Below are 72089 nucleotides of genomic sequence, written 5' to 3'. Positions count from 1 at the left end.
AAGGTAGCCAGAACTGCATATGACGATCAATTAGAGAAACATAAGCTAGCTATAGTCACTGCTCACTATACTGTACTATGGAAGAAAAGTGATGCTGTAGTTACCTAAGGTTTGGTAGAAGAGCTGGGAAGCTTTCTACCGGTCTGCTCCACTCCACTAGCTAGCTGATCTAGGGACTCTACTTGAGAAGCTCCTGGTGTTTCAAAATGTGTCTTTAGGTGCATACATGTTTTAAGGATTGCAGTATATATTAGACATCAAACCGAAGTTACTAAACAGTAAGTACAGAAAAGGTGTTTGAGGAAGGGATGTAGGTTACATTCGGATTGTGTCAGTGATCTTGTCCATAGGTTGGTCCAGTTTCAACTAGAGTTTCTAAAACACAAAATAGAGTTACCAATTGTAATATTTAATAATGACCAAATCCTGAAAGGTGTGCAGAGAAAAGTTCGATGAGGTATACCATTCTCATGTAAGAACCCATTTTCTGAGAATCTTCTGAACTTGAAATCAGGTTCAGGTAAATCCCATATTTTATCCTCTGCTACTGAAGCAAGGTTTCCTCCATTGTGCCTTGATGAATGCCTTTTTCTGCTGGAATCAAATGTCAATCGTTAGCAGATGAAGAATATATGGTAACATAGGTTCTTGCATAGTCTACAATGGTTAAATTAAAAATTTCAATTTGTGATGTTATAGAACTTGGCTCGTGATAATTTTGGTTTTCCTCTAACCTTCCCGAATGTAATTGGACTTCTGGTTCTAAGTTCAGGAAACCATTTCCGGATCCAGAGCTTGGAGCGGATCTTTCATTGTCCCCTGTTAATTCCAGAAACAAGTTATTACAGCTATGCAACTTAGAAGTACGAAATTTTAGTGGTTTCTCTGCTGTAGAGAGAGGATGAAGAGGGTATACCAGAATGTCCAGGAGTGAACATCATGCTGGCCTCATTTACAGGAAACTCAAAGTTGTCTAAGTTGGGAATTTGCATTTGCTTCTCAATGGATGGTTGCTTGGAACGAGATTCTACAACGCTCTGAAAATCTTCAGCAGGCTTCATATCCATATATTTTGCATGTCGATGCACAGATAAATGTTTTGACCACGAGAAACAAATCAAGAGTAGAAATGGGTGGAATTAACTTACGACAGAATGGTTGGGCATTTTCTTCTCAGTGGATCGTTGCTTTGAACGAGTCCTAACACCAATCTGCGGATCTTCAACAGGCTTCATATCCAGAAAATTCGCATGTCAGGCGCAGAGTACGTTTTGACTATGGAACAAGCACAGGAATGGGTGGAGTTAGCTTACCAGTTCCATTGGATTTCCATCAACTGGTGATACTGGTTCAGGTGGTTGGGGTCCTGAAGTACTTCCTGCCGAGTAATAGAATATAAGTTACTTCCATCTTCTTTGCGAGCATTTAGGGAAAGCAAATGACTGAAGACTGACCAGCTGGGGAATCACGAGGTGGACGAATCTGGATGCTTCTCATATATAGGTCTAGCAGAGGCTTTGGATAATAGATCTCTGTGCTATACTTTCCTGCTAATCCCATTACAAGTGCCACAGGAGGGATGTACATGAGCTGTGCTATCTTCACTCTAGTGATGGATTTGCTCTCTGCAAAAAAGATCGAGTACAAAGGATTTTTAGCTACAACGAAAAGACCTCAGACTCGCAGAGTCACTAAGTTTTGTTCTCAGTCATAATTTTGATAGAAGGCGGCATAATATTAGAACCTTCTTTCTTCCTACAATGTTGGAGGCGTCTTGAAGCCAGCTCTGGTAAACAGCGCCTCCGATGATAGGTTCGAAATCCATAGCAAGCTGGACCGTTTTTCTTCTTCTCGTATTCCCCTTTATTATCACTGGCATAACGTCATCCTCTTGTACCTGTTATAGAGTTACAAAGGCACTTAAAAAATCATTTCACAAATAATGCAAGCAATTAGAATGGTTTAAAGTGCTTTATACGTTTTACCTGTTGAACGTCATCTCTGCGTTCGTCAGCTTGCTGATTGTTTTGTGGTTCTGGCCCTTCTGGGTGTTCATTTCTCATGTCATCAGTTTCCATAGGGACTAAAAGTAAGTTGAGGAGAAATTGTCAGCCAGACATTCAAAACAATGGACGACTAATATGAAACAGGGCAATTGTTTAAATAGTTAACCTGGTTCAGGAATTTCTGGTGGCGGGGAAGGTATAAGAGTTGTATGCATCTGTGAGTGCTCATGTGAAGTGAAATTTGCATTCATGTCTTCATCTCCTTCAATATCAAACCTGTATGATTTTTCTTTCAGAACCTAACAAAATAACACAACTAAGGTAGACACTGAAACAAAGCTTTTATAAACTGGATTTTCTTCACAGGAATGGGTGGAGTTAGCAATTTGAAAGGTTAATGCCCCAGAGTAATTCAAAGTTCTAAAAGCGCAATTAAAGGAAATGATGAGATGACATCATTTTAAAATGAATTTTAAGGATTCATCGGTTTTCATGATGACATGACATGAATAATTTAAATGTAAGATATTGTGATGTCTAAATGAAGTAAATGTTTCCTGGAGAGTACTTGAAGATGAAAGACGATTAAATTTTAAAGTGAACGCGTTTTTTCTTTCATGATCTGAATAATTGTTCGCCGAACAATTTCACAGCAGTGCTTTTAAATCTATGTTTTTTCTTTTTAGCAACGAATCATTTCATGTTGAGAAAATGTCCGTCACCATCTTTCTTTGCAAAATCTTATAAAAGAACAGAAGGAGATGACTGAAAGTTAACAAAATTTTGTGGCTCTTATGTTTTGTTCAGGAATACTATTTGAGATATTGCTATGTACCCTCTTCAAGTATTAACTTTGTTATGGACAGCATCTTGTTTCTCAAGTTTTCTCTTGGAATTTCTTATTTTGCAAGTTCACGTGAAACTCTAGGCTGGTCTATTTTTCTTTAGTGCTTCTGGGGAATGTTCTTTTTTAGGGACTACTGTATGCTTAGTAAGTTCAGTATTTAGTATAACCTTCCCCTTCCATTTAATACGATCATTCTTGTTTGAAGTCTTTTGACATGGTATGATAATATGATTAAATGTTTGGCCTTTTTGTTTATCTTGGCCGCACAGCGTTATTTAATGCTACTAATAATATTTTGAAGTCTATAATTTATAAAGGGAATAAATATATAAAGGTTAATTGGAATAACATCATTTGGAGGAAATGCATTCACCCTATAGTTTCAGGTGAGAAGAGGTGTGGCTAGTGATGAGAAACTCTATGATCTTTGAGGAAGAGAAGTTCATTTGAGAAGCTTCTGCCTCTCGTGGCAACCCTGGTTGATTTCCGAGAAGTTCTTTGTTTTAGCTATAGCTTCGGGTTTAGGCATTTTGTGGTAGAGAGACTATGGTGGTAATTATAGCTTTGGAATAGATTGTTAAGGAGGATATAGCTTGTGTCTGATTCTTTGAGTGTGTTAAAGATCTTTCAAAACAAGTACTATAGTACAATGGGTGGTAGAGGCATTTGCCAGTTTGCCTTGTTTGGTTTTACATGGCAACTGGGTCATGAGCTCTTCCAAGCATTAACTGCAATGGAAGAAATCGTTGCCTTATTTATAGCTGTCGCGTTGTTGCAAAAATGCTCTCTGGTTCCTTAATCTCTCACTAAATACACAGCACCTATAGCTATCTTGCATCTCTACTTTTTATCTTTCTACTGCTTACTTTTCCGGGTGATCTTGAAGTTCCAGAATACTGGAAGTAACCTCGGTTACTAAAAAGGCCCAAAAATCATCTTTAAGCAGTAATTATTTTTGGTCGACCTGGTTTTATAAATCATCATACAAAGGTAATGCAACAATGGAAGTGAATCTAAGACTAAGTAAGACGAGTCCGAGGAAATCACATCTATAATGACAAACAAAAACATAAAATACGGATAAGATGTCTAATGTCTCATGCAGATGAGTCAGGAGAAAGTCTCACGAACAAACAAAGAGTCTATAATCTGGTCCCTAAGGATATTGGGAGTCAAATTTGAAACGGCAAACTGCAAACAAGTCCAAGGAGAAAGAGAAGCTGAGAGTGTTCACATTGGCAGCAACAACACCCTCCACTGCGGATTATAGCAGCATCCTTTCTGATTACACATTTCAAGTGTATCCAGCCTTTCTGATTACACCTCTGCTGGTACGAAACTTTATCAGCTCTGCACAAACAACATCGAATCATTAGCATGTCCAGTAACAAACCTAGCTACTTGGTAATTCAGAAGTTAAAAGCGTGGCATGACCAAATACAAGTCAAATGTGGTGAAGAAAACAACAATTACTAACCATTGGTAAGGTTCTACTTCTTCAGCAGTCTCGAGCATCTTTTCCCAATCTTTATGCTTCTCATCCTTGCATGTTTCAAGCAATAAGGGGCAGTATAAAATAGTAAGAGAATTAAGTTTACTGGGTGGTTTTTCATCGGGAAAGACTTGAAGTTCGTCACAATATTCAACATGCAACTTTTGAAGACAGACAAGGAATTTGAAAGTTGGAAGAGAGCTTAGCATTTGACAACCAACAATATGTAGTTCTTGGAGAAGAGGCATGTCACCAGCAAGCAAATCAGTCCACCTCTCCAGGTGAAACAATGATACAAGTTCTAAGGTTTTTAGTGATGGAAAACTCCCATTACCCAAATTGTCGCCACAAAACCGACTGTCAATATATTTGAGCTCATTCATTTCTCCTAGTTGAAGATATTTAATCAATGGCATGTGACCAAGAGAAGGAAGGAACTCACAAGAATAACATCCATATACCGTGACAATCTCAAGATTTGAGAAGGAAGGATCGCCCAGCCATGTACGGAACTTGATTCCACCATTAGAGTCTAGCACCAGATGTTTTACACTTGTGTGAGGCATGAAACTTGCAAGTAAGTTATCTGCATTTTCGATTTCCATTGGATGCCAGAAGAGCTCCAGCTTCCGCAGATGTTTCATTTTCAGAAGAATGTCTTGATTATTAGTCTCTTTTTCATTGACATCCAAATTCCCAAACTTGACGGTAACACGCAATTCCTGAAGGTTCGCCAACTCTCTCAGTACTCCAGTCCTCCAAACTTCATCATCATAATACCCAACCACAGTAATTGTACGCAGTGTTTGAAGGTTCGTCAGTTGTCCAATCCCTGGTGGCCTCACAAATGGTTGACAACTGCCCAAATCTAGATGACGGAGGTTAGGTAGTTTCTCCATGCCTGCGGGGAACTCTAACACCATCACATTGCTGTCAATTATCAACGTTTGGAGGTTGTGAAGCATACTCAGATTCGCAGGTAATTGGTTAATGCGATTCTTAGAGAGATCAAGGAACCTCAAATGTTTCATGTTGCAGATGGAATCAGGCAAATCTGAAAGACCAGCATTACTTAAGTCCACGGTTGGAGACAAAGTTGTATCTCCACGGTTTTCCGCCTCGGGGCCATCTTCAGGAGCGGGTTCTCCCTGCGATATCGTGGTTTAGACATTTTTTTTTAAAAAAAAAGAGAGAGAGAGAGAGAAAGGAAGAAGAAGAATGCGTAGAAGACTCACTGATTCACTTTCAGACTGACTAGAAGAAGACTCAGCGCTGCTGTTGGAAGAACTATTTTCATCATCACTAGATTCCGAGTTTTCCTCCTTTTCGAGCTCTTCTTCACCGCAAGAAGGCTCGGCATTGTAATCCTCTGCCGCGAGAGTTGCCGTTCTCTGAGGCCGAGCATTGCCACCCTCTGTTGCGAGAGCCGCCGTTTTCTGACTACGTGCAAGCTGGGCTAAGGCGTTCACGCCCTGGTTAAGGAATACGGAAAGATTTTCAGTAACGAAAAAACTGTACAATTCGACTGAGTGGACAAGAAAAAGAATACATACCCGAACGTTGGAAGAACTGAAAGTCACAAGAGCCGTTGAATCTGGTCGAAAACCACCCGCGCGATCTTTCGACCTTCGCTCCTTCTTTTGGGGACTATCCGTGTCCGTGTTAAGAGATTTCTGTTTGGGCGAGGAAGGATCCCTTAACAATGGATGTCTTGCTAAAGTTACAGCATAAGGCTTACCACAGGTATTCTTCACTACGTCATTCACGAATCCACGAATGGCAAGGAACTCGTTCCTTCCAGAATATGTTATACTTGGAAGTTATTGTCGGATTTCGTGCCGAGAGCAAGAAGGGAAAACTTATACACGACACAAGAGCACTATCATCAAGAGCAGCTGGCAACAAGTTTTCTGGAACGGCCGACTGACGAGAGAGAGGGACCCCTTGGTCAAATCCCATATGTCGAGCCGCCCTGTCAATGTTGTAAGAGACTGTCTGACAAGACCCTCGAAAGAAAGACGGTACATAACCACGCGTGCAACTTCGCATGAACACAACCTCGCCAATGCTCGTATTCTTTTCAGAAAGAAAAAATGTATTCAGAACAGAGGCAAAAGTGCCTATTTGAACTATGGAGCTGTGCACCGGAGCCCATGGACGAATGTTGATTGTGTAGGAGTTGTCAAGGAAGTCAACCAGGTTCGAGCCAGATCTTGGGCGCATGTTCACCCAGTGAAGTATCCTAGATCCACCCCAAGACTCGGGAAGTAAAGCCAGCGGTTTCGGAGCGCACTTTTCGAAATGCTCCCACAACCACGCTTGAAGAAAAGAAACATGGACGTACGAGTCCACTTTCATGTAGCCATTTAAAGAACGCATGTCCGCAACCAGATGATCCAAGTGTGTGTACAGAGAACCGAGAAACAAGCCGCCAATGGGGAGAACAACACCTTTCGCTAATATGATGGAAAACTTAATGAGACCCTGTATTATTTCCTTCTTACCAAAGCCGTCGTCAAAAATGTCCATGGATAACCAAAGAACCAAGAACGTCGCGACAGGAAGCGTACTATTCTTTTGATCTGGCTCCTACTCATCTGGGAGCCATTGAGACACCCACCAGCTATAGAAACACCTCGTCTCGTTTTCCTTCCGAACTAAACCTTTTGACTTCACAACGAGTGTGCATTTGTTCTTCGTCTTCAGACAAGGTGATATCAATATTCCATGTTATGGGAAGGTTCATCAAGACAGCCACGCTTTCCAAAGAGACAGTCATTTCACCCCACCTGCATATGGTTGTGTGTGTCTGGACACCATCGAGAGACGAAATCAACTAAGCTCGGGATATATTTCCTGATTTGAAGCGCCGCAGAAGCTGTGACAGCGCCAAGGATTTGCGCTTTGATCAAATTTTCTTTTACGCAGTCCTGACTTATCATTAATTGCATCCACTTGTCGAAAGAGCACAACGGACTCTGACAGATTCTGAAGTCAATGGAAGAAACATGATACTCTTGCCTATGAAGGAAAAATCGTATTACACAACCAGGTCGAACCTACTGGTGTGTCCTTCACGCTCTGAGCCGGTCAGGAGGACGGGCACGAACTTAGGATGATTTCTCCTCGCTGTGGCGGACGTTGTGAAAAATTCATCATCCATGTTTGGCTTAGTGCTGCCAATATTTTTCGAAGCCACGGCAGGGATTTTCTCAGGTGACATCCTAACGAAACCTTCTTAAGCTACTTACACTTTCAACTACGACAAAATAAAGGGATATAAAAAAAATTACTACTGGAAGGAGGGTGCACGAAGATTACTTTATCAGCAATGAAGAATTCATTTCGGTGCAAGCCATTCTATTTTCAACCACAAGTCATATCACACATAACCGAAGAAATGGAAAATAGCAAACCCTACGTAGCCACGGAAAGCACACTCCTTGCCAAAACTATACCTTGCAGTAGAAAGTACGCGCCCGTCCAAGAAAGCACGCTCCACCGCGGAAATTATACACACGTCTATACCAAGAAAAAAAGGAAACCCTAAAATCTAGGTTTTCATGGGAAAGGAATTGGTGGCAGTCACCTGCACGGTGCAGGCCTACTATTGCATAATAATTGAGGTGTTTAACGTTATTGCGGTGTTCACACTAAAATATTTCTACAAGTTCATAGAAGATATACCTATGGCAGGGGTTTGCGCCAATACAAAAAAAGAGGAAAGAGATTGAAGGAGAAACCCTGGAGTACACACCTGGAATGCTTTCTCGCTTTATTGCTACCACTCTTCCGCTAGCACAAGGACGTGAGAACAAGGGTACAAAATAAAAGGGAGAGTAACCCCTTTTATAGGCATGACACTTTTGGAATTTGAATAAGGAAAGATTTCCCTATTTGAGCCACGAATGGGAAAAGGAAATTGGGCCCGCAAGAACAAGTCTCACGGTGCCCAACAGTCTGCGCCATGCCTTGCCTCACGGTGCCCAAACATTCCGCACCATGCCTTGCCTCACGGTGCCCAAACAGTCCAGGCCATGCCATGCTGGCACCGCGCCAAGAGTCCGCGCCATGCCGAGCGAGCTCCATACCAACATTCTGCATCTCAACCAGCAACCTCCCCGACCATTCTCACGGTCTAGCCAGCAACACAACGGTCAGGATTTACGCAAGGCCGTCAACGCAAGAATCACGGATTCTCAGAACACTCCCGAAAAAGGTTAGACGGATCTTCCTGATCATCTTTTCATGACTTGCCATTTCGATTTTGTCCTTGCCTGTCACCATATTATGCTTAGCTCGCAACAATGCTCATGTTCCGAGCTAAGCAGGGGACTTAATGTTGATGGTGGTTTTTAATTTAGGGTTAAAATCGTAAAACAGTATATCCGACATGACGTCACTACGACCACTAGCACATTTATTGAATCATTCAACATACCTACGTAAAAATTACCGGGGTACCTTTTTTTTATACACGCTATATTCCATGACAGAACCCTCAATACTGAATGGCAACATCTCCGTGCCAAGGCATGCCAACCATGACAGTCGCACCACGGTGCCAATGGCATACCATGCCAGCCACATCTCCGCGCCAAGGCATGCCAACCATGCCATACGCACGACGGTGCCAATGGCATACCATGCCAGCCACATCTCCGCACCAAGGCATGCCAACCATGCCAGCCGCACCACAGTTCCAATGGCATGCCATGCAAGCCACATCTCCGCGCCAAGGCATGCCAACCATGCCAGCCACACCACGGTGCCAATGGCATACCATGCCAGCCGCACCACGGTTCCAATGGCATGCCATGCCAACCACATCTCCGCGCCAAGGAATGCCAGCCGCACCACAGTGCCAATGTCATGCCATGCCAGCCATATCTCCGCGCCAAGGCATACCAACCATGCCAGCCGCACCACAATGCCAATGGCATACCATGCCAGCCACATCTCCGCGCCAAGGCATGCCAACCATGCCAGTCGCACCACAGTGCCAATGGCATACCATGCCAGCCACATCTCCGCGCCAAAGACATGCCGGCCCTACCACATGCCGCTGGCTGCCAAATGATGGGTTGCAACAATCAACGGATACCCTTCCATCTGAGATGTAGATCTCAGCCGTCCAAGTTCTCCACCTAACGCATGGCAACTTCCGGCCCAAGGCCAAACATCACGGTTTTTCCAAAACCCTAATTTTGGTCGCGCCTAAAACATGTCAAAGCCATGCCGACCCTACCACATGCCGATGGTTTCCAAACGAAGCGTTGCAACAACCAACGGCTACCTTTCCATCTGAGATGCAGATCTCAGCCGTCCAAGTTCACCACCTAACGCATGGCAACTTCCGGCCCAAGGCCAAACATCACGGTTTTGCCAAAACCCTAAATTTGGTCGCGCCTAAAATATGCCAAAGCCATGCCGGCCCTACCACATGTCGTTGGCTGCCAAACGAAGGGTTGCAACAATCAACGACTACCCTTCCATCTGAGATGCATATCTCAGCCGTCCAAGTTCGCCACCTAACGCATGGAAACTTCCCGCCCAAGGCCAAACATCACGGTTTTGCCAAAACCCTAATTTTGGTCGCGCCTAAAATATGCCAAAGCCATGCCGACCCTACCACATGCCACTGGCTTCCAAACGAAGGGTTGCAATAATCAATGGCTACCCTTCCATCTGAGATGCAGATCTCAGCCGTACAAGCTTGCCATCAAACACATGGCAACTTTTGGCCCAATTCCAAGCACTAATTTTGGCCGCACCTAAACTATGCCAAAACCCTAGTTTTGGCCGCGCCTATACAATGCCAAAATCCTAGATCGGCCGCGCCTAAACCATGCCACTGGCTGCAAACGAAGGGTTTCCACAATCAACAACCACCCTTCCTCCTGAAATACGAATCTCAGCCATACAAACTTTCCACCGAACAATTTATGGCAATCTCTTGGCCACGACGCTAATTATTGGCCACGACGCCAAAACCTTAATTTGGTCGTGCCAAGAGCATGCAAGCGTTGCAACCATGCCGCTGGTTGCCAAACGAAGAGTTGCAACAATCAACGACCACCCTTCCTCCTGAGATACAAATACCAGCCATACAAACTTGTCACCAAACGATTTGTGGAAATCATTTGGCCACAGTTGGCCACGACGCCAAAACCCTAATTTGGTCGTACCAAGAGAATACAAGCGCTGCAACCATGCCGCTGGTTGCCAAACGAAGGGTTGCAACAATCTACGGCTACCCTTCCTCCTGAGATGCATATCTCATCCGTACAAACCTGCCACCAAACGACTCGTGGTAATGTTTTGGCTGCTCATCAGGGTATTGGTCTGGAGGTTTACAACGTGCGGCGTACACTACGAACGTTACAGGAAAGTGTCATAAGGGTGAGGCGGTTAGTAAATACAAGAACTAATGGTGAAACGTTTCCTTCATTATGGAAACATCAATTCCAGGCGTTACCCGTTACCATTTTTCTTCCATTTACTCAACTGTTTCCACTTCTTACGAGACCAGGGTACGTTTCGTTGCGACTTGTATAAATAGGTCTCACTTATTTCCACCAAAGACAAGTTTTTGGTCAGAAGCATACAACACTCAGAAATCACGTGTTAGCTTTCCAATCTGCTAGCGTTTCACTTTCTGATACAAGTCGTCAAACAACTACTTTTCCCGAATTAACTATTCTGGTCTCAACACTCTCTTCGCTTCCCTACCTATACCAACCATTCTCCTTCACTTTGTGACCGAACCAAGTCTGGAACGACCATTTCTTGGTTTAGGCCGGATTTTTACAGATTGATCTCTCGAATCAAAGTACTCTCTTGTAGTACATTGTTTAGGGTTTAGACTCGTTTCTCACCCACACACTCGAAATTACCAAAATCAGCAGAAACTGTTTTCACCCTCAAACAGCTGGAAAACTGAATCTCGTAGAAAATGTGATTCCAAGGATTCGGGAAACCAAACATACACAATAAAACATAATTCTACCAAATCCCGTGGACCCCATAAATTCCGCATTTAAAATTCTACATCCAAACCCACCAGTAATGAATGGGGAAATCCCCGATGCTACAGTAAGAATACGAAACACATAAGGTTTGTAACTAAATGACTTCCAAAGCGAATCCGGTAATTCAAATCCCGTAATCAGATGTTCTACCGAACCATCGAAACGTAATCATAGAGCAGACCCGTCTTCAAGGGATACTTGAATCGGTGAAACTAGATTCGCAACTCAGGAGAACATTTTAGTAACCAACTCAGAAGAACAATTGTTTTAATAAGTTTTAATAACCAAGAGATAAAACACTTTTTCAAAAGTCTCGTACTGAATCTCATCTTTTTTCTGCTGGTACAAAGAAAGTTCGTGGGAGAACGCGATTGAGCTTTATTTCCCATTGGAAAATATTAAAATCAACACTACTCTTGAGGTAAACGAACAACACAAACCAACTAACAAACTCAGAGATTCAGTCCAGAGGAAGGATCACAAGATCAAAAGTTACAGGTGTTGAGGATGTATTTTTGAGGAAGGTCATATTCGTAAAATATCATAGGAAATTTATGTATCTCTGATTAGTATCAGAAATATAAAAAATATATACATTCACAAGAAGTGAATTGCATTTATTAACCTCATGAAAGTAATAATATATGATGGAAATATTAGGATTTCTGAGGCAGAGATTCCAATATTCCATATATTTCATCGATTACACTGAGCGGTATCTTTTTCGAATTCAGAATTCATCTCTAGTGTCGAACTTACTTAGAATAATACATGATGCTGACCACATCATATCTAAAGGTTCCTAGACATGAAACATGCTAGTGCATAGCAACCAATTAAGCAATTATAATGCTGCATTCATCAGTTGAATTCCTAGGGAATTTTTTTTTTAATTAAACCCAAATATTCACTTACACTGGTCCTTGGATTTTCACTCAGTTGAATTCCATGGAACAGTAATGGATAATCACTGTTCGAGCATCTGGGACACCCCCTAGTAAGCCCCGAGCAAGAGGCACTGGTGTATTTAGCAATAATGCTCAAAGGAGCATCCAAAAACATGGAAGAACTAGGATTAGAAGTTTGATCAAAGAAGCAAAAGAAAGAGAGAGGATATAATAATAAAATATAGAGGAACCATGAGGTGTGGGCCCTGCATGGCTAGCCGGCACTTCACCCCTTTTCCTTATTTTATATATTATTATAATTATTCGGAGTTTTACGATCTTTCAAGGATGAATGAATGCTCGATGGACCATCAGAAAATACCAAAATTCTTAGAACTGGTCTGCGGACATCATGGCGACACGGGCGTGCCACCATGACCGGTCATGGTCGGCCCTTTGGCTTGCAAAAGCCGGTCCCACCTATTTTCATGATTTTTGACCTAATTAATCATCCAAAGTCCATATATTGTTAAAACTCCTTCCTACAACTGGGAAGGTCATCCACTCACCATCATATGGTCATACGACCACCAAGGGTCGGTTCCATACCCCTTGGTCGGTCCCTCCTCCATCCATAATTAGGTTTTACTACATATTGCTCAGTCAAGCACTATTATAATAATGATTAGACAACAATTATTCATCCTTTCACCAATTGCTTTGCAAATTATTTTGGTAAATGCTCGGTCTAGCATCTAGAAACTACATGGTAGGTCCATCACCCATGTAGCCGGCCCCTCTCACATCTATAGGTTGATTCTTAGTTGGTCATCCATTGATCATGATTAGGGTTTTGAACTGAATGCTCTGTCTAGCATAATTTTAAACAGGTTCAAACACCAATATTTTAATATTGATCCAACAATCAATACTTTAATATTATTATTTTTTTATTAAAAAAAATTTAAAATTTCAAAAAAAAATATTAACTTTATTTATAAAGAGTATCACATTAACTAGTTGGAAGCCTAACAAGCTAATCTCCAATAACGTATTACTACATTTATTGAACAGATTGCGGTGCTAGCCTACCAGCGAGCCTCATTCGTAACTTAGCCAAGGGAGCCGAAGCGGATGGTGGGGCTGAGATTGTGTCACAAGGGAGCAAGCTAACTCTACCTTCCATGTTAATTCCTGTAACATTACGTCATTGGGGGATCAAACTTGCGACCTCCTGGAACGCAACAAGCTGAGATCCAATACCTTTTTGAATAACAATACCTCACATGTGAAAAAGAGACCTCCCTACCTTGTCGTTTATATCATGGTTCGATAAAAAATTCCTAAGTCTCTTCATAAAAACCACCGCCTCATCACTAAGTTCAACTAAAGTGGTAAAAGAAAATACACAAAATCCTTAACCAAGTGACGTGCATCTATCCAAGTACTTCTTACATTTACGAGTAATTGCTCTAGAGATGGCTTGTTCTGGTGTAAAATTATGTGCACCACCACCTGAGTACGGCGAGATCCCTGTAATTTCAAAGCACGTGTCTCGACCATTTTCCCAATTATATATTAGGATATCTGCCGGCTTCAAATTAGAGTCATTGGCTGACTGGAACCCCAAGGAAACTTATTTACGAGCTGTTACTCCTGATCTGAAACAAATATCAGCCAATACGTCTCGAACAGAATCATGCCTGAACTTAAAAAAAAAAAAAAGTTTAAGTTTATTATGGAAAGAGCCACCAGGGTCATATTACTAAGAATAAAAAGGGAGAAGAAAATTACAAGGGAGAAGTTGGTAGCCTAGCTACAAGCTGAGTACCAATAGCTTTCTGAATAAAGAAGCAGAGTTTACATCGAGGTGGTTGGTAATTGGGGGACAAGCTGGGCACCAACCCCTTTTTGGATAGTAATACTTATCCTACGAAAAAGAAAACTTCCATGACCAGGAAAAACATCATTTTTTGCTAGACAATTTTTAAGTCGTTTCAAGAAACAAATAGTGTCTTCACTTAGTTCTCTTAAAGTGGAAGAAGTTAAGACTCTGAATCCATATCCAAAATTCTTGCATTTATCAAGATACTTGTTTCGTTTTGCGCAAAATAACATTGGAGATGGTTTGTCCAGGTATGAATGAGCGAACTCCACCCATGGTGAAAGGAGATACCACATACATCTAAACCATTTTCCAAGCTAGAGACGAGGATATCAGCGGGTCTTGACGGATTGCTATCATTGGATAGGAAACCGAGCGTTACTTATTTTATGGCATATACCCCGGCCTTGTAGCAAATGTCTGCATACACATCACAAACAAGATCGTGGCGATATTTGAGGCCAACTTCCTTGGCACGGTGTAGTGCATGATCCCCATATGCATCAATCTCCTTGTTACAAAGAGAACATGAGATTCCTTCAGCGAATAGCAGGATGCCGAGTCCGTAGCTAAGAATGGCTATGAATTATCTAGGTCCGAGACATTGGTGTAATCCACTGATGGGTACATCCAGGAGGTATTCTTGTGCATGCAGAACCCGGTTGCATTGCCATAAAATAGAGTATCTGTCATACATTGCAAATTTGGTTGAGATTAGTTTGTTCACGGCATCAAAGTAGGTGATTGCCAGTGTGTGCATGGACTGGGGGGAAGTATCATTGATGCTATATTTAGAAGGTAAATCGTAAACCTGGATGAATTTCTGAACAACTTGATGGCAGGCTATGTCACAAGTGGAAGAGTATTGGTTATTTAGAATGAGCCTTTGCACTGACTACGTTTTGACATTGGGATGCAATGTAGCAGTAAACACTGGTGTCAGCCATCGTGTAGACCCATAAGCCTCCACCTCGGATAGGTAAGGTGGCGAAGCGTTGCTGTAAAGGCTTGAAGCCTGCGCCATTTCGGTGATCATAAGGCGTAAAAACTGAAATAGGTGACTTTCGAAAATACATGTGGCGTGTTCAATGGATGTCGGTTTTTTAGTTCTCATCGTAAAGTACAACTTAGATACCCCAGAGCAATTACGCAGCAAAAGTAACTCACTTTGTGGGTCTTTAAGTTTTTTAATTGCAGCCATCAACTGAACTGTTTTATTGACCCTGCTAAGCACCATATTACTACAGAATTCCATGTCTAAGCTTACCGATCCTCCCAAAGGTTTGACGCCGCCAATTGGTCCACCAATTGATACTTTAATTAATTAGTTAAATAAATAAATAAATAATATTTGGTCCAGCTGTCGGCATTGTTTATTAATATTATATTTGGACTTACTGCCAATTATTCATTGATCTAGCAGTATTTACTTTGATTAGCAGTACTTGTTATGACTGAAAAACCGGGGGTACGACAACCACACCCAATAATTCGTTTGGGAAATATGTATGGACTAATTATAATATAATTGCAAGAGAATCAACTAGACAGTCAGATTCAATCAATGATAATATATACAAGAGTTATATCTCGGTTTCTCAAATCAATCTGCAATCGAACAGATAGAAATCTGTAAGCCGAATTTATATGAGAAACAACTTGAACGATACCAAAGATCAATGTTCAAGTGTCAATCAATTTATATCAATAACCAAAGGTTGGATTATCTAATTGATTGAACTACGCACAACCTGTGATATTTCAATAATATAAACAAATATAATGCGGAAAACAAATAACACAGACACCGGAAGTTTTGTTAACGAGGAAACCGCAAATGCAGAAAAACCCTGGGACCTAGTCCAGAATTGAACACCATACTGTATTGATCCACTACAGACTCTAGCCAACTACAAATTAACTTCGAACTGGAATGCAGTTGATCCCTAATCAATCTCATACTGATCAAGGTACAATCGCGTTCCTTACGCCTCTGAATCCCAACAGGTCTTTGCACACTTGATTCCCTTAGCTGATCTCACCCATAACCAAGAGTTGCTACGACCCAAAGTCGAAGACTTAATAAACAAATCTTTCTCACACAGAAAAGTCTATAGGAATAGATAATTATGTCTCCCACAGAAATACCTACAAGTTTTGTTCCGTCTTTTTATAAATCAAGGTGAACAGGAACCAATTGATACACCGGACTTATATTCCCGAAGAACAAACTAGTAATATCAATCACCTCACAATAATCTTAATCGTATGGTAGCGAAACAAGATATTTTGGAATCACAAACGATGAGACGAAGATGTTTGTGACTACTTTTTATCTTGCCTATCGGAGACTAAGTATCGAGCAAATCTTAGAGAAGATATAATAAATCACGATAGAAAAGAGCAAGATCATAACACGCAACTACAGAGAAAATAGTTGGGTATGGCTTCACAACCCAATGAATTCTTTAAGTCTTTAACCTACAGGGTTTTGAGAAAAACCTAAGCTTAAATTAGAATCGACTCTAGTCACAACTAGTATCACACAGAAGGTGTGGGGATTAGGTTTTCCAGTTGCTAAAGTTCTCCTTTATATAGTTTTCAAATCAGGGTTTGCAATCTAAGTTACCTTGGTAACCAAGGATTCAATATTCATCGTTAGATGAAAACCTGATAGATTCATGCTAATATCTTTCAACTGTTAGATCGAATTTAGCTTTTTATACACAAATGAAATGTTCCTTCATTTAGATATGGGTAATCGTACTTAACATGTACACATGGTTGGTTCAACAATAGTTAACCGAAGTTAGACATATGAATACTTTATTTTCAACCTTGTTCATCTCAATCATAACTAGTTCAAATGACTCAAATGAAACTATTTATGGAGTTATTCAATTGTTTGTATTCTTGTAGAAGTATACAAGACACAATTGAAGCAAAATCGATTTTAATTCACTTGAATCAATTCATGAACATTATAGCCACGATTTGCAAAATATTGTATTCCTTAATATATAAATGTATTAGTTCATGAACAAACCGATTTTAGAACATAACCAACTCTGGTATGCAAACGGGTACGCATACCTAAGTGGCTGGACTAAGTTTGGGTTCGCCAGTATGCTAACGTGTACGCATACCTTCCAAACTCAGTTGAATTTTTGATCATGAACTTTACGCCAGTACGCGTACAGATATGCATACCTAGTTCCAGGACTTTCACTATACCAACCAATACACGTACGGGTATGCATACCAAGGTTCCCGGACTTTGAATAACTTGCAACAATTAGCATATAAATATGCATATTGTGTTATATCCAATCACGGTTAATTTTTCTAAACTCCCATTTCAATCATTGAAACATTCTCGGAAGACGGGAATAGCTGTCTCACACAAACTATTAGCTTCAAAGCAATTTTCAAGTGATCGAATGATCAATACGAAACATTCTGACTATACATCAAATGACTGTTTCACACAAATCATGTAAGATGTTACAAGGAAATTTTCACATGATCATAATTTTTCTTTCGTCAAGAAAATAAGATGAACTTGGTCGAAGCAAAAGCTTACCAACACATATTTCGAGAAATATGTAAGCGAGTTAAACTCAACTCAAAATCCCAAAAGTGTATAAACTGAAATATATATAGTTATACTACTTTTGTCTCAAAAAGGAGATAAAGTAGAAATAAGCTTTCTGAGTGATAGATGAGTTCAAGTCTCCACATATCTTTTGTTGATGAAGTTCCACAAGCTCCCATTAGTAGTTCTTCGTCTTCAATCGATGAAGGCCGTGAAGTCTAAAGCTCAACTACACGTTATATCCTAATCCGAGAATTAAATATAAGTAGACTAGAAATCAATACTTATAGTTTTAGCAACTAAACTTGACAAACAAGCTTGAGATAGCAACACTTGCGAGTTCGACCGAGCAATACTCTAACAATCTCCCCCGTTGTCAATTTTAGTGACAAAACTATCAATACATATGGATTACAAAGAAATAAACTTTGTAGCTTCTCATCCAAATGTTGTAACTGACCTATTTGACCAAGGTCTTCCTTATACAACAGATTCTCATCCAATAGAATCCCGATTTGACCTAGTATCCTCTTTGGTTCTTCAACATTACTCGAAATCTTTGTCACTTCCAAGTACTCCAGTGATTCTGAATGTGTTCAACTCAGCATCATAGTTGTTGAAGATTTGTATATATAGTAATATATAAAATCAAGATGCTTTCGTATTCTTATACAGCGTCATAGTATTATTACACATCATCAAATCTCAATTGTATCACAACTTTGACAACAATACTATGGTGGTATGTATCACTCCCTCTTAGTCAATACTTCATCTCACATGAACCCCCCCTACATAATGATCTGTAAACCATATGTATTTGTAGTGTGAACACTACAATTAATTCTTCCCCTTTTTGTCAATATAAATTGAAAAATGTACGAAAACTAGAGGGATCATAATGAAACTCTCAACGAGATACTTCATGACTGAAAGAGAACATATCAACTTTGTTTAGATGCAATCATATAGCCGAAACTAAATGCTTTCATCAAGGAGTTTATAAAGATACAAGATAACCCCTATAACATTCCGCAGCAGCACTCCCCACAAATATTTTGCAATTAAGCACAAGTTCAATTAAGAATTCTCCCTATAAAATTTCATCCCCGAAAGAACAAAAAGAGCGACCTTGCTTTTGAAAGAAAATAAGGATTTATTTGAATATTTTGATCCCTAACAGAGCTTTTACCTACGTAGAAACAAATGTGAAATTGAAACAACACTTCACTAATGCTCTAAGCCTTGATTGACCAAAATATATAAATGAGTCCAGGGGCAAAAGTCTAGAAAAATAATGAACCAAAAAAACATCAATAGACTGTCGTAAATGTTGAAGCGTAGCAGTATCTAACGGTTTGTCTGGAAGGCACATATTCCATATTGATCATAGAGATCCCTAATAAAATGATACCTTATGTCAATGTGCTTAGTTCTTGAGTGCTCAAAAGGATTATCAGTGATGCGAATCGCACTTGAGTTATCACAAAAAAATTTCATTGTACCAGTGTTAAATTCATAATCAACAAGCATTTGTTTCATCCATATAAGTTGAGTCCAACACGAACCTAAAACAATGTATTCTGCTTCACATGTAGACATGGACTGTGAGTTTTGTTTCTTGATGTTCCATGCTACAAGATTCAACCCAACATAGTAAAGTCCCCCTAAAGTACTCTTTTTGTCTCTACACATCATGCCCAGTCTTCATCTGAATAGGAAGTAAGATCAGTGTTAGTATCAAAAGTATATGATAGACCATTCCCGATGTTTTGTTGGATATATCACATGATCCTATTTTCAGCTACAATATGAGATTCCTTGGGATTAGCCTGAAATCTAGCACACCAACCAACACTAAAATCAATATCAGGTCTAGTAGTTGTAAGATATAAAAGCCTATGGTAGATCGATAAAGTTTTTTATTTACATTTACTCCTTTCTCATCTCGATGTAGTTTACCAGTAGTGGGCATAGGCGTCAGTTTTGGAGTTGACTTATCAAGATCGAATCTTGTTACAAGATACTTAGCTTTCTTGAAATAAGTAATTTTCACCCTTATGTTGTTGAATCAGTAATCCTATAAAGAATTTTAATTCACCAACATTTCTCAACATTTCTCATTTCAAACTATTTTCCAAGAGAGATATGAAAATCTTTTGCAAGTTTTTCAGAAGTCTATCCATAGATGATATCATCTACATAAACTTGAGAAATGACAACATCTTTCCCACTCCACTTGGTAAACAAGGTTTTATCAGCTCCACATCTCGAAAAACCTTTCCTGAGAAGAGAAGTAGTAAGTTTTTCGAACCAGGCACGAGGTGCTTTTTTTAACCATATAATTCCTTTTTGAGCTTAAGGACATGATCTAAGAAATTAGGATTTTCAAATCCCTTCCGTTGAGCAACATAAACTTCTTCCTTCAAGTTCTCGTTTAAGAACGCGGATTTTATATCCATTTGGAATAGCTTAACCTATAAAAAAACATGAGCTAATAACAACCGAATGGACTCAAGGCGTGATGCAGGAGCAAAGGTTTCTTCAAAATCGATACCTTCAATATGTGAGTATCCCTGAGCGACAAGTCTGGCTTTGTTTCTAACAATGGTTCTAAATTCATCAGACTTGTTTTTGAATATCCATTTGGTACCAACAATATTGATATTGGAGGGACAAGGTACGATCTCCCATACATCTTGTCTTTGGAATTGATTTAACTCTTCATTCATCCCATTCACCCAAAAGGGATCACTAAGAGCTTCATCAATATTTCTAGGTTCTACTTGCGAAAGATAACAACCAAAACTATAAATATTTTGAAGTTGTCCTCTAGTCTTAGTTGCAGAATCTTTTCCTCCAATAATATTGTTCGTATCATGATTCCTTTTAACCCAAAGGTGTCGTGTAGGACCATGTTCTTGTTTAACAAGAACAGCTTGATCAGTGCTCTTCTCCTCGTCACTGGAAATATCAGGATCAACGACTGTTGGAAAAACTTCAACTGATTTTGGGATTTCCTCGACTTTCTCAATTGTCTCAGTTGGAGGAAATTCAACAGGAGGGAAATCTTGACGAAAATTGCTCAGATCATCAATGATGACATTTACAGATTCCATCATAACTTGGGTTCTGAGATTAAATACTCGGAAACCACGACTATCAGATGCATAGCCAAGAAATATACCTTCATCGCTTTTAGTGTCAAATTTCTCTTTCTGTTCTCGATCTTTCAGAATGTAGCACTTACTTCCAAACACTCTGAGATAATGTAAGTTGGGTTTCATACCGTACCACAACTCATAAGGAGTGTTTAGTGTTTTTGACCGTAGGTATACACGGTTGATCAAATAACATGCTGTGAAAACAGCTTCTCCCCGGAATCTTATCGGTTTGTTTTTATTATGGAGTATTACCCTGGGCATTTCCTGAATATTCATATTCTTCCTTTCTGCAACTCCATTAGCTTGAGGAGTAATGGGTGGTGAGTATTGTTGAATAATCCCCAGTTCATCACAAAATTCAAACATCTTAGTGTCTTTGAATTCAGTTCTGCGGTCGCTTCTAATTTTCTTTAGCTTGCGACCTTTTTCATTCTGGATTCTATTAACAATAATCTAGAATTCACTAAGGATTCCATTCTTATGAGCTAAAAATGTCACCCAAGTGAATCTGGTGTAATCATCTACCATAACTAAATCATACTTATTCCCAAAAAACCTAGGTTTTTGAATCGGACCGAAAAGATCCATATGAATTAAATCAAGTGGAGATTTAGTGAGAATATTTCGAGATGATTTATGTGGAACTTTCATTTGTTTAGCTTTTTGGCAGGCACTATAGACACCATCAATCTTTGCATTGATTTTGGGAACGCCTCTAACAAGTTCTTTGTTAATGATCTTAGTTAGAAGGTGATAATTGATGTGACCAAAACGCTCATCCCAAAGATATGTAGATTCCACCTTAGACAGATTGCAACAATTACTAAACTAAGTATCAAGAACATAACAGTTGTTTTTACCACGAGTTCCCTGAAAAATTACTTTTCCAGTTTTTTCTACAATGTCACATCTATTCGCATTTTAGACAACTTTATGGCCTTTGACACAAATCTGACTAACATAAAGAAGATTTGCAGCCATACCTTTAACATAAACTACATCATGGATTTCAGGAACGCCAGGTAGTTTGATCGTCCCCTTCTTGCTTATGTAGCGACAACTCCCATATTCGAATGTTACAAGACCTCTTTCAAAGTCACTTGAATTCACAAACCACAAAAGATCTTCAGTCATATGTCGGCTACACCCACTATCAAGGAACCATTGAAAGGGTGATGTTGATTTTAGATCAAAAGATCCCATACTAACACTACTATCCCCTTTGGGATTTCTTGTTAGATTTGTACACCCTTTTAGAGAAGTAAACAGTTGTTCAACTTTCTTATGAAGATTACTCGCAACCTTTAAACTTTTCTTGAAAGATGTACATGTATGTTGCAAATGACTATGTGAATCAAATACCATACATGGACCAACATCTTTAGACTCATCTGAGTAGTTCTAAGTCGCACCCTGTTTCAAAAAACCTAGACCTCGCATATCCCCTGACTTGCGAGATATGTCGTTATGTCGCATTTTTTCAATCTATCTCCCGTTTTTGTTCACTAAAATAAATTGATGTTCGTATGAGTCCTTCCAAAACGATCATCATGTCACAGCCAAAATAGCTTTATGGCTATGCCCAAAGCCCATATGAGTCAATTCCCAACATTTCATCGTCGGAGTCAATATAGATTCAATAATCCAAATTAATAATGTAATGATTTACATTTCACTAAATTGACTCATTAATTTCTCTAAAGTATGCTTCCTTCCAAATACTTTGGTGACTATAAAAGATGCAATTAATTATATTATCATCACAGTCAGGATTCACATGATATCCATTTGCATGGGTTTCTTTGGAATTTAAACAAGGTGTGATTATCTCTAGGCACATATAGAGATTTTGTGACGTCTTTGTTCTATCTTGAAAACAAATTTTTGAGCAACGCTGTGCTCGATGATCCAATCCTTGTAGTCACATTATAAGGAAATAATTCAACAACTAGTTTAAATTCCTTAAGCTATTGGAAGAAAACAATTATGAGTTAGACATTTGGGTCTTGAGAGTTTTAATAAGTGGTGTGGCCTTATTACATTAAAAAAATGGATTCAACTCAAGTACTTTAGAGTGAATATATACTACGTTTCACCCAATATATCTCAAGTGCTTTATAGAATTTATGTCTCGCGATTTCATTCCATAGGAACAGATATTGGATCTAGTTTAGCTAATAAGATAGTTAATTGGCTCGGCAAAGTTCTTATTGACATTAAAGTTGAAATGAAAATTGGTTGTTACTATGATACACACATTACATTGTACAAGTAGAGTGCACGCGCTTTGCGCGTCAGCAAACCATAGCTTTTAGCACTTATATTCCATTTTTGAATACAATAATGATTTACACACCGAAAATTTTGTATTGGGATTGCACCATGTGAGAGGGTGGTGGGGCCCACTCCTTCCCTTTTCCTATCCCAATGCACAGAACGATCCACTATATCCGTGCGATTTCTCTCGGTATAATCACGGTGCACATTTTTCGGTGTGTCTAGCAAAACCATTTTGAATAAGTACGATATTGCAACCTTGTCAGGCATACATGTTACTATCATACCCTTCCGCATTCCCCAACTTCCTTGTAGCCTTAGAAAATATTTTCAACTAACTTCTCAAAATTCTACAATGAAGTTCTCATCTACATGCATATTACTCCACCAAAGTTGAGAACAATCAAGAAACGAAAAAACTGATTGTTCTATGGCAATTCTGAAACGACCGAATTGAGTTGAAGAGACTAACTATAACTATTCATTCGCTAAATTCCAAAACACCCAAATTGAAGGAATATTATCTCAATTACCTTCTTAGAACTGAATCATTTGGTTCTCCAAAATTTGAACATAATGGATTGACGGGTTTTTTTTTGTTTGGATTTTATTAACTTGCCATGTAATTGTATAGAACGGTTTGTATAAATGTTTCGCAAAATCAAAATATAGTTCAAGTTTGACATTCATAGATTATGTCTGAACTCAAGACTCTGCAGTGAACCATTATCACAGCATAATGGACTAAAAACAATTTTTAAATCATATAAATCTTATGAAATTCTGAAGTTGTTCATTGAAAGACAACTCTTCAAAATCCATAATCACAAATCAAACAAATCCCCTAAAGTTTATAGAACCTTAGAATTCCATATTACAATATGAACGATTCTAACTTTAGAAAATGCTCATACCTAATCGAAGAAGAGAAAGCAATCAATTGAATTCTTGGTCTCCATCATTAGTTGTTCAAAACCAAATTGAAGAAGAAGTTGTTGGATTTTAGATGTTTACAGAATAGAGAGAGAGAGTTCATGGAACGAAGAGCGACGGAAAAGAACAAAACTTCGGTAATTTCATAGATTACACAAATCCTACGAATATAGATGGAGATGGACATAATCCAACGGTGCATAGAAAACTCGGGTTAACAGAAAAATTTGTTTGGTGTACGAAACATACGGCGGTACACGAAAAGTGCGCCGGTACACCAAAAATGTTTAGTGTTTTCAGTTAGGCCTGCTCTCATTAAAGGAGGGGGGGAGATATATCAACACCTATGACCAGGTGCATTTCCAACTCTTTCATTTATGATGGAAGATAGAATTAAATCTTAGCTTCATCCCATAATCAGTTAATACCTGTACTTTGGTGTCATTACTACTGGGAAAAAATACATCTTTGTCTCATGATATACATGTCCCTTTTCACATGCTTTATATGAGTCTTTACCTCTAACCCTCATTACTTCGCTTCCATATGATTAAGATTATTGTGAGGTGATTGAAAATACTAAGATGTTCTTCGGGAATATAGGTCCAGTTTACCAATTGGTTCATGTTCACCTTGATTTATCAAAAGACGGAACAAAAACTCTTAGGTATTTTTGTGGGCGACAGATTTATTCAATCTATAGACTTTTCTGTGTGTGACAAATTTGTCTATCAAGTCTTCGACTTTGGGTCGTAGAAACTCTTGATTGTGGGTAAGATCAGCTAAGGGAATCAAGCGTGTAGTATCTTGCTAGGATCAGAGATGTAAGGAGCGCAACTACAGTCCAGTCCGAAGTTCATTGGTAGTAGGATAGTGTCTGTAGCGGCTTAATACAGTGTGGTGTTCAAATCTGTACTAGGTCCCGGGGTTTTTCATCCTTTGTGGTTTCCTCGTTAACAAACTCCTGGTGTCTGTGTTATTTCTTTTCCGCATTATATTTTGTTATATAATTTAAATATCACAGGTTGTGCGTTGAATCGATCAATTGGGAAATTCAACATTTGGTTGTTGATTGAAATTGATTGATCCTTGATCATTGGTCTTTGGTACCGTTCAAGTTATATCTCTTATATTCGATCGGCTCGCGAATTTCTATTTGATGATTGCAGATTGAATTAAAAGAGATTGAGATATTAACTCCTTGATATACTTTTCTTAGATTGAGTCTAACTGTCTAGTTGATTCTATTGAAAGCATATTGGAGTTTGTCTATTCAGATTGCCGAACGAAATATTGGGTGTGGTTGTTAGACCCCCGTTTTCTCAAAGTGAACTAGGGGTAGTTGTCTCAACTATACGAAGTCGGTTTAAATTTTGTATAGCGTCTTAATTATGAGAGTATTCAATTCTGGACTTGGTCCTGGGGTTTTTTTGCATTTGCGATTTCCTCGTTAACAAAATTTTGTTGTGTCTTTTACTTTTCTATTTCCTTATAGTTGTTTATTATAATTACAAGATCTAAGAATTTTGATTTCGGAAACTAAAACGATCAAATCATAAGTGCTAATTTGCTATTTGCATCTCCATCTTCCTCATATTTGATGATTCATGAAGGGGTAATTAAGGTCAATACATTCCCTAAATTTTGTATTATGGATATCGCTGGTTGAATTGTATTTCATTTTCAGCCTCCAAATACTCGTTCCAATTGTTCATTTTCTTTCCCAATCATCTATTGGTGTTATCCTGAAAACCTTCTTTATCAAAATTACCTTCCAATATACTAGAAATTAGGATTTGTTTTCTGTTTTTTTCATAAATTTGTCTCGACAAATTAAAATCATGAACCAATAATCCAACATCTTTGGAAAAAACCGCTTTATAAAAAACCTTATATATACTGATTCAGAAATAGTATTTACTTAGGAAGAGAGATTTGATTTATCTTTGTTGTTCCATTAATGGAAGAAAGAGACGTGTTGATGGCAATGGAGTTTCCATGTCGTTGTTGATGATGAGGTTCACTGGAAAACAGGGAAATATAAGCGATGCATAATTTTCTTTACTTTTTTGTTTGGGGATGATGTCCTAAGAGAGAGAAAACATTTTTACTTGGAATTAAAAGTGGTTTTGCGGGATAAAAACCGTCCAATGAGCATAGCCAGAATGTGCATCCCGGTTTTAAGGGGTGCACAAATTTGGACTCAATAATTATACCCCTCGTCTTCTATAATGTAATTCATTTAACGTTGAATCATATAAATACCTTTTTAATATTAATAAAAATTTAGATGAAAATCATTTTATTCATTATCTCACATGCTGCTAGTGGTGGTGGTGGTGTTGCCGGCGGTGGAGGTGGTGGTGCCACCTGATTTTGGGATCAACTTGGGTTGTTGACACTTAATCTTGACCTAACCAATTTTTGAGTTTTCAATTTTGGTAACAACTTGGGTTGTTGACACCAGATATGATATCAACTTCGGCTGTTGACATCAAAATTTTGTGTGAACTTCGGTTGTTGATAGAAAAATATGGATCAACTTCGATTTTCTATACAAAAATATGGACCTAATTTATTTCTAAATTTTCAATTTTGTTATCAACTTGGCGGCAACGGTGGTGGATTTGGAGGCGATGGTGGTCGCGGTGACAGTGGAGGTAGTGGTGGCAGTGACGATGAGTGGTGGAGTTGTGATGGTGGAATGTTGGTGATTGTTGTGAAGTGGTGGTGGTGGTGATTGTTGTGGAGTGGTGGTGGTGGTGAATTATCGTCGGTGGAGTTTGAGGCGGTGATGGAGTGATCGAGATAGAAAATTATTGTTCTTTTAAATAAAGAAAATGTCATGTGGAATAGATTAGTAAAATAATTTATTTCTAAATGGATAAAGTTTATATATATAAGAAGGGGTATATTTATAATCTGATAGGGATACTTTTGAAGGGTTCCAATTTTCCAAAAGCTATTAAGAACTTGATAGAAGCTATTAACCTCTTTAGCAAAGAATCAGGGCAATTAATTAACTTTTCCAAGTCAGGTTTGTTTTTTAGTAAAAAGGTTCATAACAAGCATCAGGATATTATATCTAGGCTCATGAAAAGAAGAAAAAAAATAACATAAAAGATACACACTTGGGGGCTCCTCTCTTCGTAGATAAGTCTAAATTAAAAACTTTTGATAACATAATCGAAAAAACGGAACAGAGAATAAAAACTTGGCTTGGGAAAATCTTATCTCAACCAAGTAAAATTGTATTAAACAAATCAGTGCTTTCTAGCATGGTCATCTTCAGCATGTGCCGTTTTGTGTACCAAAAAAAGTAACTAAGCGTTTCAACGATATCCAACGAGATTTTTGGTGGGGAAAGTAAAACACACAAAATCTAAGGGTATATACATCAAAGCTTTTGACTTCATTTGCAAACCTGTGGACCAGGGATGATTACGGTTCAAAGAAGCTAATAAATTGAACCAAGCAATGATTAACAGAATCGCTTGGCGGTTAGTTAGTCACCCTGACGATTTATGGGAACAAATACTGAAAGGAAAGTAGTTTATAAAAACTGGTGCATTACATTCCAAGAAGAAATCACAAGCCTCTTGGGTATGGAAATGCATCTTGCAGGGTATCAAACACATCAAAAAAATACCATTTGAGAGGTGGGTGATGGAACTTCGATAGATATCTGGCAAGACAAATGGATACCGAATAGGAGAGAGACTTTATGTAACTCTTTCCCAAATAATAACTCTAATATAACACTTGTATCACAGTTGATTGATTGTGAAACAAAGAAGTGGAATATTAACCTGTTAACTTCTATGTTTTATTCTTCTTTGGTCAGGGAAATCTTGAACATAAGGCTTTTCTTAACTAAAGAGGTATCACTGAAAAAAGAAAAAATTAGATGACTTCTTAAAGGAGAGTTTTCTGTTAAGGCTCTATATGCCAAACTTTAAAACTTGAATGGTTCAACCACAATTCAGACAAAAAAAAAATTGGGAGAAATTAGGGACCATAAACACTTCTCATAGAATCAAGCTTTTCATCTGGAAATGTTTACAGGATTCTTTACTAATAGACACATTTTTGTGTCTAATTTGTCCTCAATGTTCTGTATTGTTGGTACTCGATTTCGTCCTAATTTGTCCTAATTTGTCCTCAATGTTCTGTATCTCATAAAACACAATAATATCTTTCCTTAACTCTTTTGCTTCGAGTGGTAACAATTTCTCCTTGTTAATGCTTTTAATTTTATCTTTAGAACATTGAGGACAATGTTAGATTTAAGTTTGGGAGGTATGGGAGAAACTTTTTAGTTGCAATAAAAAAACTCCAAAGCCTATAAATTTATGTTTATTAAGGATGACACTAACCAATCTAAGTGGATGGGAACATCTTGGTTGTAGGAGTTGAGGAACCAATCTGATTAGATGGAAGCGTCTAAAGAGTCTATTCATAAAAGCACAGAGCTCAGGTGTTAGAACAAAAAGAAAAAAAGCATGGTAGTTTCACCATATCTCGTTGAATCCTAATCCTTCTGTTTTTATTTTTTAATTGATTTGGTGGGGCACACGATTCAAGTTGTTACCATTTCTAGGGTGAAATAGAGTGACTGAGTTACCACACAAAAAAAAATTTGAGACCAGACCATCAGACCAACCGGAATAAATTCAATAAAGTCGACCACTGGTGCCCTTGTATATGCTAGTTATGTTGACCTAGAGTTAGGTTTATCGACCACTGGTTCCCTTGTATTTTCCAGTTGTGTTGATATTAGTCAGACCGGTATCTCAGTCCATTAGGATAGGTTCATCTTGGCAGAGGCCTTCAGACAGATATGGGAAACATCGTTCACTTTAAACCATCTATTTTTTTATTTATCCATCTTCTTAATCTTTCCATGTGATTGGTTGACTCCGGTTATGATGTCTAGAAACTATCTGAGTAGAGCTCTGTCACTTATATATGAATTATAGTATGCTGAGTGCAAACTCGTGTACAAGAATTGGAATTTCGCATCAGGGTACTTCCTCCTATAGTCAATGTTTGTATGCAAACCAAGGAGATTCTTTAGTGCCTTCCAAGGTTCTGCGTAGATAGCTAAGGTCTGGAGTAATGGTTTTGTGGGTACACCTCTGATAAACCCTCCCGAGACTATATCACGGTCGCTAGGGCCACCTAGCAAGTTAGGATTTTATTTTTCTAGATTAGTTTTGCTCGAGGACTAGCAAATAATAAGTTTGGGGGTATTTGATAGACACATTTTAGTGTCTATGTTGTCCTAAATGTTTTGTATTGTTGGTACTCGATTTCGTACTTATTATGGTGTTTTATGTGTTTGTAGGTATTTTTGGGAAATAAACATTTTTGGAAAATTCGGCTCAAAAGTTGCTCGGGGTACCCCCGGAAAAGTACTAAAGGCACCCCAACTGTTAAAGGCGCCCATACTCTGGATAGGGGGCAACCATCATCTTCCTCATTTGAAACTGAATTTTGGTGGGAAACTTGTTTCTCACCTGCAGAATTTTTTGTTCGAGATTTGAGGACATTTTAGAGAGACTCAATGGCTGAGAATTGTTGGGATGATGTGACTGGTCTTAACAGACATGGTATGGCTTATTTTGCCGGATAAAATTGGATAGATTCTCGTGTTGAAGAAGACACAGGCGTACGTGCATGAGAAGATATTCTCCATTAAACTCATGGATATTTGGTCGTATTTTCTCTTGTTTTGGATATATATCAGGCTGTTATACTACAACAGGGTTGGTAAGTGCTTTCAATTCGATCAAAGAGGAAGATACAAGGAATCTCGTGAAACGGGGGAAGAAAATATTCCCGAGAACATTTTTCTTCAATACCGAGCAATGAAAGATTTGCTGGAGTTATGGAGGATTATTTTCGGTTCTGGGAGGCTATTTAAGGTTTACGTAGAGAAGCAGAGGAAGAAATGGAGAGTTAGGGGACGAAAAAGGGTGAGAGAAAGAGTTGCAGAGCTTGTCTCTGCTGGTGCCATTGACGGAGAGAACCAAGAACATAAGACCCTAAAGAACTGTCGTTCATCTACAGTGAGAATGACACAACAGTGAGGGTCGTAATGCAACACGGTAATATCTTTCCTTAACTCTTTTGCTTCGAGTGGTAACCGTTTCTACTTCTTCATGCTTTTAATTTTATTTTTAGAATATTGAGGACAATGTTAGATTTAAGTTTGGGGGATATGGGAGAAACTTTTTAGTTTCAATAAATAAACTCCAAAGCCTAGAAATTTATGTTTATTAAAGATGGCACTAACCAATTTAAGTGGATGGGAACATCTTGGTTGTAGGAGTTGAGGAACCAATCTGATTAGATGGAAACATCTAAAGAGTCTATTCGTAAAAACACAGAGCTCAGGTGTTAGAATTAAAAAAAAAACATGGAAGTTTCGCCATATCTCGTTGAATCCTAATCCTTCTGTTTTTATTTTTTAAGTGATTTGGTCGGGCACATGATTCAAGTTGTTACCACCAAAAAAATAAAAAAAATTGAGACCAGACCATCAGATCAACCAGAATAAATTCAATAAAGTCGACCACTGGTGCCCTTATATATCCAGTTATGTTGACCTAGAGTTAGGTTTATCGACCACTGGTTCCCTTGTATTTTTCAGTTGTGTTGATATTAGTCAGACCGGTATCTCATTCCATTAGGATAGGTTCATCTTGGCAGAGGCCTTCAGACAGATATGGGAAACACCGTTCACTTTAAACCATCTATTTTTCTCTTTATCCATCTTCTTAATCTTTCCATGTGATTGGTTGACTCCGGTTATGATGTCTATAAACTATCTGAGTAGAGATCTGTCACTTATATATGAATTATCGTATGCTGAGTGCAAACTCGTGTACAGCAATTGAAATTTCGCATCAGGGTACTTCCTCCTATAGTCAATGTGTGTATCCCAACCAAGGAGATTCTTTTGTGCCTTCCAAGGTTCTGCGTAGATAGCTAGTGTCTGGAGTAATGGTTTTGTGGGTACACCTCTGGTAAACCCTCCCGAGACTATATCTCGGTCGCTAGGGCCACCTAGCGAGTTAGGATTTTATTTTTCTAGATTAGTTTTGCTCGAGGACTAGCAAATAATAAGTTTGGGGGTATTTGATAGACACATTTTTGTGTCTAAGTTGTCCTAAATGTTCTGTATTGTTGGTACTCGATTTCGTACTTATTATGGTGTTTTATGTGTTTGTACGTATTTTTGGGAAATAAACATTTTTGGAAAATTCGGCTCGAAAATTGCTCGGGGCACCCACGAAAAGTACTAAAGGCACCTTCATTTTGGATAAGGACACCCCCAGGCACCCCAACTGTTAAAGGCGCCCATACTCTGGATAGGGGGCAACCATCATCTTCCTCATTTGAAACTGAATTTTGGCGGGAAACTTGTTTCTCCCCTGCGAATTTTTTGTTCGAGATTTGAGGACATTTTAGAGAGACTCAATCGCTGAGAACTGTTGGGATGATGTGACTGGTCTTAACAGACATGGTATGGATTATTTTGTCGGATAAAATTGGTTAGATTCTCGTGGTGAAGAAGACAGAGGCGTACATGCATGGGAAGATATTCTCCATTAAACTCATGGATATTTGGTCGGATTTTCTATTGTCTTGGATATGTACCAGCCTGTTATACTACAACAGGGTTGGTAAGTGCTTTCAATTCGATCAAAGAGGAAGATACACGGAATCTCGTGAAACAGGGGAAGAAAATATTCCCGAAAACATTTTTCTTCAATACCGAGTAACGGAAGATTTGCTGGAGTTATGGAGGATTATTTTCGGTTATGGGAGGCTATTTAAGGTTTACATAGAGAAGCAGAGGAAGAAATGGAGAGTTAGGGGACGAAAAATGGTGAGAAATAGAGTTTCAGAGCTTGTCTCTGCTGCTGCCATTGAAGGAGGGAACGAAGAACATAAGACCCTAAAGAACTGGCGTTCATCTACAGTGAGAACGACACAACAGTGAGGGTCGTACTGCTACAGTGACAGTGACAAGTACCATATATCGTTCTCTGTAACAGTTTGGTTTGTAACACTTATATTTATTACAAACCCGGTTTTAATCATTTTCTCCCATTTTCATCATTTGTAAACACTTTTTTTGAGTAATAAATTATCCTTTGAGCGTGTCTACAATATGAGGAGCTAAAACCCAACATTGGGACAATTGAGGAAGCTGGATTTCACCATTGGGGTAATTCAATTAATTGTTTATTTACTATTTTCATTGATTTTTAACGAATTATGATTTCTATTAAGTACTCGTGACTTTGTTTGATGGAGCATGCTTAGTTCTAAGTAATTTTGATGCGCATGCTTATGACCTGCGCGTAATATCTTATGAAATCTACTTAGGCAAAGAATAGAGTTGGTATTTCCTTTGTTTTGAGCTATAAATGTCTACAATTAATTTCTGAACCCCATGAATATGAAAAAAAGTGGAATCCTGAGTCCTAGCCTCTCTCATCCTGTCATCATATTTGTATATATTTTCCTTATTTTCTTTATTAAGTCTTTGAACAATTTCTCAACAAGTCCGAGTGAACGACAACCTATTTACCACTATCAAAATTTCGATCAATTTTTGGCGCCGCCGACGCGGATTTGTTTATAGATTTGTTTTTAGGTTTTATTTTATTTGTTCTTTTTTACGCGTTTTTGTTTGCTTTCAGATTTGGAGCTAAGCTAAAGGAAAAGAGAAAGTGCTAAAAAGAAAGGAAAAGCCCAAAAAGGAAAGAAAAGAGAAATCCAAAAGGAGTGAAGAATAAGATTTTGTAAACAATTTTATGTTTATTTTTTTAGAGACTGTAATTAAGGTTTTTATTTTTGGACATTTTTTTTCTTCTTTTCTTTTGGACATTGAACATTGGACTTTATTTTTAAAACCCTACGGAAGGGTAGTTTTAAATAAACTGTTTGCAGAGAAGGACGGCGATTACGATATCGCCTCGGCCCCTCGGGTTCGTACATGAAATAGGAGTCGTGGCCCGAGTCGACTTCAACGGTTCATCCCCCGTCTTGAACGGGAGGTAAGAATTCTAAACACCCGCGAATCCCCTGTCAGCGGGTTTATTGGATGATTTCATATGCATATATGTTGAGGACCTGAAATCGGGCTTAATTTTCTAATAAAGGGAAAGGCCTGGCCAAATCAAGATAAGGACTCGGATTTCATCACTGTTTCCTTCTTTCCCGCCTTAGGAACACGTAACCTAAGCCTTAAATTTTAGACTAGAACGAGACAGATGGGGTAACGAGCTTATTAGGAAAGTCATTCGGAAAATATTGGTTGCTCTTTTGAGCATACTTTGAAGTTCATGATGGTTTCTGTGAGTTGAATACGCCGCCTTGTAACGCCGGTGAGGCCTTGGGTATCAAAGATCCACTGAGTTTCCCTCATCTCTATTCAACTTACTTTAACTCGGATTGATTCCAGAGAGGTTTTCTCAGATTGTGACGAATTCCTTTTCGAAAGAATAAAAGTTGGTCTAGAAATAATCTAAGGGAGCCATCATGCTTTTTGTTTGCTAGATAAAATAGGCTTGTTGTGGTCGAGTCAGCCTTCTTTGTGTTTGTTTAGAATTCCCTTGCAGTTAGGATGTCGAACTGGTATAGCCAATACAATGATTATTCGACTGAGCAACATGAACATAATTATTTTTATGACCATCGTGTGAATAGTGGTTGGGAACACCAAACTTTTGAAGGTTATGGGTCATACCATGGTGAGCCCAATTACTATCCACATGCCCACCGGTCATACAAGCAAGATTCTTATAATTCCTCTCCTCTAGATGAAGCACGTAAGATACTTGAGTCAACGCGTAAGTTACTTGAGTCGACACATAAGTTAGCGGACACAAATGACTTAGTTATGGACGAAAGAACGGTAAAAATGAGTGAAACTTCTTTAGAAGATACCCTCAGGAAGTTAGCTGAGTCAACATGTAAGTTAACTGAGTCAACACGTAGGCTTGAATTAGAGACGGAAGAAAGAGAAGCTCGAATTACTTGTGATTGCCAATACATTATTTCCTATATCACTCGTGAAAATGAGGATAATTTTTATAATAATCAAGATGAAGAGGTTAGAATTGGTAAAACTAATTTTTTAGATGAGGTTCGATCACTTTCATGTTATTATAATGATGATTATGATGAGGATAGTATTGATGAAGAACATGAAATGTGTAGACATAGTGATCAGGAATTTGTTACTCCGATTGAGCTTTATAATGATAGTTTTGTTTCTAGTACAAATCCAAATAATTTTAATAATTATTCACCTATTCAAAAGGATGAGGATTTGACTAGGGATACCACCGTTTTAGACGATGTAGTTTATGATCCTTTATTATGCAGTGTGTTGGATAATCCATTATTAGACGTGCCTATCAATGAATCGGAGGAAGTAACTTTGATTAACACCTTAGTTAATGAGCCTTTACTAGAAACTTTCTCTGATAATCCTTTATATGATTGTGATGATGGTTTAGAGTAACGAGTTTATTTTGAGTCTAGCGATTTAGAAACAACAGTCTTAGACAAAGAAAGTGAACTCATAAAAATGAGTGAGGATGCACCTGATTACAACTTAGAAGAATCAATTGACCATTTTCAGGAATCTAATGATTTAGAAATTAGGGAAATTGTGACTAGTCTACCTAGAGACACTGAAAACTCTAAGTTTGAGGGTGATTATCACTTTCCTGGTGCCTTACCTTTAACTCTTAGAAAGTTCCCTCGTGTAGGACTTGACATTTGTGCCTCAACCATTTTACAAGATTATCTTCATACACTTTTTCCTGAACCTAGTTGTGTCCATAAGAGAGCTCAGTTATTAGAAACCCATCCTCTGGTTAATGTGGTTAACCCAGGCTATGATACCAAGATTGACTTTGTTTTCCCACCAAAAACTTTTCTTCCAATTGTGGGAACATATGATTTTCAGATGTGTCGGTTATTAAGTTTTGAGACTAACCTAATTACTTTAGGAAAATAGGGTCGACACATTTTCTTAAGGAAGACCCCCTCTTTCATTATGGTCAGCCGTGTGAGTCAAATCTGATTGACTTAGAGGATCCCCAATTATTCAGGCTTTTGTTATGCGCTAATAAGTTCTTAGTTGAGTATTTCCAGACTCTTCAGCCTGATCTTCAGAATGCCTTTGACGAAATCCAACCGAAGAAATCTTTTTATTTAGACCTTTTTATAGAGCCTGAACCTGAACCACAACTAGATGTAGTTGTCTTAAACAAGGGTATGTTCGATGTCTTCTTGGTTTGTTGTAGTTTCCTCTTCTTGTGGTTAGCACTTTTTGATCCACATGACCCACAATTATTCCGGCTACTGCTTTATGATTCTATGAGGTGATTAATTCCTTCCGATGTCTGGCTGAAGATTTTAAACTTAGCACATCTTGGGAGGTAACCCAATCTCATGCAACACGGTAATATCTTTCCTTAACTCTTTTGCTTCGAGTGGTAACAGTTTCTCCTTGTTCATGTTTTTAATTTTATCTTTAGAACATTGAGGACAATGTTAGATTTAAGTTTGGGGGGTATGGAAGAAACTTTTTAGTTGCAATAAATAAACTTCAAAACCTAGAAATTTATGTTTATTAAGGATGGCACTAACCAATCTAAGTGTATGGGAACATCTTGGTTGTAGGAGTTGAGGAACCAATCTGATTAGATGGAAACATCTAAAGAGTCTATTCATAAAATCACAGAGCTCATGTGTTAGAATTAAAAAAAAAACATGGTAGTTTCGCCATATCTCTTTGAATCCCAATCTTTCTGTTTTTATTTTTTAAGTGATTTGGTGGGGCACACGATTCAACTTGTTACCATTTCTAGGGTGATATAGAGTGACTGAGTTACCACAAAAAAAAATTGAGACCAGACCATCAGACCAACCGGAATAAATTCAATAAAGTCGACCATTGGTGCCCTTGTATATCCAGTTATGTTGACCTGGAGTTAGGTTTATCGACCACTGGTTCCCTTGTATTTGCCAGTTGTGTTGATATTAGTCAGACCGGTATCTCAGTCCATTAGGATAGGTTCATCTTGGCAGAGGCCTTCAGACAGATATGGGAAACATCGTTCACTTTAAACCATCTATTTTTCTCTTTATCCATCTTCTTAATCTTTCCATGTGATTGGTTGACTCCGGTTATGATGTCTAGAAACTATCTGAGTAGAGCTTTGTCACTTATATATGAATTATAGTATGTTGAGTGCAAACTCGTGTACAACAATTGGAATTTCGCATCAAGGTACTTCCTCCTATAGTCAATGTTTGTATGCCAACCAAGGAGATTCTTTAGTGCCTTCCAAGGTTCTGCGTAGATAGCTAAGGTCTGGAGTAATGGTTTTGTGGGTACACCTCTGATAAACCCTCCCGATACTATATCACGGTCACTAGGGCCACCTAGCAAGTTAGGATTTATTTTTCTAGATTAGTTTTGCTCGAGGACTAGCAAATAATAAGTTTGGGGGTATTTGATAGACACATTTTTGTGTCTAAGTTGTCCTAAATGTTCTGTATTGTTGGTACTCGATTTCGTACTTATTATGGTGTTTTATGTGTTTGTAGGTATTTTTGGAAAATAAACATTTTTGGAAACTTCGGCTCAAAAAGTTGCTAGGGGTACCCCTCCGGAAAAGTACTAAAGGCACCTTCATTTTGGATAAATACATCCCCAGGCACCCCAACTGTTAAAGGTGCCCATACTCTGGATAGGGGGCAACCATCATCTTCCTCATTTGAAACTGAATTTTGGCGGGAAACTTGTTTCTCACCTGCAGAATTTTTTGTTCGAGATTTGAAGACATTTTAGAGAGACTCAATGGTTGAGAATTGTTGGGATGATGTGACTGGTCTTAACAGACATGGTATGGCTTATTTTGTCGGATAAAATTGGTTACATTCTCGTGTTGAAGAAGACAGAGGCGTACATGCATGGGAAGATATTCTCCATTAAACTCATGGATATTTGGTCGGATTTTCTCTTGTCTTGGATATATACCAGCCTGTTATACTACAACAGGGTTGGTAAGTGCTTTCAATTCGATCAAAGAGGAAGATACAAGGAATCTCGTGAAACAGGGGAAGAAAATATTCCCGAGAACATTTTTCTTCAATACCAAGTAACGAAAGATTTGCTGGAGTTATGGAGGATTATTTTCGGTTCTGTGAGGCTATTTAAGGTTTACGTAGAGAAGCGGGGGAAGAAATGGAGAGTTAGGGGACGAAAAAGGGTGAGAAATAGTGTTGCAGAGCTTGTCTCTCTGCTGCTGCCATTGAAGGAGAGAACGAAGAACATAAGACCCTAAAGAACTGTCGTTCATCTACAGTGAGAACGACACAACAGTGAGGGTCGTAGTGCTACAGTGACAGTGACAAGTACCATATATCGTTCTCTGTAACAGTTTGGTTTGTAACAATTATATTTGTTACAAAACCAGTTTTAATCATTTTCTCCCATTTTCATCATTTGTAAACACTTTTTTTGAGCAATAAATTATCCTTTGAGCGTGTCTACAATATGAGGAGCTAAAACCCAATATTGGGACAATGGAGGAAGCTGGATTTCACTATTGGGGTAATTCAATTAATTATTTATGTACTATCTGCATTGATTTTTAACGAATTATGATTTCTATCAACTACTCGTGACTTTGTTTGATGGAGCATGCTTAGTTCTAAGTAATTTTGATGTGCCATGCTTATGACCTACGCGTAATATTTTATGAAATCTACTTTGGCAAGGAATAGAGTTGATATTTCCTTTGTTTTGAGCTATAAATGTCTACAATTAATTTCTGAACCCCATGAACATGAAAAGCAGTGGAATCCTGAGTCCCAGCCTCTCTCATCATGTCATCATATTTGTATATATTTTCTTTATTAAGTCTTTGAACAATTTCTCAACAAGTCCGAGTGAACGACAACCTATTTACCACTATCAAAATTTCGATCATTTACCAACTAAAAAGAAACTTGGTTCAAGTAGAGATGGGGAAAGGAATTGTGTGTTTTGTCAGAATACGGAAGAATCTACCTTTCATCTGTTTTTTGAATGCGCCTATGCAAAAGAAATTTGGACACTTTAGCCTATGCTCGCGCAGGGAGTATCTTCTAACACTATTTCTAGACATACTTCTTTCTTAGATATGTATAATGAATGGATGAGGGGAGATATGAACTCAATATCCATGGCTTTAGCTGCAACTAAGTGTTTTTTTATCTGGAAAGAACGATGTCTCGGAGTCTTTGAGGATAAAAGTAGAACACCAGCTCAATCGGCTAAAGACATACAAAGACATTATGAATATTGGTACACAATAACACAATTACCGGTCAACATCATCAGAACTCAGAATCTGATTTATTGGACTCTGCCAATAAGAAACTTTTACAAATTAGACTGTGATGCTTTTTGGGTTTCTGCTACAACATTTGGATTTATTTTGCAATTGGACAGGGACCTTCAAAGGAGCAGGGGTGGGAAGTTGCAGGGCAGAATCACCAGAAGAAGCTGAAGTTGTGGCCCTGCTGCAGACTACAACTTGGGCCATCAACAACAACTTGCAAAATCTGGCAATCGAAGAAGATAATCAAAACATTATCAAATACCTACAAGGAAAACAAACCTCAATCAAATGGCAATGTGTAGCCATATTAGATGAAGTAAAGAAGATGACAGCTAAATTAGTTTCTTTTGTGGGACTTCACTGTGTGGATAGAAGAGCAAACAAAGTAACAGATTTGTTGGCAAAAGAAGGAAGAACTTCAGCACAACTGATTACTAGCTTTTCTGTTACACCTTCCTTTTTAATTCCAGCTATACTTTTGATTTTGTTAAAGCCTATGAAGAATGTAATGTGAACTCAAACGTTGTGTCTGTTTCGGAAGTAACTAATCACATAGATTCACTCATCAGACGGACAACTCTACCAGAGTTGATTCCAAATGAGTCTGAATCTACGGATTAGTTTCTTCTCTGTTATATAATCATTTTCCAAAAAAAAAAAATCCAAAGGATATCTAATTAATATACCCCGAAGAAGAAAAAAAAGGGTCAAAGTCCTAGAGCTGATTCGGCTGAAACTAGAGTAGCCGGTAAACCAATCCCAATCCCAATCCCAATCCGTTCAAACAACCACACCGAACCGAATAAGTTCGTTCCAAAACACAGTGCGCAGTGCCCCCACGATTAAATCTCAGTAAATCCGTTTCCTCTCCCACTCCTTCGGTCCACTCTCGAGTTATCAACACTCAAAAATCCACTCGGCGAAAATCCACCTCCAGAATTTCCTCGTTCTACTCTTCTTCTGTTTCTTCCTTTCATCATTTCAGTTAACAGCATCATCAAAATTTCAGAAACAAACCCTAGTTTCCTCGAAATTTTCACAAGACCAAATTAAGAAAAACCATGCATTCCAATGTGAAACCAAATACTATACACAAACACTTGATCGTTTCAGTTTCTCAGACCTCCCAACTTTTCAACAGAGGTATCTCATCAGTACTGATCATTGTTCAGGTCCTTAACGATTAGGTCCAATTTTCTTATACTGTGGTACTGAAGGTGATATTGTTCCTCGTTTTGGTGCTATGGTTGTTTTTCCTGAAGTAAGTAAATTGAGTTTCAGTTTCATTTCATCTATAAATAACATGCATCTGTGTCTAGAACTTGAATGAATGATGATAAATTGTTATAGCGCTTCGTGTTTTTGTTGGCATCATCGATACTATGGAAAATAAGTGCCGTATGGAAGCAGAGAAAGGGCGTGTAAGAATGCTGCGCATCTTACTGATTTGATTTGAAAAGGAATTTGTCTGCTGAGGCGTGTCCTGTTGTATTGTTTGGTGGATCATATGGTGGAAGTAAGAATTACAACTTTAATTGTTTTGTTTATATTTTGCTGACATTGAAATGAATGAATCAATTTGGCTATGAAAGTGAAGTTTGCTAGTAAATAGGTTATGGTTTTGTATTTGGTTGATGGATCAGTGTTAGCAGCATGGATGAGATTGAAGTATCCACATATGGCAATTGGACCACTTGCTTCTTCTGCACCTATACTGCAATTTGAAAATATTGTTCCTCCAGAAACATTTTATGACATCGTATCCAATGATTTCAAGGTTTATATACTTTATTTTCATCTATATGTCATCCTAGTTGTGTCTTTGCATACAACAGAGATTTGCATTTCTCTTATCCTGATAGCGTGAAAGCATGAGCTGCTTCGACTATATTAGGAATTCATGGGAGGCAATAGAAGCTGAGGCTGACAGTTTAACGCACCTAACCAGAACATTCCACTTGTGCCAGTAAGTTCAGTTATCTAAATGTTAGTATTAGATTGGCATTACTTCTAGGCTTCTAGGGTTAAAGGTTTCCTCTCTTTTCGAAGTACTTAACTTTGAAGTTCAATGGATCCAGGAAGTAGAATAGCACTGATGGCCTGTCAAACTGGTTGAGCTCTGCCTACAGTTATTTAACAATGGTGGATTACCCTTATCCTTCGGATTTTTTGATGCATTTGCCTGCCAATCCCATAAAAGAGGTCAGTTGACTCATGTGACGTAGCTCTTTTCGTTTTTTAAATAATGTGAGGTGTAAGGTAGTCTCAGACTTAATTTTTCCTTTCATTAATAATCGTTGACTTCAAAATTGTCAATATGTTGAGTAGATGTAATCCTTGATTGATACCTTAATAAGCATGAGGGGTGTTCTATTTTTGTTTCTAGGTATGCAGGAAAATTGATGATCATCCTCAGGAAGTTGGTTTCCTAGATCGTATATTATCAGGAGTAAGCATTGGTTACAACTATACATGGAATGAGTGGTTGGGACTGGCAGGTCAATCATTTTTATAGTTCTTGTGTTCATTCTATTCTTGGGTGCAAACATCTCCTGGAAGTTGTTCATAAAGTAGTATTGACTAGTTCTTTTCTTTTTTCTCTTTCCATTTTTGAAGGCTTGGACTGAAATGGTTATGCCCATCTCCAGTAGCAAAATAAGCGGCATGTCTCCGGCATATGATTTTAACCACTCTTCTTTCCAAAATCCATGCTTTAAGGATTATGCTGTTCAGCCTAGAAACCGCTGGATTAGCACTGACTTTGATGGTCAAGTAAGAACACCTACCTGGGGAAACGTTCGTTTTTCTCTGAATTAATCGATTCATTAGTTTAACTGAAAAAAATTGGAATAATTTCTGTTATTTCTCTGATTGATCTCAATTAGCAGAGGCAAACCCTTTAACCCAAAAGTCTAATTAACAGATTGTCTTTTTAATATGTGAAGGATTTGAACATGACTTTGAAAACATTTTGGAGTAACATTATCTTCTCAAATGGGGTATTGGATCCTTGGAGTAGGTGAGCCCTTTCACCCATCTGATGCATAAGCTGTACTTGGTATCCTGTGAATAATCGCAGGGTTAGTCATCCGGCTATTTTGATGACTTCTATTATGTATTTCTTTCTTGCAGTGTCCTGCAGAATGTTTCGGAGACAATCATTGCTTTAGTTACGAAGCTAGGTACGTTTTATACATATTGTCTCTTCGACCATTTCTTTCCGGTCACTTAAGTTTTAGTGAGGCTGATTTGCATGTAAGTAATCGATTAAAAATTAGGCCTTTATAGGTCGCAATCCCCTGCTTGTCTGCAATAGATGTTGTTCATATTAGTTAGGTTGCAACGGATGTTATGAGCCAATCAAATTATAACATGTTCTCTTTAAGTGCAATGGCATGGTTGGTTGGATGGTTATTGTTCGTCCTACATAAAAATTGAACCTCTTTCCAGAAATATATATATATAGTCATTTAGATTTCGAAATTTAGTTCTGATCTCAAAGAATCTCTTTCTTAAAGATTCTAGTCATAGTGTATACATACTAAAGGTAATGCCTTTGGTTGAGGTAGTGCTCAGTACACAAGAACTGAACCTTGTTCAACTTCTAAGAAACCATTAATAACTCTATTATGTCCCAATCTTAAACATTTTTATTCTACTTGGAGAAATCATTACTGTCACCTTTTGCTTAAAATTCCAGTTTTAACTCGAAGTAGTTATGCTTATGTATAAATTTGATTTTTTTCTGTTCATCCGGGGCCCTTAATCTACATGTGTTGTTGTCATAAATAAGTGTGATTGTCAAAACACTCATGCTATCATATACAACAGTGACTATAGAAAGTATAAACTCTTTCTCTTTCCTTTTTGTTTTGCAAATAAATGAAAGTAAACATGAGCACTGATTTCTACTACACAACTTCTCAGTTACAAAAATCAAGGACCACCTTTAATTTCTGTATTTGTATATAAATTCTATTAGATGCAATAGCAGAACAAATTCATGTCTTCTTATTTCATTCGTACTACATAACCATCTGAGGAAAGAATTATTATTCACTTCTTTTGAATTTTTATGTTGATGGTTTTTAGTTAAAAGTCCGTAAATAATTTATACAATCATCCACTGTCTATGCAAGCAGGGGAGCTAGCTAGGATTGTTACATCTATGCCTTGTCAAATTTTATCGGAGTGGTATGAATGCTTACTTGCATATCTTTATTTCCTTCCTAAGTCTGATTCAATTTCTGCTTCTCAAAAATAAAAAGTGCCACACAAGGACTTTTATGATATTTTGGGTTTACTTAGCTTATTGTTCTAGTAGGTTTCTGAATCCTATGTGCATAAGAATAATGTTGCATTGCATTACACGGATTGGTACATTTGTCTTCTCATTCTAGGAATTAAGAAGGAGGGTGCTGAGTCTTCCCAAACATTTTCAGTTGTTGATTTCCTTCCTTTCTTTTGCCAAGATATCAGCTGCTCCATTAGCTCTCCTGTCCACAGATTTAAAACCCAAAAAAGACTCCAACTGTGTTGTCAACTGTTTAACTTCTTCTAAGATTGCGATACATTGCCACTGAACTATGTTGTTGTTTCCTTGTAAGTACATAATTGTTGCCTGGTTATCCCCTTTTTAGTGTTGTTACATGAAATTTTTGTGTGTGTTTTGTTTGGCGATTGATTGCTGTGTGTCGTATAGCTTCATAAACCTGGGAAATAGATTTTGTAAGATACAAGTCCACCTTTTTTTGGTAGTAATCGCAATTAAAACCTCTTTTTTTTTCTTTTTCCTTTTTACACGTGAAACTTGATCCTAATCTAAGTAAGGTGTTGATCACTGTAAGTGTTTGTGCTGCAAGGCTTCGCTGGTATCTACTCGGTTATCATGTCACCTTTGTCTCCGAGTCATGGCTAGTGTTTCTGAATGTAAAGTTTCATATTCTATATAATCTCTTAAGAAGGGGAGTACAAGTCCAAAGTAGAGTGTGTTCTCTCTGCAATCTACTTCCAGAATCAGTTGATCATATTCTATTGCACTGCAGATTTACTCATAAAGTTTGGACATGCATGCTTCATCGATGGATTTAATTTCAGATGGGTCCAATGTGGTTCAATTCTTGCTCAAACGGAGGCGTGGAAATTCAGAAAGGGGGAAAGAGGGGCAGAAAGATTTGGCCTTTGATTCTTTTTGCGAAATGTTGAACGAAACAGGCGAGTGATAGCTAATAAACTTCCAAGATAAGAAGAAATTGTTATTCAAAGCCTCAATTAATAAATGGGGTGCAGTTGGAAATTGGTTCTGGGGCACTTGTTTTGGAGAGTTAATATCTCATTCATGGATATTTTTTGTTGCTGTTATAGCCTAATAGCAACGTTCGGTAGGATAGTTTGAATCCACACTCTTCATAGATATTTTTTGTTGCTGTTAATTAGCTTTTATCAATTTTGATTGCCACTCTAAATTTTCAAGAGTTCACTGTGCACAATATTTTTCATCCGGGTTCATTTTTCAGTTTGAAGGACTAAGTTGACACGTATGGCCCAATGTGGCCATTTTTCATTCTCTTTACTTGACACGTATGGCTTGGCGTGGCTGCTATTCTTTTCCTTGAACATTTTGTGCTCAGCCTACAAACGGTGTGTATGTACCGAACTTAAGAGAAACAAGTGAATGAAAATTTCACATTTAAGAGTTATACCATTTTTAAGAGGTCTTAACAAGTTTTCCATCAACAACCAACGGAGAGAGATTTATGTTTGTGTGTTTGATATTGAATAAAACAAATCATAAACCAGAGGAAACGGCATATGCAATTTGAAGTGATGGAGGGTGGGCGGCAATTTTACACAGTGCTCTTTAGATCCATGGTTTTCTTCTCTTGTATGAAATTCAGGATTAAGTTGGAAATAAGTAGGATTTATACATCAATTAGCAATTGGAAAACTAAAAGAAGAGAAGAGTTTGTTTTCATTTGTAATATTAAGCACCAGCCCGTTATCCGGTCCTTTTTTTCCAGCACCCCAAAGTGGATTACGAATAAAAACGAATGGGGCAGCCGCTTGTAATGAGCACCCAAGAACACAAATATAGTAATAGTTATTTCTACTTTCTTGTTCTCCCTCCAAAAATGCTTTTCCTAAAACCCCATTTCTCTTCTCACGCGAGATCATCTAAACCGTCCAGTAAAGACTAGATTTAGGTATTATCCATTCACAAAACTCACCTTCTTCTCTCTAATCTGCCTTCCTCCCTTCAGAAAAGACAAAATAAAATTTTTTGAGAGATGATCGGTGTTATAGTAATGGAGAATACTTTTTCATCATCTTTAAGTAAGGTCAACTTGTTCCTCTATAACTCTTCTCTGTTGGTTCAATTTCAGCCATCGAATGATCTTTAGCTTTGTTTTCAAATTTCAGCCATTAACATACTTCCTTCTTCTTAGATTTGCAGCTGGTTTTTATTCAAGAGATTGATTTCTAGAGACTGTGCTAGCTATTTGGGAGAATTTCCTAGTTTGGTAAGATCGATTTCCCCTCTTTGTTTTGATTTTGAAATGTTGTCTTCAAATAGTGTCTTATGAAATCTGCAAGTACAGTACCCATCCATCTCTAGATACATTGAAATTGAACGTTATCTATAATTGGTTCATCTTCTTTCAAGCCTTCCGTCTCTATTGACCTTAAATTCCCTGAACCAAAGCCCTTTGACAATCCAATCACAAAAGAAGAGAACATAATAATTTGTGAGAAAGCTGTTTTTCTCGAAATATTGCGACGTACAAGTATTGCTTTAGTTTTAGATATCGCCAACTTTAAATTTGATTGCATGGCAATGTTGGTTTAATGATACCAGAACAGTAGAAGTTATAAATTTCAGTGTAACTGTTATTCATCTGCACTACTTACTTCTAGAGGAAGGTCCCGAAAGCAGTTGGGAATTACAAATCTAAAAGCTGAGAGTCTTACTGTGAGGAAGAGCAACATAGACTTATTTGCAATTTATATGAAATTGCTTCCTCTAAGATCTAATGAAGGATTTTAGCTGGCCCTATTACCGGTCAATACCCACCTGACTTTGGAGACTAGCAGACCTCAAAATTGAAAGACAACAATAATTTACCTGGGGCTGTAACTTTATTCTGGTTGGGGCAACTAATGTAGAGTCTCTGAGTGAAGCTCGGAGGGGAATTTTCCCAAAGATTTGAACTCCCATTCCTCATATCGTTGCAGTTGTTGTCAGCTGCATATTGTTCATTGAAATCTTAGTACATAAGTTTAAAATTGAATTAAATAACAATGCATAGATTTTGATACCAAGGAAATCAGGGCTTTACCTTAGGGTTGTAGGGCTTACTGGTGAGGCGTAGTCTTGTTGTTGTGGTTGCCTCAATTGGAGTTTGATGCATTCATCGTCTTCAAGATTAAAGTCATTTGGAGAATGAGATCCTGTTTGTCTCATGTTCATTTCTCGCTTCATTGAGCTGTGGCCAAAAGTTAATGCTTCTGGATGAGTTAGACCATGGTAGCGGGCTTCATGTTTTCTTGGTAAAGAAGTGTTAGTTTTTAGAGTTATATTGATTTTGTAAATGGGGAAGTAAATGCCGCTTTCTGGAAGACCTTTCGGTTTAGCTCTTCATGCTTTTCTATGTTCTAAGGCATCCTGTTCTTGTCTGTTCCTTGACCTTGATTTTCATATTTGTTGTGTTCTTAATGTTTGTCATTTATTTGTCATGAGATTCTTGTAGCCGTTAAAAGGTTGAAATGACGAGACAAGATCACGATGATTTTATCTTTGGGAGAGTGTCATAGTTCTTATCTTCAAATGACTTATTCTTGTGCAGCTCCCCGTCCTATTCAGTCCGGAGAATCTATTCTTACATCAATTTTGAGGAGGGATGGTGGCCGATGCGATAACTGCAGCGGTTGTGTTCTCCGGCTGGGGAATTAACTCGTTAATTTTGGCTGAGCAGTAGCTAGACTTGATTGTTTTCACATGGAAGACGATACGCTCATTGATAAAGCATTTTTATGGGGCGGAATACAGTGAAAAGGACTTACAGGGGATTGTGGAGTCTTTGCTGAAGCTGAGGATTTTAGTAATAAAGATTAAAGGGATCCTAGATCTTGCTGTGGTTGATGAAGTGAAAGACCCTGGAATTCTCTTTTGGTTAAAACGTATTCAGCATTCTGCATATATAGCCGAAGATTTGGCTGACAGATTTCATATCCAATATATTCAGGGATCATGCGAATCATGTAAGTTTACAAAGAAAGCTCTATCATGCAAGAATTCGAAGGCTGTTTTGGATGCACATTTGAAGAAGTCTCATGATGAGATAAATGGACTCCTAGATAATACTAACACCTTGATTAATGATTATGATTGGTTCATGGATTCTAGGTTGTGGAAAAGGTTAGACTCGGAAATGTTCAATAGAACTTATGAATCGACCAGTAACTCATTTAATGAAGTAATTTTTGGAAGGGAAAGTGTGATAGAGGAATTGCTGGCTAAAGTAGAAGATGTGGCTTCTCAAGAAATTAGTGGCATTTCTGTTATTTCAGTAGTTGGTATTACTGGCATTGGAAAGACTACTATTGCACAGTCATTGTCTCGTGATCCAAAGATTATGAAGAAGTATGTCAGAGTCTGGTTCTCTATGCATCAGGATTTCCACTTGGATGGGATTTTAAAGAGTATTATTGAGAGTCTTAGTGGGGAGAAATATGAGGTTTTGAATTCTGGTCGTCTTCACGCCGAGTTCACGAGACAGATTCGAGCGAGGTGCATTTTTCTAGTGCTAGATAATGCAAGACATGATTTAAGAAAGGACTGGAGCGACATCCTAAGTTTTCTACGTTGTGCTGCAAAAGGAAGTGTCGTATTAGTTACAACACTAAGTCCCATGGTATCTTCAATAATTGGAAGTCAATTTAAATATGAACTGCCGAAGCTGTCCGAAGAGGATTGTTGGTCTGTATTTCAACAAACGGCGTTTCCATCACAAGATTATGCTGTTAACCATCCGGAGTTGTGTTGTATTGGAGAAAAGATAGTCAAAAGATGTTACGGACTTCCCTTGATTGCAAGTACTCTTGGACATCTTCTTTTTGGCCAAAATGATATAAAGGAGTGGGAGTGTATCTTAAACACAGATTTGTGGAATCTTCCTGTTGATATGAATGCTGTTACTCATTATTTGAGATCGTGTTATCACCAACTACCCAAACATCTTAAGATTTTAGTTCCTTACTGTGGCCTCCTTTCAAGAAAGTTTCAATTTGAAAAAGAAATGTTGGTACAATTATGGATGGCCGAGGAGTTAATACAGCCAAAGGGAAATATGCAATTGGAGGATTTAGGCAATTCATACTTCGATGATCTAGTGAAGAGGGGGTTTTTCTTACCTTCAAGTGCTGATGAAGATGGTCTGAAGTTTGTGGTTCATGGATTTATTCATGACATGGTTCAATTGGTAAATGTGGATGGGTCGTTCCGCTTGATTATAAACGAAAAGTCTGATCTGTTGCGAAAGACCGACTTTGTTCGTCATGTTTCCATGGATATGGATGGACTTCAGCTTAGGGACCTTGAAGACTTCAAAAGATTAAGAACCATCTTACTGCTATCTGGAGGTGGTTCAATTAAATATCTATATCCATCGAGGATGGTGTTTGTTCGTGTTTTGGATTTGAGCCACAGCTTGATCGGAGGAGTGCCATCGACTATCTCTCTCCTTAGCCAACTAAGATATCTAAATGTCTCCTATACTCTGATCAGATTCATTGACAAGGAAGTGTATGCTATTCGTACATTGCAAACCATGAAGCTTAGAGGATGTGCATCACTTACTAGGTTACCTGTAGGCATTGGAATATGTGAGAATCTCCGACACCTTGATCTAGATGAGAGTTCCCAAATTGCAACACCTCTTGATATTGGTAAGTTAACTCAGCTCCAAATATTGGGAAGATTTGCTGTTTCACATGGAGGAAGCAATTTTAATCAGTTGGAGAAGTTGAATATGCTTAGAGACTCTCTTTGCATTTCAGGGTTGGAATTCGTTGATACCAGGGATGCTAGATATGGTTGTGTGAATGAAAAGGGAAATCTTAAGCGGCTGAAGTTACAGTGGGCTTCTACTCAAAACATAGATGAACGGATCACACAATTTTTACAACCTCACTGTAACCTTAGGGAGCTAGTGATCCAAGGATATCCTCTTCAAGAATGGGGTCGTCGAGAATGGATATGGAGTTCCCCGTCCTGCCTTCAAAATATTGAACTGGTTGGTTGTGATAACTTGAGGAGTATTAGCATCTTGAGGGACTTGCCATTTTTGAAGACATTGACCCTTCAAGGTAATAAATCTGTGGAGAACTTCGATGTTCAAAACTTTTTTGTATTCGAGGAGCCGCACAACGGGTTCGAATCATTGGAAGTATTATTATTTGTTTCGTGGACGAGATGGACTGCTTGGACTGTTTTGGAAGAATGTCACATGCCAAAACTTGGCAAACTGTCCATCAAGGAATGCGCTCTTTTGACAACTGTGCCCGATTTCAGTTGTTTACCGTTGTTGAAGGAGTTGGAGCTTGTACAATGTAATTCCCTTCGATATTCAGTTGGGAGAGAGCACCCCCTTCAACTGGCTTTGAGGACTCATTTATGACACCACTTAGATGGTGTCAATACTTGGCCCTTCACTTCCCCTCCTAATTAGGTAATATGCTGTACATTCATAACTATTACATCTAGGTATTTTCCTTTCATTGTTTTTCACCGTTTCTATTGGCATTATGTTCCTAACTTCCACTGGTTTGTGGTCTTCGCTAATGCAGCCTGTCTAGGTCCTAGTCAGTTCATATTCTAGTGGTCGAAGCCAAATTCTCTTGCGGTATGTTCACTATTAATACAACTTAGTCACTTGTTAATTTTGCCTGGTTGACCCTTCTTTCTAGCAGCGGGTTATTTCCTGTTGAGAAAATGACATTACATCTTCCTTTGCAACACCAGATAAAAGAACAGAAAATGATGTCTGAAACTTAACCATATTTTTCGATTCTTTTATTCTTAACCAAATTTTTCGATTCTTTTGTTTTGTTCAGGAGTACTCTTCCAGTATTTGTGTCAGACACTTAAGACATTGGATCTCTCCTCAAGTATGATGGCTGCTGGGTTATCATTTTGAGAAGCTACTCTCCTGCTTTTGCAAATGTTCTGTTCCTTTCAGGGAATACTTTTTGTTTATTTAGTATCATTTCACACGTAACCTTACTTTCCCCTTCCGTTGAAGATGAGCCTTCTTATTTGCAGTCTTTCGAACATGGATACCATGATGTAGTTTTCACTTTTGATGCTAAATATTTGGCCTTTTTGTTTATCTTGGCAAGACAGCTATATTTGATGCCCATAACAATATTTTGTAGTCTTAAACTTGTTAGCATTCTCACTCACTTCTTAGTTGAATTCGAATGTATGCTTAATATACAATATACGCCATATGATAAATGATGCCTAATGGTGTTTTATCTGCAAAGGTAAAGGATTTGGTTACTGGTGATGAATGGCGTATTCCTAGATGCATGGCCGACTTTTGTAAGTGTTGATACTTTTTCTGCCTTCTTAGTCTTTCTGGAAAAGATAATAAGATATTTTGGACTGGAACTGCTAGAGGGTGCTTCCAAATTGGTGATGCTGTGAATGGAATGGGGAATATATAGATCTACAGGTGGAGGGTATAACATCCATTCCTAATGTTAGGTCAGATATGGAAGCTGTCGAGAAGAGGTGATATTTACAAGGAGAGGGACTTGTTTGGCTTCCAGATATGTGTAGTGTAAATTAGAGAAATTTGGATCATCTTTTGTGGGATTGTTAAGGTAGTGAAAGCATATGGCAATGACTTGTGATCTATCTTTTTGCTTGTATATATTAGGATGGAGATCTGAATGATTTATTGTCAAGACATTAAGGGAGATTTTGTATTGACATTTGGCTGATGAGAAACTCTATCATCTTTGAGGGAGAGAAGTTCAATTTGAGAAAGATTCAAGTTAAAAGTTTCTCAAAACACAAGTGGAGGATGACTGGGTACCATGTACAGCACTGTTTACCGAGATGGTGAAAAATCAGGTCTTGGATGGTGCCTGGTGCCTCCTGTGGCGACCCAGGTCATATTTGTAGAAATTTCAGTGGTGGTTTTGCTTTTGCTAAAGCTTTTGGTTTGTGTCTGATTGTCCTTTAAAAAAATGGAGTTCTGTGGGTGGTAGAGGCAAAATGGTAAAGAAGTCGGAAGATTTTTGATACTGCTTACTTTTATAGATTTGGGCGACGGTGTTTTAGTGGTAGTTTTTTTGTTTTTGTTTTTGCCATGTTTGGTTGAGTTTATACATGTAAACTGTACAATGAGGCTCTTGGATAAAATGAATCCTTACCTTATTTATAGTCGCCGTTGTGGTAATAATGCCCACTAGTTCAATAATTCCCGTTAAGTATTCCCCTCCGTATCTCTACTCCACGCCTCAGCTTTCTTTTTTTTTTTTCTTTTTTTTTTATCGATCAAAGAGAATAGATTAAAATGCACACAAGCCGTGTGCGGGCTAATACAGCTGGCATAGAGTTAAAGCCACAAAAACAAAAATAAAGCTAAAGCAAAGAAACTTCTAAGAACACATCCACAGCTTGTAAAACAAGAATCAAAGAACAACTTGCGAACCGCAATGAGGACTGATGCCTATTGTCAGTTAGCAGGCAATGAGGACTGATGCCTATTGTCAGTTAGCAGACTCGTCAACATCTTCTATAATTAAATCATCATGATTTTTCGCGAGATCGCTAAACATTTTTTCACGATTAGTCTTCCGAGGTGGAAATTCCAAACCCCATGAAGATCCAAACTCCAAGAGTTTATTTGCCGAGACTTCAATAGGAGCTTTAGATTTAGGAACTTTTTTCTTTTTTAAACGAGGAGTATCATCAGGGAACATACCTGTACCTTTTGGTTTCAAACTCAATTTCATTCTGATTCCTATAATTGGCTTCGACGAAGACTGTTTTGCGATGCTTACCTCTGAATCTTCCAAAACTAAGTTGGAAGAGGCCACCTCCCCTTCTTCTTCTTCTTCATTTTCTTCTTCTTCGAGATCATGGAATCTGTTATGGAATTCAAAACCAGGAGGAATGGCGGGATCATTAGATGGCAACGGGTTGAACTGTAGGAGTCTGAACGTGATTCTCTTTTTTCTTTTTGCCGGCGCCTTTCTTTCTTTTATAAGAGAACAACTCACCGAGAACCTTTTCTTGTTCAACAACCTTCTCACCATTCACACACAATCATTCTCACAAGGCAGCATACATGAGTCATTAGCTTCTTCAATGCTTACACTTTCAATCCCATGAGATCTAGGAGCATCATCCCCTTGCCCACTAGAAGAATCTTCTGACTTACCATCCGTCTCTATATTAATCATATTAGCCTTTACATTTGGATTTCTTGATGGGGAGCTTACCTCCCTAGCAACAAAATGAGGACAATCGATCCCTTCTACTGCCGCCTCAAAGCCTGAATTTACCTCATTAACTTTCTTATGAGGTTCTATCTTATCTACAAGAATGATCTTCCTTGTATTCATATCATGGGAACTCTGTAAATTCTTAGTAGCTCTAGGAATCCCATCTTTTCTAGCATTTTTTCCTTTATTTGCAAGATTTCTTGAACACTTCCCAGTTGTGTGACTGAAAGTATTGCAGTTCTTGCAAGGAGAGGGTCTCCAAGAGTACTCCACTGGGATTTTGAAATCAACCCCATCAATAATGATGGGAATAAAGTGTTTAAGAGTACGCTTGATTTTGTTTTAGAGCTGTATTGGTAAGTCGAAGTTTTCCTCTTTAAGCTAGTAGTGGTCCTTAAGAAAATGAAGTTACGTGCCGTATTTAAGACCGAAGGGAATGAGGCTAAGCATGATTTTCACCAAATCTGTATTCAAGGTGATGTGCGCAATATAAATTTTCTGAAATCATTATAGGTCATGATGGAGTAGATTCTAGGCGCTGGGATCCATTTTAGGTCATGGGAAATATCTTGCATAACAACTTAAATGGTCACACGCAGATTTGCGCCATGAGACGGATTTTCGCGTGGGTAAAATCGATAAGTAAAAAGAGGCATCTGATTTGATATATTGAGATTTCTACGAAATTGAACATTGCAAAGATCCTTGGTGTTACATTTATAGTTCGCAGCAGAGCAAGTAATAAATGTTCCATTTTTTTTTGTGAAATTTGGAGCAACTTGTGTTCCATTTTTTTTTGTTTCAAATTCGGAATAGCCGGCCCATGAATAGTAACAACACCCTACACCATTCAAAGTTCAAACAAGTTATTCTAACAAGACACAGAATCACACACACATGGACACTTGAAAGGAACAAAGAATTAATGCCTGACAAATTCCATTTCATTTCTCCATGTCCCTTCTCCGTCACAATCTCTAGAACAAAATTTCCTGCGATGCTCACCAGTCACCAACAGCATCAAATGCATTGATTTGATTTCTGAAACACACAATTCACTTGGGTGCATGTTAATACAACAGAAACGAGCTAAAACTAGTAAAAACACGGAGAAAGAGAAGAGAGGGTGAGTTAAGTGCTGTTCCATTTTGGGTGATTAGCTCGATTGATTGATGATGATATGGATTGAGATGTCCTGTAAGTCCGTCCATCTACACCTCTGCCTAGAGAGTAGTAACCCCAAGGAACAGTACATCCTGTCTGGTAAATACTACCCGTGACTCCAGCTAGTCTAAGAATGGGACCTTAGGCTAACGGTAGGAATGAGTCATTTGAACAGTAACACAAATAATAGGCAAAGAGACAGTTGCATCTTGTGGCCACCAATTTAAACTATAAAAACCACCAGTCTGACGGCACACTGATTCATGTAGAACCCACCTTTTGCTTGGTCGATCGATCGAATTGGTGCCTTGGTTGGTCCCATGTATCTCTGTCAAGCACCTCGGGATATCAAATTACCAACCGTCATTAACCGTCCGAAAACGACATTTGAACCAATATACTGTTGTAGTTTTTGGTGGATCCAGGTGAAATACTCTCGACTTATGATGTTCCACCGGTTTGCAGAGGTATAAACATTATGATACCGCCTGCCTACTATTATGAGATAGCTACCAAAGACCCTAATTGTGCAACCACTTTCCAAGTCTGTTTCAACTCTTGACCTTAGTCGCCTACTTGCCTTCCTCCCAATGCCCACGGCATTCTAGATGCATGAACAGTTCATGGTCTTTGCTAGTGGAAACTTGACCCAATAAATTTCTTGCCAAGTAGTTTTCTTGATAGAAACCCGATTTAGAATATGTTTCATTAGAGATATTTTTAGTAGGGCTGTGATGCAAATTAAGAATCTAAAAGTGGAGATATTTCCTTTTTGTCTGAATTCAAGAAGTTGCCATCCAATTACTTAGAAACTACAAAGTTGTAAAGTTGCAAAAGACACTCAATGAAATCCTTAGAATTTAGTGGATCATCCAATATAAAAAACTTGGCCAAAAATATGATCCAGAATGTTACAAGGGAGAACGGCCGGTTCGCTAAGATTCTGCACATCAAAATGAACTGAATATTGGTGAAGATTATATTCATAATCATCATAGTAGGGCAAAGGAATATATATCGGCTTTATCTTTAAACTTTGAAGGCCACACCCTCCCACCAACCAAGTCTGATTCACTGGATCGGAAACAGCCAGACCCTGTAAGATCAGCCAAGCCTCATTACCTGCCAAAAGTCTCACTCAACCACCAAGGCACACAACAAAAAGGATGCACTAAGTGACAAAATTAAGAGCACATTAAGCATGCTCATAAAGCTAACCACATAAATAATTGGTTATGTTAGATAACTTAACCCTGATCTTAGCACAAACAAATCCACGTGAACGAGGGCCACAAACCATTACTTCGAGATCACCCTCTTACAAAAGTAAACAAAATAGACCCTTCTTTTCTTCCTTTACAGCTACATTCAACTGCTGTTTATTTGGTGGCCCTATAGTAACTAGTACCATTAAGTACTATTAACTTCATCTTAGACGTGCTAGCACTACCAAATTCACCACTTAATGCTGCCAAACCCCTTCCAAGGCCTCAACTAATCTTTCTCTTTTGAATTAATCAAGACATATTTTAAGAAATACCTACTTGATAATTCCAATACAGAAACACTAAACAATTGGTTTATTTTTCCAAATTTCCAACCCAGTGTTCAACAACCAAAAGGAAAAGTCATATCATCAAGATGATCATCCATAACCATAACAAACCCTCTTTAATAATGAAATTAAGAGCTCTGATCAAATCAGTCAGATAACAAAACTCCAACCAAAAAACAAACCAACCTACAACTGATGGAAAACTACTATCCCACACAAAGTCACACACAAAACAGTGTTTCTTTGCTACTTTCTTCCTCTGCCTCTCTCTATTTCACTCACTATACAATTTACAGAACCAAAAAGAACGCCACAAAAACAAACATTTCTAATACCTAGTTTGTTAGTGATAATAAAACGAGGTGACGAAAACTAAAACCAATCGTCAAAAACTCTAGCAATCCCAAAACATTAACAAAATGACTAATAAATCAGGACATATTATCCTGTTGGTGGCATAATTCCTTCCGGAGCTTATGCGAGAAAAGCTGGCAAGCATCCATACTTAGATCCATCGCCGCAGCTAATGCAACAAATGCTGCTGCATCTTCAGTGCAGCTCACATGTTGCACACTTACTTCAACTGCTGGTTTACTGCATTTACCTTCTCCTTCAACTGTTGATGACATTACAAATCCTCTGTATAAGCAGTAAGGCCATAACCCATATCCATGATCACCACTGCTTCTTGGACTACAAGCAGGAGAACTTGAATTTGATGGTGTTGTTCTTCCATTAGTGTTACTTCCACGTCCAGACATATCTATAGCAAATTTACCTCCCTTCTTAGTAGGCAAAGTTGACTCGGACAATAAAATCCCAGTAGTACTCATTCCACCATTAGTATCCAAAAGAAGTTCAAACCGATACCCCAAACCATCACTACTCCCCCTTTCACGCCATGCTTCAAGCCTTCCCCATGGCTTCCATGTATTATCACCTGGACGAAGAATCAACCATGCACCAGGGTTCGACCTACTAACTCTGTCTGAACCAGGTGAAGCAACAAATGGCGTGACCATTGATGCTGCTGCTACTGGTGAACCAGATAAATCATGGACTGTAATTGACCATCCTTTTCTTTCTTTGCCTGGTCTCTCTCTTTCACTTCCAATCGATGTTAACCAACTCCTTGAACTGATTGATGGTTCTAATGTTGATGATCTGTTTTAACAAAAACATATTCAGTACTCAATCTAATAAATAAAATTTCAGTTTAAAGCATAAAGGATGTTAAAAGACTTCAAGCTTAAGGTTGTTGGTTCTTGATTCCTTAAAATCTAATCTCGGACTTCTTAATTTGTTCAAAGTTAGCTTTAAAGTACAACTAGATCTTACTTTGATGATCAAATCAAACAAATAACACTTACAAGCAATCTACCTTATTTTTAAGGTTATAATCTAAGCATGCATAAACCCTAAAATTAAATAACAATAAACCAAAAAAGAGATGAAGTGAGGACTAATTTTAAGTACCTGGACATAAGATTGCGGTCACCGGAAGAGGAATTTCTGAAACTAAACTTGCAGGTGAAAACAGGTTGACGGAGATTTCCTTGAATCTGAGAAACCTGCGGACTACATTCCGGCTCACCTTCAAACTGAAACACAAATCTAGGATCAGGTTCCGACCTAACATTCAAATGCATCTGAGTAGAATTAGTCCCATCTCCTTTATTACCAACTCCAACCCAACCATTCTGATAAACAGCCGCCCTAATTTCAGAACCAGTAAGATCCAGCGGTACAGAAACTTTCCCTAATAATCTCCCAGAGTTAATTCCACAAGTAGCACCTCTTCTCCCAGTATAAATCGATATCTTCAAACAAGGTTTCCCAGCAAAAATCGATTTAGCTGCAAGTTTATCAAGATCCGCTTTACTCAAATGGAAACTGGCAGCTAAACTCTGAACAACATGTTGATTATCAGAAACTTTACTCTCTGAAGGTATCAACGGTATAATAGCTGTTTGTAGCGGAAAGGACTTGAGTTTAATCTTGCAAAAACACGGTGAACTTGATGGATGTACACCTGAAAGTGCTGGTTTTGATGCTACTGGTATTTTCAAAGCTAAGTTTCCTACCAAAATTCTCACAAATGGACACGGATCCATTGTAAACCAACTGATAATCACAGAGAAAGACTACTAGAGAAAGAAGACTCTGATCAGTTGAAGATCAAAGCAGGAGTTTGAAGAAAGTTTTGGAGGAAATCATACTGCTGATGAAGTTTTCGGAGAGAGAGATAATAAAGGGGGTGAAGAGTTTGAGAGAAAAAGTGGTAGGACTTCTCTTGTAGTTTTAAACAGGCTGGAATTGCTGGGTGATGAAGTGTGACAAGGAAGAGAATATCGCATAGAAAAGCGTGCTGCTGAGTAATAAGAGCTGCTGCTGTATTTTTGGGTTTTAGCTGGTGCGCAATGTGCACGTACAAAATTCACTACGACTTCTAATTAGTGGGACCTTTCGAAAATTTTAAATTGTGATTACCATAAATATTTTGGCCTTATTTTAAGGTGTATCCGATTATCCGTCCGTCTTTTTCTGAAACTCGATCTTTCATCACATCATGGAGTGTATTAGTTTCTATCCAGTCTAGCTGTATGGGATGTAAGCCTTGGTATTAATTGGGTTATGATATTTGTTTGGTGATATACAGCTAATCAAAAGCTGTCTTTTTGTGACTGACTAATTAAATCGTGAAAATACATGCAACCACACAAAATACATACGTGTTGATTACCTTCAAACTTGGCATTAGCCTTCGGTTTAACAACTCATTATACGCCAGCTGGTCCTACCCAGCCACATCATGAATCGACGTACCGTGAAATTGAAACGGCCCATGGGAGAGGTTACTTAGCGGTTTAGGCATATAAAATATGGCCCGTGATGAGGTATGAGAATATAACAGCGCTTGTATGTTGATCACGTGTTACGGCCGTGACAGTTTGATTGTCTGAGATTTTGAATGGTTCCGGTAAAAGTATGTGGTTTGAATAAACAGTTGTAATGGTTGTGTTGAATTGGTATGACGGCTGAAAACGATTCCCGGCCACTGTTGAAACTTCAAACCTTGATGTGAGCTTCACAATTAAGGGCAATCTAGGAAGATTACAGGACCACAGTCCACAGCAACAGTTAGCGCGATGGGTAAATCAAATTCAAATCCAGAAAGAGAAAGTGACTGTGAGAAATGTAAGCAAGCAGATCGTAACTTTTTCGGTTGCGCCAACAGATTTCAAATCTATGGCTTTCGAGCAACTTGTATTATCATATCGTATACGGTACACAACTACACATGTATAATGCAGGTCCTCCAGGGTATACAACAAAATCATACGTATATAGTTCTGACTTTTCATTTTTTGATGGCTAGCCAGACAGATAAGGGTTAGTACTTGGTACTAGTTGATCTATAACATCAGGATATTCACATGCAATGTGATGCCATGGAATAGACTCAACCCTAAATATTTTTATTCCTTCAACGATGGAAATCTTACTTCAAGTGTTCGCATTTATTGGAGTGTCAAGATACGTCAATTATTTACTATTTCTTCACGTGGAAATGAGTTGTTATTTTTTTTCTTTCAAAGGACTATTTTTGATGCGGAAAATGGATCATTTGTCCAAATATTTTTAAATCACGGTTCAAATGAACGAGTAAAACATAGTTTGGGTGAAATGGCTAAAAAAAAAAATAGTAAGGATGAAACTGGTTTCATCCAAGTTTAAATTTGAAAAATATCAAGGATGAAGCCGGATACATCCTGTGTAAATTAAAAATATTTGAAAATGGGCACGATGAAACTGGTTACATCCTGCCTATTTTTACATTTTTGTCAATTTAAACAGTATCAAAATCTAACTGTCCATTTCATCCCAAGAATTATTGATTTTGGTCTTTTTAACCAATTTTGTGTTTTTGATGATGGTAGGCTGGGGCTGCTGGCTCCGGTGCTGGGATCTTTCGATCTTGAATTGTTAGTTTATACATCTATTGTACTAGCCCCTTCGATTAGGCTGGCTGATATGATTTTGTATAGTATATTGTTGGTTAATGGTTATTATGTACGCACTCGAGTCCCCATTGGCCATTAACTACTTGCACTTATTGAAACCTCTATTGATTGTGATGCTAATTAATTCCAACTTGCTTGTGCATGCGCTAGCCAGGGCCGGTCGGTAGCTAGCTTAAGTTGTTTAAATATAGTGGTGGTACATATTAGTAGGTGCCTAAATGCACACTTAATTTATGTGTGTGAAGAAGAAGTTTATACTCCGTACCTATTATATATGCGGAGTTTAAAAATTTTGTAGTATCATTAAATAGGCGGAGCTCCATTTTCAAAGTTGTTTTTTCCACATACACCTCTATTAATGATGCATGAGTATCATAAAATCTAGCTTTACATGTGAGATAGAGATATATAAAATAATATTTGTATTGGAACAAGATAAGGATAAATTTGGAAAGTAGAAGGAAATTTATGAAAACTAAACATTTTTTTATTCTAAGAGAATACTACTTCTCCGCCTATATAATATGTACAGTATCACGGAAAAGGGATTTTTTTGAGTTTTATCATTTTCATTTTTCTATCAATTTTGTCATTGAATGTGAGGCTCGGAGCAAATGTGGTGCAGTGAAAAAAACAAGTTTTACCGCGAATTTAGAGGCTTGGGAGTTGTGTCTCTACCGACTAGCTATGTAGCTGAACTCAAAGGCTAGAAAAAAAAACTACACGCTTGGAGTGACAAGATGGAAAAAAGTTTTTTCTATCTCATCCGAGTTTCGCTCTGCAACTCGGTCTGTTTGAGAGTTTGTAACCGATCCACCATTAACAACCTCAATCTTCTTCATAATCTGATCTTCCATCAACTAATTCGAACCTGAATCAAAATGAGTTTTCAATTTGATGTCGATTGAACTGGGATAGCTCTGCAGTTGATGGATTTGGAAGACATGTATTCTTCATACCTCTTGAGTTTCTAGATTGTATTTGGCCAAGTAGATAAAAATCTGGTTGTTCCAGAAGTCAGAAACTGGGTTGAGTTCTTGGAATCTTCTTCTTTTTTCCTTCCCGTAAGTATCCACAATTCTTAAGCATCGTACTTTTTGTTTTCAGTTTAGTTCGGCTTCTCTCTGGTTGTGGTCTTAGATTAGGAAAAAGATATTATCAAACCAGGATTACATCCGAGTCATTATTCACTCGAAGTTCTTTAAAAACGTTTACCCTTTCTATGCCAAAATCAGTCCAAAAAGTTTTCACCATCACACCTTATCTGATCAAATCCCAACAAACATTACCTACAACAGCTCACAATCTTTTTTCTTGGTTCGATCATACTAACCCTTATATCTATCGGTTTACACTTGATGGGTTTCTCATGACTCCTTTGCCCTACAAGAGGATTAAAGTTATGGTTACACAGGGCCTTGTAAAGTATCAACCAAAGAAAATCTTCAATCCGCACAAAGACGTTAGTTTGATAGAAGAACCGGAAGAGAAAATAGTTTATCTGGTAATATTTCATCTGCAAATCGGTGGTGGTCGGAAAACCTTGGGAATCGATATGCGTCTACACCAAACCAGAGCAATTCAACCGCAAAACTCGGTACAAACTGGATGTATCAAGAAAATTCAATCATATTTAAGTGTTTAACAGTGAAGATGAAATTACTTTTTTTTTTCACTTTCTTTGGAGAGCAGTTTGGTGGAGTCAATGGCAACCTGGAATATGGAATCGGTAGCGATCTCAATCGGGAAGAACCATAAGTTTCAACCCGGTATGAAGTGGATCTGAATCACAATATCTTTAGAGGGGGCGGATATTTCGTTGGGGAAAGAGCCTGTTTCTGTCTCTGTTGTTGTTTCTGACAAGGGAAAGGATAAGGATCCTCTTGGACGACACGTGGAAATTCTTGGACAGAAGGAGATGGGACAAAAATGGGGAGACTGCGTGGACTACAATTACTATCCCATAAAAAGTATAATTGCAACTAAAGGCCCAGATAATGCTATAGACGAAGGGGCGAAGTGGAAAGAAGCATGTTCATCTATGGGAGGCCCAACAACAAATGTCGTCGGAGAAAAAATGCGAGAGTTTGGAAAGACCCAGCTCTCGCAAGATCAATGAATACACAAGGGTCGGACTGTGAAAAGTTGCAACTATTGACAGTCCAAAATCTGTGTGGTCCTGTGCACAATTCTAGGGCAGTTATTTCCTTCTCGTCAGGCTTGGAAATTATACTAGTATTTCCAAAAAAAATTTGTGAATAATCTAGTTAAGTTTGTTACATGTTGTTTAGGTCTAGTTTTAGGTCTAGCATTTCCTTTCTTGTATTTTCCATCTAGGTTTCTAATCGAATTTGCTGGAAGTACTAAAGATACTTTAGATCTTGCAAGTCACCAGCAACAGGAGCCCGCCATGCAAGGTTTACATCAACAACAACAACAATAAAAGGTGCTCACAGAAGGTGTGGGAGGCATCCATCCACCTCACTACAGCAGCAACAACTACCAATACACCAACCACTCGGCTACTCAACCATCATCAACACCAATGGATCATTTCAATGTTCAAACACTGAAGTATCCGTCAAACTTTAGGCTATTCTTGTGGATAGTCATTGAAGAAGGACTAACAACCTTCACACTTTGGATCTATCACCATCGCACCAACAACATATATTGGGATAGCTATATCCGCTGTGTTCTACACCAACTGTGGACTAAGGCATCGGAGTCAAGAAACGACAAACTTTGTGATGAAACTGTGCAGGTAACGGGGATCAAGACTTGCAGGAATATCAACGCTATCAAAGAGATAAGGTCGCGGCGAACAACTCAGTCAAAAGTTAATGCTTATAATTGGGAATTGACTCAACTACTGTTTTTTTATCCAATTGTAAAGATTAGGAATGCTACGTTCCTAAAATATGTAAAACTTGACTAATCGTCGCCTATATAAATAAAATACCTCTTTTTTCAAAAAGAAAAAAGGAAAAAATACAAGATGGTTTATAGTCATGGCCGAGCAAGGTTGAAACTTGAAAATAAGAGGAGAAAAAAAAAAAAAAAAAAAAAAAAAAACTCATTTTGTGTAAAGAAAAGGTGAAATACAAATAGTCTTTAAAACTTAATTGGCTGGTGGATGCAATTGTACTATTACACTGTTTCATCGACTAAAAGGTGGACTTTCCATGCCACAGGATAATAACAAGATAAGTCCACCGCCCCTATCAAATTGGTGTTAGAGAGCTGTTGTAGGTCAGCATTACACTTGAACTTAAAGAGCCTTTTTTCTTAGTCGACCTGGTCTTCTAGGGATTTAAGTTAGAGCTAAAAATGTCCCTTGCCTTGATGGTTACTTGGACAGGGACACCCTAAGACAGTTAGACTTGGCCTTTAGAGCATCTCTGCCCAAAGAGCCGCATCTAGATATATTTAACTCGTGCCTATGGCATAGAAGTCCACCTTGGTACCAGAAGTGGAAGGCATTACACAACTGCCTACCCATGATTTAAATACACAATAAAAACATTTATCCAAAGTTAACATGGACTAGTTTAAACTTAGTATGGATATATGTAGGGTTTACCTATCTTTTTGATGAAATGTATCAAATAAATGTGTGCAGATTAACATATGGGATGGCCACATTAGTCAACAGCTGCTTGTCAGCCTCTTACCACTGGATAGTAGTGATGTTAGTGAAAGGAATAATGATTCTTATCAGCTGGGTACATCCAATAAACGATCTTCAAAATTAACATACATTGTACCGCAGCCGTGGTAAATGCATTGTCTTGTTTTACTCATCATGGATCATCCAGCTATATTTGGTACAACTGCATGTGCAAATCTATGTTGGGGGTCCTTGAAGAGGTAGAAAAATGTAAAAAGAAGTCCATTTACCAAAATGCCAAGCAATTTATGGGTATGGCACGGTTTGTTTTTTCTTTCTTTTGAATGAATTTACTGCATTTACATGGGATTCCCACTTATACAAAAATCAAAATGGTTTGTCGTTTTAGCGTACTCATAGCCCTATACTCACATTATGAGAGTGGATGATTAAACCACAATGTTGGTCGTATGTAATGTAATGAGTCTTACAGAAATAATTTACTTTTTGAAAATATGTCTTGATCCAGACGATGTGATAGTACATTTACCACACATGTACACCGGTTAAAACTGAGTTTTGTAGAGAAAATTATATTTAATCCTTTTGAAAATGCAATCTGAATATCATGGATCAGTAGAAATTTTTGCAAAACTTCCTAATGTGTTGATGAAAATATTACCCTTGTTCATGCACACGTACCGGAAATTATGTCATCACAGATCTAACCATTATTAATTTTTTACTACAAATTTAGTACTGTTAATCTAGCAGGCTATTGGATATTGAATGTGATTTGCTAACAAAGTAGTAGTACAAGAAAGATATTACGGATCTGTGTTTAATTAGGCGGGGTCATGAGGAAGGAATACTACGTACTCCTATACTGATGGAGAGAGAGAGAGGGAGAAAGTAATAAAGAGGAGCACCAAAAGTGAATCATGGGACCTGCTGTATGTACATATCTACATGTAAATCTGTACTAATTTAATCTCCACCCCCACTACCACTAGGCTCTTTATTATCTTTTTTAGTTCTACGAGTGCTCTGTCTGAAACTCCTTAGTGGTCCAGTTTCTCCTCTCGTAGTCGGTCTCTGTTGCCACCACCAATCTCATAATTTATCGTTGTAGTACATTACTATCTGTTCCTGAATACGAGAGCTTGGTCGTGCTTTTACCTTACATAACTTGCTTCTTTCCACTATACATGGTTTTACTTTTCACTTCATCATCACTCATCCCAGCCCTCCGATCGAAGTTTCATGTACATATATACTCCTGTACGAAATTATGGTGCTTAATCTATAATTAATCGGTTCATCGAAACTACTTGCAGGGTACATGAGGACTTAAATTCGTATTTGAGGCGTTAAACATGAGCCATGTGTGTCATGGGGGTTATATTTCAAATATATGCGGCAGGTGCTCAAAGATTGTGGGGCTTATATTAGAAACAAGCATGTTATAGGGGTGGCATGGTCTATTAGATAGGCGGCAGTGTAATAGGATAAAAAAGGGTCATTACATGATAATTCAAGTATTTCTTGTCCAAAAAAAAATGAAAATGACAAATTAACCCTCATAATTGATAATCTAGTATACTGATGATAATCAAATTTAGTGTTAATGATTAATTTCACTTATATTAACTCAAAATCAAAATCAAATTTTTAGAGTTAAAATAAAAAACTTAGAGGAGAAGGTCAATTTCAATCAATTGAAGAAATTAACTAACAAAATGAAGAACCATGACCTGAAAATGACCGGGTATACTTCTAAATTAGTCCCAACTAGCTTTTTGTTGCTCAAAGTTATCTAAAGTACGTAAAAAATTCAATTTTTTTACATTTTCAGAACTAATTACGGTTGGAATTTTGCTCATAACCAACCGTAAATCGAAGTTACAGTTCGTAAAAGATGAACTACCAACCGTAACTGGTTAAATTTGAAGAAAACCCAATCGTATAACCAGTTACGGTTGGTAACCAAATGCTCGATACCAACCGTAACTGAGTTACGGTTCATAAACTAAAATGGTTACCAACCGTAACTTAAGAAAATTCTCAGATATACGAACATACGGTTGGTAATTGAACTATTACCAACCGTAACAACATCAAAATTTCCAGTTACGGTTTCTAATTAAGTTAAAATCAACCGTAACTCACATAAACCCAGAAATTTCAATTTCAATTTTCATCTAAAACCCTAATTTTTGATAGAAATTAAACTTAAATCGAACAAAATAAACCAAATCGTAATTGAGTTTTCAAAACATACCTCATATAAGTCATTACACTACACTTGATTAATTTTTAAATCGTCGATTAATCGAAGACGATGAAATTTTGAGTTTTAATGGAGGTTACGATTGATGGGAGGAGGAGAAGAGAAGAAGAAAGAAAACAAATTTTCAATTTAGCTTTGATTTAGGTTAAAAGATGGGGAAGGTAATCTAGTCAATTTACATCCCCTATAAGACATCCTCTAACCAACTAGAAGGACATTACTATCACACTGCCGCCCCTCTAATAAACCATGCCGCCAGGCTTGATTAAAAATTCACAGGCTAAACACCCTCAACAAAGGAGTTACCGTTGTTTGATCAATTTTAGTGTCGGTGATGCATAATATTGTTAGGAAAAAAGGAAAATAGTATTTGAGATTGGACCATAGGAGATATAACTAAAGGGTGAGAATGGTTCAAGTAGTGTGGTAGCTTAGGGACCTCTGATGGCTGCTGGAAAACATATCAAATCTCGCTAGGATCTTGGGCCATGAAACAGATTTTTAGTGTCGTTGAACTTGAGCGGCACATTTTTGCTTAGCATAGTAGATCTTTGAATCGCAAGACAAAAAAATTATGTTCTTGTGATGGATTTTGTGTTCCATTGACCATTTTCAGATTTCAGGTTTAGTTGTCAATATGAGACAAATTTTGGGTCGGTAAGCTTGGGATATCTAAACAAAAAAAATTTACAGTTAGTCGATTAGAGTTTTCCTGATGGAACGCGTGTAAGGATAGATGTTTAAATCGATTTTTTTCAAAATCTTTCTTCAACCATAACTTCTAAACGATGGCTAGATGACCAATATTGGTTAGGCTTGTAAATTTTTTGTTAGTGAGATAATTCAGAAAATAAAATAGAAAAAATATTAATCACTTATTAGATGACGCTTATGAGACTGGGAGATTAGCATTGGTTTGAATTTGAGATGAATTTTCTTAATTTCCAATATTTAAGAATACATGCGGGATATTTTCCTAAGAAAAAAGTTAGACATTCTTTTCTGTTAAATAATCAACACCCGAAAAGAAGGCTAGAGATCTGCTTCAATAGTTGGCAACAACCAACCTGGAGGTCAAGACCAGAAACAAGTTTCAGAGTTTTCTTTGGCCCAAGCTGCCAAAATATGAGCTACATTGTTACAGCTACTTGGTTGAAAAGTAAAAATACAGGATATTAGACAAGAACTGAAGAAAGAAATGTCCTTAAAGAGGGCATTTGTCCATCGATTGCCATCGAAATTCTCTTGAGAAAATTGGTCAATCAGAGCTTTTTTATCACTTTCCACGATGAAATAAGTGATTTGCTACCCCATTGCTTTCTTCAAAACAGCCCAAGTGGCTCTCGTTTCTGCTTCTTCCGGAGAGTAGATTTTAGAAGAGATGGCACCACAAAAAGAAAATTTTCCAATAACATCCCTGATTATATAGCCTGCACCATTAACCATCGAGACATGATCAAGGCACCGTCAGTATTTTCTTTTAACCAACCTTGAGGAGAAGGTATCCAGGACGTACCACCAATGATATTGGGATAAGGGCTAGGAGAAATAATATGGCTTTTGAAGGTAACCATGAACCTAGCTCTGGAAGAAACTGCACTAGGGTTCTCCTTTTTTTACTGAAAATCAAGTTGTTTCTACTAATCCAGAAAGACTATCTGACAGCAGCAAAAAAAAACAGCAAAAGAAAAAAAAATCCTTAGAGAAGGAGGTAACAACATTAACAAGCCAATGATCAAACCAATCAAGCAAAGTAGAGTAGCCAAAGTTCGGAATAGGCAAACCATGAGAGGTAGCAGACCAAACAGAGCAAGTAAGGGACGAAGGACCAAGGCATGTATAAAAGTTGAAAAAACGGGGGTCTAACAACCACACCCAATATTTCGTTTCGGCAATCTGTATGGACGAACTCCAATATAATTCCAAGAGAAACTAGACAGTCAGACTCAATCAAGAAAAATATATCCAAGAGTTATACCTCAATTTCTCAAATCAACTTGCAATCGAACAGATAGAAATCTCTGAGCCGAATGAATACGAGAAACAACTTGGATGGTACCAAAGACAATATCCAAGCGTCAATCAACAACCAAAGGTTGGATTTACCAGTTGATTGAACCACGCACATCCAGTGATATTTCAATTATATAAAAATATAATGCGGAAAAGAAATAACACAATACCAGAAATTTGTTAACGAGGAAACCTCAAATGCAGAAAAATCCCGGGATCTAGTCCAGATTTGAACATCACACTGTATTAAGCCGCTACAGACTCTATCCTACTACAAGTTAACTTCGGACTGGAATGTAGTTGAGCCCTAACCAACCTCCCACTGATTAAGGTACAATCGTGTTCCTTAAGCCTCTGAATCCCAACAGGACTCTACGCACTTGATTCCCTTAGCTGACCTCACCCAACAACTAAGAGTTGTTAAAACCCAAAGTCGAAGACTGATAAAAAAAAAATATGTTTCACACAAAGAAGTTTATTGAATAGATAAATTTGTCTCCACAGAAATACCTACGAGTTTTTTTTTCCGTCTTTTGATAAATCAAGGTGAACATGAACCAATTGATACACCGGACTTATATTCCCAAAGAACAGCCTGGTAATATCAATCACCTCAGAATAATATTAATCGTATGGTAGCGAAACAAGATATTGTGGAATCACAAAGAAATGAGACGAAAAGCTTTGTACCTACTTTTTATCTTACCTATCGGAGATTAAATCTCGAGCAAATATTAGAGAAGATAGTACTCAATACGATAGAACAAAGTAAGATCAGAACACGCAACTACAGAGAAAAATTGTTGGGTCTGGCTTCAGAATCCCAATGAAGTCTTTAAGTCGTTAACCTATAATGGTTTTAGGAAAAACCTAGGTTAAAGGAGAATCGACTTTAGTCGCAACTAGTACACATAGGAGGTGTGGGGATTAGATTTCCCAGTTGCTAGAGTTCTCCCTTATATAGTCTTCAAATCAGGGTTTGCAATCAATGCTACCTTGGTAATAAAGCATTCAATATTCATCTTTAGATGAAAACCTAATTAGAGTCAAGCTAATATCTTTCAACCGTTAGATTGACTTAGCTTGTTATACACAAATGAAATATGCCTTCATTTAGATATGGGTAACCGTACCTAAACGTGTACACTTGGTTGGCTCAACAATAGTTAACCGAAGTTAGCCATATGAGAAGTTTCATATCAACCTTGTTCATCTTTATCACAACTAATTCAAATGACTCAAATGAAACTAGTTATAGAGTTGTTCAATTGTTTATATTCTCACAGAAGTATACAAGACACAATTTAAGCAAAATCGATTTTAATTCACCCGAATCAATTCATGAACATTATAGCCACGATTTTCAAAGATTGTATTCCTTATTATATAAATGTATTTGTTCATGAGTATGACCGGTTTTAGAACTTAACCCATTCAGGTATGCAAATAGGTACGCATACTTAAGTTACCGAACTTGGTCTTGTTCGCCAGTATGCAAACGGGTACGCATATTATCATTCATGACTGAACTTAGTTGAATCAGTATGCATACGAGTATACATACTATAGTTCCCGGACTTCAACTGTTGAATCGGTACGCATTCGGGTGTCCATAATAAATTCTCGGGCTTGGAATACACTTGCAACAATTAGCATACAAGTACACATACTCTGATATATCCAATCAATAGTTAATTGTTCTAAACTCCCATTTCAATCATTGAAACCTTCTCGGAAGACGATAATATCTATCTCACACAAACTATTAGCTTCAAAGCAATTTTCAAGTGATCGAATGATCAATATGAAATATTCAGAGTCTATATCAAACGACTATCTCACACAAGTCATATAATATGTTACCAGGAGATTTTCACATGATCATCTTTTGACTTTCGTTAAGAATAAAAGATGAACTTGGCTAAAGCGAAAGCTTACCAACATATATTTCGAGAAATATGTAAGTGAGTCAAACTCAGCTCGAAATATCAAATGTGTATAATGTAAAGTCTATATAGCTATACGACTTTGGTCTCAATAGGATATATAATAGAAATAGACTTCTGAGTGATAGATGAGTTCAAGTCTCCACATACATTTTTTTGCTGAAGTTCCACAAGCACCCTTTAGTAATTCTTCGTCTTCAATCGATGAACGTCGTGAAGTCTAAATCTCAACTACACATTCTATCCTAATCTGAGACATAGCTATAAGTAGACTAGAAATCAATATTTGTAGTTTTGACAACTAAACTTGACAAACAAGCTTCAGATAGCAACGCTTGCGAGTTCGACCGAGCAGTGCTTTAACAACAGTCTCATTACAAGCAAGGCATCTACAACAAAATATGGTGTCAATTGACATTCTAGTTTGAAGAACAGTTTTAGTTGGCAGAGCATTTCTGAAAAAGCAGGGGTCTAACAACCACACCTAATATTTCGTTCGGCAATATGTTTAGACTAACTCCAGTATAATTCCAAGAGAATTAACTAGACAGTTAGACTCAATGAAGGAAGTATATCCAAGAGTTATATCTCAATTTCTCAACACAATCTGCAATCTAACATATTGAAATCTGTGAGCCCGATTGATATTAGAAATAACTTGAACGGTATCAAAAACCAATGTTCAAGAGTCAATCAATTTCAATCAACAACCAAAGGTCGGATTTACCAATTGATTGAACTACGCACAACCTGTGATATTTCAATTATATAAGAATATAATTCGGAAAAGAAATAACACAGACATCACAAGTTTTGTTAACGAGGAAACCGAAAATGCAGAAAAACCCCGGAACCTAGTCCAGATTTGAACACCACACTGTATTAAGCCTCTGCATACTCTATCATACTACAAGTTAACTTCATACTGGAATGTAGTTGAGCCCTAACCAATCTCACACTGATTAAGGTACAGTCGCGTTCCTTACGCCTCTGAATCCCAGCAGGACTTTACGCACTTGATTCCCTTAGCTTGTTATACACAAATGAAATGTTCTTTCATTTAGATATGGGTAACCGTACATAAACGTGTACACTTGGTTGGCTCAACAATAGTTAACCGAAGTTAGCCATATGAACACTTTCATCAACCTTGTTCATCTTTATCACAACTAGTTCAAATGACTCAAATGATACTAGTTATAAAGTTTTTCAATTATTTATATTCTCATAGAAGTATACAAGACACAATTTAAGAAAAATCGAATTTGATTCACTCGAATCGATTCATGAATATTATAGCCACGGTTTGCAAAGATTGTATTCCTTATTATATAAATGTATTTGTTCATGAGTATGTAAACATACATAACCGATTTTAGAACTTAACCCACTCAGGTTTGCAAATGGGTACGCATACCTAAGTTCCCGAACTTGGTCTTATTCGCCAGTATGCAAACGGGTACGCATACTGTCATTCATGACCGAACTCAGTTGAATCAGTATGCATACGGGTATGCATACTATAGTTCCCGGACTTCAACTGTTGAATCGTACGCATACGGGTATGCATACTAAATTCCCGTACTTAGAATACACTTGCAACAATTATGATAAGTTCATAGTGCATATGATTTTAGTATCCATACCATACTTGTTTTAGCTATTATTCCTGCATGTTTTCGTATTATTACTCTTGTTTTCTCTTATTTTCCTCTATTAGGTGAATCATCCAAAAAGGATCTACAAAGTGCTAAAAATATCTAGGAAGAGAAGTATTCCAAGTATCCAAGTCCTCAAGTATAAGAGAAGTGGAAGAAGTGCGACGAAAAGGAGCAAAACGCTCAAAATCAAGAGAAGGGCCAAAGACCTATCTTAATTCAAATTAAGGATTTCTTATAAACATCATGAAGAGAATTTAAAGATAAAAATAATGCAAAAAGAATGAGGTCATTCCGAGTTCGGACGAAGAAGTTGTGGCCAAAACAAGCTTTTATCGAATACCGAAGACGGTAAAGTATGCAAACGGGTACGCATACTTTAATTCCGAAAATTTCTGCTGGAATTTGAGGTACGCATACCGGTATGCATACTTAACAAGTATGCAAACGGGTATGCATACTTGTGAAGGTCTAAGGTCAGGTTTGGGGTCGTTATTTCGTATTTCCGGGTCGGGTTCTTGAAACGAACCAGATACTTGATGGCCAAGCAATGTAAACCTATAAAAATAGGTATTAGGCCTTTCACATAGATCGATAATCTCATATCATAAGTTCTACATCAAAAACCTAGGGTTTACCCCTTTAGGGGGAAACCACCATGATTCATCTTCTTTGTAATATGAGTAGCTAAATCCTTTGTTGATTAAGGATGAATTCAATGTTCTGAGAATGAAGATTTATTAATAATACAAAACTATTGAGAGTTTTTATCATCATCGTTTGTTTTTACGATATCTAGGGTTTATGAGTGATTCTTAGATTGATTTTGAGTGCACGCTAGATTGATATATTGATCGTTCTATTGCTAGTAGAAGTTAGGAGATAAGTAATCGTCGAATAACTCTCTACACAAGTAGAAATCGCGAGACCTTACAGAGGGATTCTGTGAAGAAATCGTGTGTAAAAACAACACCAGCAAGTAAATCTTGAGCTAAGAGTTTAACTAATGGGATTAACCTATTCACAAAGCCTAAAGTGTTCGATTGGATTACACCTTGAGTGAGCTACTACTTGGTGGTTCAGTTGAATAGAATCTGATATTGGAGAGCTTCTGTATAAAGAGTTTGGGGGATAGCACTGAGCTAGCTGCTATTCTACGGTTGGTGATGCATGGTTCTTACGAACGATAGATAAGTATAATAATCCAGTTATCGCTTGGTAACGGCGAAAGATTCCTTAATCATCTCTTTTCTTCATTGTCTTTCTATTTATCTTACAACCAAACCCCCTTTGTTATTTACTTTATATTGTTGATCAAATAACCTATCAATTACACAACTCTCTGAGGGAACAATCTCTTATTACCGCTATATTACCAATTAATTAGTGGGAAATGTATTTATTAATTTGTTGTGCCTACGACAACCCATCAAATTTTGGCGCCGCTGTCGGGGAGCAGTTGATAATTGATTTGTTATTTGTTTAGCTTGTTTTTATTTTTGTTTTTAGATTTTTGTTTTTATTTTGTTTTTCTTGTGAATCGTCATGTTTCCTTACGGAAATAACATGTACGGAGCACAAGATCAATCATATAATAGTGGTAATCAATATGATTTTCAATCTCATTCATATGATAACTACAAACCATCCTATTGATACAATCAAAACCAATATTTTGGTTACGATCAATATCCTACAGAACCTTTTGGATATTCTCATACATGTCAACAACCTTATGACGGGCATGTATGTGAACAATCACGAGGA

At 37.8% G+C, this 72089-nt stretch overlaps 2 protein-coding genes and 1 pseudogene across 5 annotated transcripts; 2 read left to right on the top strand and 1 right to left on the bottom strand.

The window, feature by feature from the left end:
* Positions 1 to 39409: 39409 nt before the first annotated feature.
* Positions 39410 to 44081, top strand: LOC113288469 (annotated as a pseudogene).
* A 679-nt stretch (positions 44082 to 44760) lies between these two features.
* LOC113285912 (putative disease resistance protein RGA1) lies at positions 44761 to 49930 on the top strand. Of its 4 annotated transcripts, XM_026534651.1 has the most exons (6): positions 44761 to 44881; positions 44998 to 45064; positions 46388 to 48488; positions 48600 to 49270; positions 49389 to 49444; positions 49656 to 49930. In XM_026534651.1, the coding sequence occupies exons 3-4, from the start codon at positions 46937 to 46939 to the stop codon at positions 49217 to 49219; spliced, it is 2172 nt and encodes a 723-aa protein (XP_026390436.1). In that variant the 5' UTR covers positions 44761 to 44881; positions 44998 to 45064; positions 46388 to 46936; the 3' UTR covers positions 49220 to 49270; positions 49389 to 49444; positions 49656 to 49930. The 4 variants fall into 4 exon arrangements, with proteins under 4 accessions (XP_026390436.1, XP_026390435.1, XP_026390433.1 ...); XM_026534650.1 differs by having other exon boundaries at positions 44761 to 44876; positions 46388 to 49270; XM_026534648.1 differs by having other exon boundaries at positions 46388 to 49270.
* A 4940-nt stretch (positions 49931 to 54870) lies between these two features.
* Positions 54871 to 57141, bottom strand: LOC113288468. Its single transcript, XM_026537509.1, has 2 exons — positions 56257 to 57141; positions 54871 to 55944 (listed from the first exon to the last, which is right to left on the bottom strand). Exons 1-2 carry the CDS (start codon positions 56892 to 56894, stop codon positions 55212 to 55214), a joined length of 1371 nt encoding a protein of 456 aa, XP_026393294.1. The 5' UTR covers positions 56895 to 57141; the 3' UTR covers positions 54871 to 55211.
* Positions 57142 to 72089: the final 14948 nt, after the last annotated feature.

Source organism: Papaver somniferum, chromosome 6 (genome assembly GCF_003573695.1).
Source record: "Papaver somniferum cultivar HN1 chromosome 6, ASM357369v1, whole genome shotgun sequence".
NCBI lineage: Eukaryota > Viridiplantae > Streptophyta > Magnoliopsida > Ranunculales > Papaveraceae > Papaver > Papaver somniferum.
This window is presented reverse-complemented; position numbering and strand designations above follow the sequence as displayed.

What these genes read in the sequence shown, in the direction of transcription:
- LOC113285912 (XM_026534650.1), top strand. Translation starts at nt 46,937, where the DNA reads ATGGATTCTAGGTTGTGGAAAAGGTTAGACTCGGAAATGTTCAATAGA.
- LOC113288468 (XM_026537509.1), bottom strand. Translation starts at nt 56,894, where the DNA reads ATGGATCCGTGTCCATTTGTGAGAATTTTGGTAGGAAACTTAGCTTTG. An exon ending in GACCGCAATCTTATGTCCAG is followed by an intron (nt 55,945 to 56,256) that starts GTACTTAAAATT and finishes TTGTTAAAACAG; the next exon opens with ATCATCAACATTAGAACCAT.